A 72,089-nucleotide genomic window follows, 5' to 3' on the forward strand; every position below is an offset into this window, starting at 1 on the left:
CCAACCCATCCTCCAGAAGTTATCAGACTCCTCCAGGAATATAGTTACACAAGCATTTATTGATACCCAGTACCTCACCAAATGATCATCCAAATGTAGACCTTGAAGAAAGCCGACAAGCCATTTGACAGACTTGAGGATATAGGTATGCAATCAAAGGGGTGCTGTTTCCAGGTTAGTGATTCAGAAAGCAGTCAAATCCCTCATGGGGAATTCAAACACAATAAATCAGAAGTGAAAACATATCAGAGAAGCTTATAGTGATAGATGATTACCATCAATAATGCTCATTGCAAAATAATTAGATTAATTTTCAAATCAAACTGATTCATCAATATGTTTTTGGAATGGAAATCTAAAGTCCTTAGTGGGTCTAGTTTATATATTATTTCAACTCACTGCAAGTAACTGAATCTTAAATGTCTTATTAAAATAATGAATGCAATTAAAATTGACCTAGGCACCAGAAAGAACAAAAAGATATGGTCCTATCAACGCTGCAAAATCCTCCTTTCTATTATTAGGGTGGTGGTGGGGCATGTGGTGGACAAAAGCTGGGAAAGCTGCCTCAATGATTATCCAGTAACAGCCTGGCAGAATCATACTTACAACTCATACCTTCCAGCCAACCTCTCACACACCATCACCCATCTCCAGAATTTGCCCTCTCTCCGGCAGGACAGATCTCAAGACATGGTGGTACAGTGGTATATAGATAGGAGAGAGTTCCTCTGTGAATTCTTAACATTGACTCAGATATCATTAGGTCTAATGACATCAGGTCAAAATGGGTAAGGAAACCTCCTGCTGATTATAATTAGAATCTCCCCCAAACCACCATCCCCAAACTTCAGCCTCAGCTGATAACTCACAACTTTTCATGGTGAATACCATTTAGAACAAGTACTGACGATGAAAAGGGCACAGAATATATTCTAAATGAAGAACTTCAATATCCATCACCAAGAGTGGATCAATGCCACCAATACTGACCAAGCTGGTTGAGACCTAAGGGACATAACTATGGGCCTAGATCTCTGACAGGTCATGAGAGAGATAACAAGAAGGAAATAACTACTTAACCTCATGCACGCCAGTCTGTATATCACTGATGTATCTATCCATAACAGTATTGCTAGGAGTGCCATTGCACAGTCTTTTTGGAGATGAAGTCCTGTCGCCACATTGAGATACCATCTGTCATGTTGTGTTGCACTGCCAAAATATTAAATGAGAGAGATTTTAAACAGAACTAGCAACTCAAAACTGGGCATCCTTGAGGTTCTATGGGCTATTTACAGCAGTAAATTGTACTCCAGAACAATCATGGCTTGATATACCTTATAGTCAACTATTACCATCAAGTGAGGGATCAACCTGGTTCAAGGGTGAGTGCACTAGTACATGCCAGAAGCAGCATCAAACATCCTTAAAAATGAGGTGTCTACCTGGTAAAGTAACAAAACACTTGTGTGCCAAACAGCGAGTGGTTGAGAGTATGAAGGCATTTCACAATCAACAGACCAGATTAAAGTTCTGCATTTCTGCCACATCCTGGCATAAATGTAGTGAACAAATTGATAAAAGTGTGGGCACCACAATATACTCATTCTCAACAATTCAAGAGTTCAGCAGAATAGTACAAAACAAAAAGCTGAAACACTTACATCAATGTTCAGTCAGAAGAATTGACTGGATAATCCATCTTGGCCTCCTCCAGAAGTGCCCCACATTGCAAGTCTTCAACTTGATGTCATTCTAGATGGTATCAAGAAATTGCTGAAAACACCAGATACTGAAACTATTCCAACAAAAGTATTGAAAAGTTGTACTCCGGAACGAAAAATGCCCTTAGACAGCTATAACACTGGAAATTATCTATCAAATTGAAAATAATACCCAGGTTTGTACCATTCACAAAAAGCGGCACAAATTCAACCTAGCCAGTTACTAGTCTATTAGTTCCCCCTTGATCATCAACAAAGTAATTTATCATTGACCATTATAGCAAGGTCAAGAAATAACCTGCTCACTGAGACTCAGATTGAGATCCTCCAGGACCATGTAGCTCCCAACCACCTAATTGCTTTGGTCTAAATATGGGGAAAGAAGAACTAAATTCCAGAAGTGAGGTGAAAGTGTCAGCCCTTAACATCAAGGCAGCGTTTCTCAAAGTTTGGCAAGCCATTGTAAACTAGCAAATATGGGAATCTGGGTAAACATCTCTGCTGGTTGAAATGGTGCCTCACACAAAGAAAGATGGTTATTGCTGTTGGAGGTCAATCATCTCAGCATCACTTCAGGAGTCCCTCAGGTCCATCTTCTAAGTCCAACCATCTTCAGCTGTTTCCTCAATGACCTGCTGTCTATGATCAGGTCAGAAGTGGGATGTTCACTGATAATGTTCAGTGTCAATCATGACAGTGTTGAAGCACTGTAAGACCAATTGCAGCAAGACTTGCCAAAATTTTTTTCAATGGTAGCAATACTTGAGTGACAGGTGACAAGTCACATGAATGCAAGTACCAAATAATGAACATTTTCATAAGTCAAATCATTGACCTTAGCTACTCAATAGCATTATCATTACTTGATGAGTACACTTCCAATAATACCCAAGAAGCATGATAACATATTGAAAATTATAATTATTTTTGAATGGATCTCCATTCACCAGCTTTAACAGTAACCACTCTCTTCATAGATAACACATAGTGACAGGAATGTGTACCACCTTCAAGATGCATTGCAAGAACTGTGCAAAGCTCCTACAACAGCATCTTCCAAATCTGTGGTTTGTATTACCTGAGGATAAGGGCAGCAAATGCATGGGAACACTCATCATCTCTAAATTTTCTCTGAACTACACACTCTCCTGACTAGGAACTATATCATCAGTCCTTCACGGTTGCAGGTTCAAAACCCTGGAACTGCCCCCCTAACAGCACTCTACATGCTAAGGACTACAGCAGTTCAAAACATAGCTTAACACCACCTTCTGCAAGGCAAGCAGGTACAGACAATAAATGTTGGCCTAGCCTATCACATTCACATCCTATGAACAAAGAAAGAGAATGTAGCAAGACAGTTATATTAAAAGTACCATGAAAATGTATAATCCATAATAATTCAAAGGCAGAGTTTATATCACCATCTCAAGGTAAATTATAGTTGGCTAATAGCAAAATACTGTAGACGTTAGAAAACGTCAATAAAGTTCTGAAGAAGGTTCACCCTGGACTTAAAATGTTATCTCTGGCTTTCACTCCTTGGAGGCTGCCAGACTTACTCAGTTTCTCTAACATTTTCTGTTTGCTTATCTTGCTAGTGGCCGCATCCTGTTCATGAATTATGAAAAAGCTGCAAGATTAATTGTGTCCCGATCAAACATATCACTTAACAATCTTGACAAAGTACATTTATTTCATTCCCCAATCTGGAAATTCCTGTGTGTAAATTGGTTGCCGTCTGTACAGAATGGTTTAAAATGATATTTTTCCTATTTACAACAGTGGTTATACTTCAAATCTATTTAATTAACTATCAACTGTTTTTGGATTTATTTAAGGAGTGTGAAATAATTGCAAATTCTTTGTTTATTTCTCGTAGATTATCTAATTGTTTTTACTGAACAGTTTGTGGACAAACCATTCCAATTTCGTGTGATTGATGTATGTGTCAGTTTCTTTGCCTCCCCTGTTTTCTTTTACTTTGTTTTCAAATTATTAATATTTCCATTCACCTTTCAGTCAGATGCTGACTGACCTTCTTCATACTTTTCCTCCTTTACTTCAGATTTCCTGCATTTGCAGATTTTTTTTCTTTAATCTATTTATATTGTCTGTTATTTTGCTGATCTGTGAAGTCAATTAAATAAATTATATCAGACAAGAGCAAGATTCATTGAATTGGATAGAAGTTGAATTATATTGAGATCCAATCTTTCCTGCACTATTCGTGTCAGCTAAAATTTAAGAGTGGGTCCAAGCAACTGGAAAGAATCGCTTCTGGTACTTTGAGAAATCTAATTGGTGTTTTTCTTTTATGTACTTGTACTCTTCAGGATTAAAACAGATTAAAATTATCCCTAGGCATCTGTCTAATTGGATTTTGTGGAGCAGCAAGTGCTCTGGCCAAAGCTTAAGGCTTTGCAATAGCAAACAAAGTCAAATAAGTTCAAAACTGCAATGCTCTGAATCATTTTAATGGTTAGTAATCGAGGAATGACAGATCTATCCTACTCTTAAAAGCTCTGACGAGTGTAGATATAATCACAATAGACTAATGGTTTATAGCCCAAGATGATAGTCCTGCTACAGGCAATTTAAAATAAAGTCTTCTCTCTTGAAACCAGACTCTCAAACTAAGTTAGGCAGTTTTGAATGTGTTGTCTTTTCCCCCAAAGAAGTCTGTAAGGTCCTGGTAATGACAGGCTTATCCATTTAACATCAGTGTTGGTTAAGATTTCAGAAACAATACATGACCATGTAGTTATGGCAATGAGACCCTTCCATTTGTACAATTATTACAGGTTGAAAGTTAAATAATTGCCAAATCACCAGAAGAACTCCACTTTTCCTTTTTAAGTAGTGGCTTGGAATATATTTATGACACCTGAACAGAAAATCTGAGTTAACAATTTATTCAAAAAATGGCACCTCCAAACGTACAGCATTTTCTTAGTACTGCAATGAAGTGATAACCTATTACAGCTATGCCAGATAAACATCTTGGATTTCTGAAAATTTTAGATGCAAAAATATTTTGATTCTGCTGGATCTCTTGCTCACAGACCAAATAAAATGTTGTCAGATTCAGTGGGGTCGTGAGAAAACCTGGCCAGACTCCATGTCAGATAAATAAACAAGTTTTGGCAGGCACGGTGCAAGCAGAGATGGTGCTGAGGGGAAACAGACATTTTTTTTTAATATTGACTGAAGGGATATGAGCATGCTGGCTGGGCCAACATTTATTGCCTGTCCTTTGATGACCTTGAGAAGCTGTGGCAGTGAACTGCCTCTTGAACCTCTGCAGTCTATTTGGTGTAATGTGACCATAATGTCATGAGAGAATGATGTCTAGGATTTTAGACCCAGCTACAATGAATAAATGGTGATATAGGTTCCACTCAAGATGATGAGTGGTTTGGAGGAGACCTTGCAAGTGGTGGTGTTCCCATGTGTCTACTGCTTGTATTGTCCTAGATAATAGTAATTGTGCATTTGGTAGATGCCATACAAGGAACCTTGTTGAATTTCTACAGTTCATGTTGCAGATGGTACATATTGCTGCTGAGCATTGGTGGTGGAGGCAATGAATGTTAGTGGATGTGGTGTCAATCAAATGAGCTGTTTAGTCATGGATGGTGTCAAGCTTCTTGAAAGTATTTGGAGCTGCAGTCATCCATGGAAGTGGGGAGCAATCCATCACACTCCTGACTTGTGTCTTGCAAATGGCATACAGGCTCCGATGAGTTATGAAGTGAGAAATTTACTGCAGAATTCCTAGACTCTGGCTTACTCTTACAGTCACCGTATTTATATGGATAGTCCAGTTCAGTTTCTGGTCAGTGATAACTGATCCCCACCACCCTTGCCCCCACCCCCATACCCCACCCCAGGATATTGATAGTGTGAAATACAGTGATGGTAACTCCATTGAATGTCAAGTGGCAATGGCAAGATCCTCTCTTGTTGAAGATTGCTGAGTATTTTTGATGTGTGTATGTTAACTGTTACTTGATAGCCCAAGCTGGAATAGTATCCAGATCTTGTTCCTTTTGGAAATAATTAGCTTCAGTATCTGAGATGTGTTAAATGGTCCTGAACCTAAGGTTTATCATAGCAGTCAGAAGTAAACAGCTCTACTTCTGAACTTACAATGGAGGGAAGGTCATTGATGAAGATGGTTTAGCCTCGGACATTATCATGAGAAACTCCTGCAGAGATGTCCTGTTGCTGAGATGCTCCAACAACCATAATCATCATCTTCCTTTGTGCCAGTTATGACTCCAACCAGCGAAGAATATGTTATCAGCATTAATGACATAATCATGAGTTGAGAAGTGTTCAGTTCATTATATACAATGTATTATTGTCCATTTTAATATTGTGCCTCTATACCAAAAGAATGATGAAGGGATTTTTCATTTAGTGATAAATCGATACCTGATTGTATCATATCATTTCAGTGACAAATTGTTTAAATACTGCCCTTAAGGAAGGGAAACCATTACAAACAAGAAATGGTATGGTAGGTCATTTAAGATCTGAACTAAAAAAATCAGTTTGAAATAAGCAGAAATCAAGTGCCATCTATCAGCAAAATAAGAGGCAATTTATATTTCAAGGGGGAGGTTGATTAGCTCGGTTGGTTAGACAGCTAATGAGTAGCTCAGAATAATACCAAAATACAAGATTGTCTCCCTGCCCCAGTTGAGGTAGACATCATATTTGCTCCATAGCAAAATTATGGCATGAAGAATTGTCTGGAAACCATCAGATGATCAATGACAGTGAGAAACTTTTTCCCCGGGTACAACAGAGTGTTACAAGGGGACATAAATTTAAGGTGAAGGGTGGAAGGTATAGGGGAGATGTCAGGGGTGGGTTCTTCACCCAGAGAGTGGTGGGGGCATGGAATGCGCTGCCCGTGGGAGTGGTAGAGTCAGATTCATTGGCGACCTTTAAGCGGCATTTGGATAGGTACATGGATGGGTGCTTAATCTAGGATAGAAGTTCGGCACAACATCGTGGGCCGAAGGGCCTGTTCTGTGCTGTATTGTTCTATGTTCTATGTTCTATGTTCTATGTTCTATGTTCTATGATATGAACTGAAGAAGAACAAGATGCCTTAAGAATAAAACCTTTTCTCAATTACACCCCCAATTCCTTTGACCTCATTGTAGTCTCTCAATTACCGTTACTTATGTAATATTGAACATTGTAGCCATTGTCTTCAGCCCTCACCATGACTTACATTTTGTGACTCCATTCCTTTCTCTAACAACTGGGACTTAACCAGATTGCTCAGAGTTAGGATGGCATCTTTGTTGATGAGCTGGAATTCCAATTAATATTCATCCCATCATGGAGAAACCTATTTTCACATCTATTGCATTGCTTGTCTCTGTCCCATCTCAAACACAAACAGAAAGTGCAGGAGAAACTCTGCAAGTCTAGAAGCATCTGGAAAGAGAGATAGGTAGAGTTAAAATTTTGAGTCTCATGACTTTTCAACAGAAATGAAATGAGCTGTGGAAGGGTGATATATATGATGACGAAAGGGTGGGATTGTGGGTTGGTGAGGAGGATACATAGAATACATAGAGATCAGAGTATATAGAGTACATCCAAAGAGAGAGAGAGAGAAGAGAAAAGGATAGGCAAACAAGGAGATTAGTGATCATAAGCTGAGAGTGAGATAATTGCTAGGAGAATGCTTGTGAGAAGTGTAAGTGATTGAAAATATGCTCAGAGAAGCCCATACACCACAGGATCTAGGGTTTTTGGGGTAGATAATGAACAAAGAGGGTATTCATGTTCTGAAATTGTGAAACTCAATGTTGAGTCCTAGAGGCTAGAAAGTACCAAGGCAGGAGATGAGACATGCTTCCCAACTTGCACGAGACTCGCTGGAGCACTACAGACAGCAATGTTGGCAAGAGAGGTCAGTCGTATGGTGAAGTGGCTGGCAACTGGAAACTCAGGGTCATTTTCCAAACAGAGCATAGGTGTTCCACAAAACAATTACCCAGACCATGTTATGACTCCCCATTGCAAACGAGACTGCATTGTGAACAGTCAGTACAGTTGACTGGATTGAATGAAATGCAGTTAATTGCTACTTCACCAAGAAGTAATGTTTGAGAACTTGGATAGTGAGGAGGGAGAATGTAAACAGCTGGGTGTTGCACCTTCTGCAATTGCATGGGCAAGTGTCATGGGACTGTGAAAGAGGAGTGGACCAGAGTGTCCCAGAGAAAGCCGTTCCTGGGAATGCTGATATGGGCTGGGAGAGTAATATGTTTCTGGTGATGGCATCCTGTTTGAGGTGATGGAAATGGCAGCTTATGATCATTTGGATGTGGAGGTTGATGGGAGGTAAGTGAGGACCAGGAGGTCTCTATCAGTGCTCTGGAAGGGAGTGGAAGAGAAGAGGTGAGGTGAGGGCAAAAGTGTGGAAAGTGGGTCAACATGATTGAGGGAGCCATCGATCAAGATAACAGTGAATCCACATTTGAGGAAAAGGTTGGACATTTGTGAGGCTAGATGTAAATGGGAAGGGATTTGTCAAAGTGAGAGAAAATCAAATCAAGTTAGAAATAAATGCATTCCATAGGGCAACCTGAAACAATGGGTCTTTTTTTTAGATTACTTACAGTGTGGAAACAGGCCCTTTGGCCCAACAAGTCCACATGTCTGTTTATGGATTTTGGACTGAAAACTGAAGCAAGCTGAATGGGGTTGGGGGAATATGAACTAGGAGGCTGTGGGGACATCAGCAGATGAAATTATATTCGTGACAGACATGAAAACAATTGCTTTATGTTTAATAGATGGATTATGATCTGGGGGAGATAGAATAAGGTGTCCAAGAGCTGGCACTCAGCCTCTGTACTGTAGAGGTCAGTAGGCCAGCCACCCTTCTCAGTAGGATTGATAATGAGATCAGGTTTGCATTTGAGAGTGAAAGAGCAGTAGATTTAAAGTGAAGTAGGTTAGAATGGGTATGGGGAACTGGGAAATTAAGGTGACCAATGTCACGTTGACAATTCTCAATAAACAGGTCATGTGCATGTAAGAGACCAGAGAGAGGATCCAGATGGAGGGAGAGTGCTGGAGGCGGCTGAAGGTTTCTGTGGGATAGGGAGAGGACTCTGTCCAAACAAATGAGCATGGAGGTGAAGGCGATGGGAGAAGGCTTTGACATCATGTTATGCTCAAAATTCTTTAAGGTGGTCGTGCAAAGGGATAAAAGTGATCAGCTATGATCATAATGAATGGTAGTGCTGTCTCAAAGAGCTAAATAGCCTACTCCTGCACCTATTGTCTATTGTCTAAAACTAAGTCCTTCATTGAACATAGACCACACAGTATCCCTGTTCATCTGCTGTATTTGTTACTTCTATATTTGCCAATTTGAATGTCTTACATGTTCTACTGCCTGTGGACTTGAATTGACCCACAATTCTACTACAAATGTCCTAAGTCACACCAAGTTCTATTTACCAAACACCCCTATGTTCACTGACCTTGCAATTTAAGAAAACCTAGATTTTCAAATAGTTTTTCTCATCTTCTCATTCCTCCATTATATTTCGCACCCATTGTCTCCTCATCTCGCCTTTGCACTGCCAACCAGCTTTACAGCTCTCTGAGATATCCACACTCCAACTCTGACCTCTTGAGCATCTTAGGCTGGATTGGTGACAACATATTCCTGGAGACAAAGTATTATGAATGATAGGGGAGGATAGAAAAGAAGAGAGATTAAGGGAATGAAGGTTGCTGAGCTGGAGCGAATGTTATGGAACAGTCAAAGACAGGATCTAGTTGATTGCAGGTAAGAGACAACAGTTGTACGATTATACAACTTGGTGTATTCTATAAACCATCAACCACTGGATGGTAGAAAGTCCACAAGATATAGGAGCAGAAATAGGCCATTCAATACATCAACTCTACTCTGCCATTCAATGAGATACTGGATGATCTGATTATACTCAACTCCACTTTCCTGTTTTTTCCCCTAAGTTTTTATTCCTTTACTGATTAAAATTCTGTCTACCTCAGCATTTAGTACCCTTAATGACTCTACAGTCCTCTGCAGCAAAGAATTTCATGGATTCACTACCCTCTGTCAGAAAAAAGAAGCCTCTATATTTCTCTCAAATAGTTGACCCCTTAATCTGAGAGTATGCTCTGGATTCTCACACATTCAGAAACAACCTTACCATATCTACCCAGTCAAGCCTCCTAAGTCTCAATACGTTGCCTTTCATCCTTCTGAACTCCAATGAAGTGAGGTCGAACCTCCTCAATCTTTCCTCATCAGACATTCCTTCTGCACTTGGAATCAGCCTAGTGAACCTTCTCAAGACTGTCTCTAATACCAATATCTATTTCCTTAGAAAAGATGACTACAACTGTTCACAGTATTTCAGCTATCAGGGGAAGAAAATTTGAGGGAAGTTGAAGAGAGCTTTAAAAACCAGTAAACAATAGTTATTTTATACAATATATACTGGGATGGTAACAGTTCAAAGGACAGAGAGTGAGAAGTTTGTTTTAATTGCATTCAGGAGAAATCTTTTGTAAATGTAGCCAGCCCAGTGAGGAAGGAGACCTTGCTTTATCTTGTTCTCAGGAATCAGATGTGCCAAGTAGACTGAGGTGAATCTCATTAGTTGCATAAATTCCATTAGAGAGCAACTAGACAAAATGCTTATCCTTGTGCTGTGACTCTGATATAATTCTGTGTAAAATATTATTGTAAACACTGAAGTGTGTGTTTGCCTCTACAAAATGAAGCATTGACAGTCTGGAGGTATCTTAATCTTGGTGAAGCCAATCCCACAAACCAGCTGCTCTGTAAACTTTAATGACCCCAAATTGTTTTCATCAAATTGGCTTCGATGTGAAACCAGCTGTCTTAGAATTAATATTTAAAAGAGCTTTGCAAAGCAGTGATTTATCTCTTCAAACTTAATTTACTGTCTAAATAGCCATTGGGTATAACTAAGTCAATGAATGAAAATTAGTCTTGACGTACCCTATATTACAGTTTCTGAATAGAAAGAACCTTCCTGAGTAGGACTTTAGTGTACAGGTTAGGCTGACATTCCAGAATAGTACTGAAGGACTGCTTACACTGTCAGAGAAACAATATTTCCAATGGAGTAAAAGCTATGCATTGTTTAGGTAGAGCTTCATAATCCCACAACTTTATTTGAAATAAAGTTTGCTGTCTGACATCAATAACAATGCCAGAAGAAACAAATTAATTGTGAACTAACTCAGTGCAATTTCCACACGTACAAAATAGCCATAACTCTTGCCTACATTATATCAAGGTAATACTTTCTGCTTAAAAATGCTTAAACTTGTTTCTGGTAGGTGTGAGAAAGATCACATATATATATATAAATAATTCTCATTACAGTAGTAAGAGCATTTGTATATGATATCAAATGATATTCAGCAGAATTAATATATCATATTTTCCTAAGCTTGGGTAGACTAACCTGCAGAGAAACAAATGCAATCATGAGATTTCTCCTACTGGTAATGAATTAAATACATTCAAGTCCTGACTCTATCTATAAAATGGAAAGAAAACTCAAAATCTTTACAGTCCTTTCATCATAAATGCCATCCTCGATGATTCATTATACACTCATCACAGTTATTATGAACCGGAGACCTCAGAAATTAGTCGTTCAATGTCAATGATGGCTTCATGGATTTGTACGCACCACATCCATAAACTGTGTGAATGGATGTTTATTCTTCATGTGTCTGCCAATCTAGCTGAGAAGTGTTGACTCTTTACTGTCATCTTTTTGATAGGTTGGACACTTCCATTTGCACACATCGATCACAGTGAACCAACATGTTCACTTTATTTGTTTGACTATATGAGGACTGCTTCTTGCTGAGCATAAACCTCTATCATTTGTTCTGACAATTTTTTTTGGAAGGAAACAATATAAAATGATTTGCTTGATCATACATATTCTCAGCATCTGACATGAGGATTGTGTCAGGAATCACTGTTCGCAAGTTGTATTGCAGACTGAATTACATCAGTTGAGGAGTTATTGTTGCATACAGTGGAGTTTACTGCTCATTTGCTAACTCATCATTTGCTTTCCCTGTAAACCTTGTTCATTCTTGCAGTGTGAATTTTCTTGTGTTGATAGAGTGGAAAATATTTCTGCCAACCCTATATAGTCACAAGTTTAACCTTAATGACAGTAAGAAACAAATCTCTCATAATCATCTCAACAGAGATTGAATTCTGTTTTGGTGCCACCATATGTATGAGAAGATCTATGAACTCTTCTACCACTTGTTTCTTGAACAGTTGTTCAGTAACTAAAGTTTCTATGTATCATTTGACCAGACTGGTTATTCTTTACCTAGTTGTACCTTGATTAATGGCTTCTTGACTTCACCTAATTTGATTCCTTCTGCCAATTGAAAAGAAAATCCAGGTAAAAACAGATATTTTATGCTCAAGAACATAAATGTTTGACTGTGAATTACAAATTTGTTATCTGCTATCGACCACACCTTCATTGAGAGTCTGGTTTAGCATACTTTTAATATTAATTGCAATAACTCTTAGACCACTTGGTTGCACTGCTGCCTGTTGTAAATAATCTTTCTTCAAACATGTTACTCCATCTGAAAATATAGCAACAGTCATCCTTGCATCAAGCTTAACATTAGTAAAATGTTCACCGATTTAAATATCATCTTGTCAAATATCTCTGTCTGGATTACTTATTTCCCGTCAGAGTACATTTGGTTTTTCTTATACTATAGGTTGCACTTCATGAGTGATTTTTGTTTTGTTTACTGTTCTGCAATGTCCTAATTCAGCTCAATTTCAGAAAGTGATCTATTGTTTTTACAACCTACTCCAGATGTACAACAGTGTCTCATTGGACCTCTTTTTCACATTCACACCTTCATCTATAGTCATTTTGCATTTCAATTTCTCTTTCATGACAATTGTTAATCTCTACATCTTTTGCACTGGACTTTGACACAATCTCTTCCCATTGTTCCTGCTCAATTTCTTTTAAATATATAAAAACCACCATTATCATCTCTTGGACAAAACATTAACCTTGTTCCTCTCTCCACAGGTTCTGCCAGACCTGTTGTGTTTTCCATATTTGTTTCAGAGTTCTCCAGCTGCATCCACCAAGCAGTACTCCCCATTTCTACAGGAATGGTCTGGTCTAGTTAGAATGGCAGAGCAGGTACAATGAGCCAAATGGCCACCTTCTGTTCTTACATTCCGATTTGGTCTGATCTCATTTCCCCATTTACTAATCTGTACACTATTTTAGTTATTTCATTTTATAATGTGACAACAAAAAGAAGGCACTAGGAAATAATGAGACATTGTTTCTTGCAGCAGAATTTAAACAATGTAGTGAACACATTCAACCTTAAAACATCATTAGAATGAACAGCTTAAATCATTTCATTATTCCTAGCTTAATCAAGATCCAAAAGTCATCTCCAGTAATGATAAAAATACACATTTCTTGTTTATATTTTCTAATAAGTGGACAAGTTAGCTTGATGGACAGCACTCATCATAAGTATCTCAGTTAAAAGCCCCTGTCTCTTGCTACTCACATGCTACTTGTAGGGAATTAGGGGAATTGATCAGTTAATTTGCCTGAGATTGTGGCTTTTTCTAAATGCAGCCTCGTTGGAATGTCATCGAGCATTTGATCCTGATAAACTCTCAGCCATCCCACCCCAGTGTGCCCCTTCTGTCTAGCTGGCAGCCTGTCCACTGAATTCCGAAGAGATATCTACTGGGCTGACATAGTAACTGTTTCTCTCTTCACAGATGCTTCCAATCCTTCTGAGGATCTCTACGTTTCTGTTTCTGTTATAGCCTGTACATGTGTCAGGAGAGGCCTGAAAACTATCCCAGATTGAAGTGGTAACTATGAAAAAGTGAAGAAGGCAGCTGACTCATTTCCCACTGGTAATGCATGTAGAACTGACCTGGTGTAGTTCCGCATTATTTTCCTGTCTCCTATCTCCAAACCTATGAGGTAACAGCAAAGGTAAGCCGAACGCACCCACAAAACCAGGGAAATTTCAGTCTTGTGTAACTTGCAAAACACGTTACTTTCTTGATGAACAGTATTTTGGAGGGAAGCATTGAGCTTACCCTTTTGACTGTGACAAATGGATTTCTTTTCATTTTTGACATGAAATATCAACATCATTGAATGTTAGATAAGGCTTGGTGTTGAGAAAATTCTCTGAACTCATGTCACACGAAACAATCTAAGGCCCAACTTCAGAACCATTTAAGACAAATATTCGAACTTTTATTGTTTTCCTCAGAAGACTCTGAGTCTTTGGATTTTCCGTCCTCTCAAAATCCCCTGCTGAAACAGTGCAACAATTTTCCAACTCCCACACTAACCATTTGGCAGCCTCATTAAACATGCTTGTTAATTAGTACTGAATTAGGGGACAGCATTATAATGGTACACTTGAGCCCACATAGAATTGGAATGCATGGCCTTTTGTATATTGTATTACAAGCTAGCTTCTCAAATTCTATCAGAATTATCTAATGCGGTAAAACTGGGACAAACGTCTTCAGCTGTGAATTCTGATAATTAAAGGTTTTATCACCTTGAGAGATTTTATCACTAAAGAAAACCATATAAAATAATTATAAGTATAATATATGGAAATAGGAATACATAAAATGAATGTTACAATGTTTATATAATGGAATATTGAATGCTTCACTGGGATATTAAATTCACTACATAGTTAAATAACAAGGAAAAATGAAAACCCTTCTTTTGAATTAACTTTAGCTTGTATGTGTAATATCAGCATTCATTGTCCATCCTTAACTGTTCTGAGGAGGTGGCAGTGATCTGCACTTTGAACTTCTGAAGTGTAGTACTTTGATAACTTAATGACTTGCTAGACCATTTCAGAGGATAGTTGAAGGTAAACATTTTGGAGACTAGAGTCAATATAGACATATGAAAATAAGAACATGTAAAAAGACTAGGCTACATGGCTTTTCAACCTCACTCTACCATTTAAAAAGGTTACAGTTGATCTGATCTTAAACTTCAACTCTACATTCCTGCATAACCCTTCATTTTTAATTCTCTCACAAGATGAAACATGCTATCCATGTCTAACCAGTTAAGTCCTCTTAGATGTTTCAATGAAATCACCTCTGACTCTTTTAAATTCCAGAGAATACAAACCTAACCTTTTCTCATAAGGAAATCCACTTATTCCAGGCAGTAGTCCCTGAACTCTTCCAAGCCATTAACATCTTTGTGTAAATATGGTGACCGGTCAGTATACACTCCTCCAGGCATGTTCTTGCCATTGTCATATATAATTGAAACATAACCTTTCTATTACTGGATTCAATTTCTCTCACAACAATACAAAACATTCTATTAGCTTTCCTAATTACTTGAAAAACCTGCATACAAACCTTTCATAATTCACTTTTAAGAATTTCTCTGCATCTCAAAGCTCTGCAACTTTTCACTCTTTAGAAAATATTATTTTTTCCCTTTTCTGCCAAAATGGACAATTTCACTCTTTTTTACAGTACAGTCCATCTTTCAGATCTTTGTACAGCCACTTAACCTATCTATATCCCTTTGAATGTTCCGTATGTCCCCTTCACAGTTCACTGTCCTAACTATCTTTGTATCATCAACAAAGGTAGCTGCCATTCCTTTGATCTCATTACCCAAATCATTTTTTTACATTGTAAAGAGTTGAGGGCCCAGCACAGATCCTGTGGGACAACAACCTTGATGCTCTGTCGATATGAAAAAAGCCCATTTATTCCTACTCTTTGTTTCCGGTTAACTTCCATCCATGCCAATATGTAACTCTCAAACTATGACGTGTTAATTTACCATAATAACCCTTGATGCAGCACCTTATTAAATGACCTTTTGGAAATCTAAGTACAATACTTAGCTTCCCCTTTAACCAGAGCTCAAATTACTTCTTCAAAGAACTCCAATAAATTTGGGAAACATGATTTCCCTTTGAAAAAAACATGTTAGCTCAGCTTGATTACTTTGAACTTATTCAAGTGTCCTGTTATAAGACTTTTGATAAAAGCTTCTAATATTTTTCCTCTGTCAGATGTTCAGCTAACTGACCAGCAGTTTCCTGCATTTTGTCTCCAACCCTTTCTGAACAAAAGAATTAACATTTGCTATCTTCCAATCTAAAGTAATATTCCAAGATCAGAAGAAGTCTGGAAGATGAAAACTAATGCATTAACTATCTCAAATGTAAAAGAAGTGCAGATATTGAAAATATGAAACAAAAACAGAAACTGAGCACGTCTGGCAGCATCTGTGGAAAGAAAACAGAGTTAACACTTTGAGCCCCAGAGTTCTGCATTTGCGTCACTGGACTCAAAGTATTAACTATCTCACTAGCTTCTTCTTTTAAGATCAGGGGATGATATCTGTTTTATTCCTGGGGATTGCAGTTGCAACAATTTACTTCATGCAACCTCCCTGGTAATTGTAATTTTGTTGAGTTTCCAGAGTTTTGTTTGTATGCTTTTTGGTAAAGATTGTTGCAAAATAATTTGTCTCAATTTGTCTGCCATTTCTTTATCCTCTATGACTAATTCTTTTGAGTGATTTTGTATAAGATCAAAACTTTTCCTTTTAACTATCTGAAGAACCTTTTCCTCTCTATTTTTGGCTAGATTTCTCTTCTACTCTAATTTTCCCTCCTTATTAAGCTTATCGTAATTTTTAAAATATGCTCTCCTATTTTCTGGCCTGCCACTTAAATTTGTACAATTATATATCTTTATTTTGATTTTGATACTATGTTTGCCTCTTTCAGTTAATCTTGGATGGTGACTCTATATCTTAGACATGTTTTATTTGTTGTATGTTTTCTAGAAAACTCCCCTAAGTTTATTGTTACTGATTCTTCTGATTCATTCAGGATAGTGATGATAACACTGCTAGGTAGACCAGCATTTATTGCTCAGAGGTCAGTTAAGAGTCGACCACATTTGAGTTTGAGTTTGAAGTCTCATATAGGCCAGACTAGGTAAGGATGGCAGATTTCTTCCCTAAAGCACATTAGTGAACCAGATGGGTTTTTCTTCCACCATTCAGCAAAAGTTTCATGGTCGTCATTGGAATCTTAATCCCAGATTTTTTTTAAAAATGAAATCAAATTCCAGTATCTGACATCGCAGGATTTGAATCCTGGTCCCCAGGACTTTACTTGGGTCTCTGGTTTAATCGTGACAATACTACTGGCCATTGCTTCCCCTTATTACATGACTACAACAATTTACAGAACATATGAGTATAATCTTCACATCTACAAAAACAGTTTGGAGCACATTAACCTCTGGTCCATTTTCTACAAGCTCCTTCTTTGATCTGACGAAGTCCTCCTGGCATCAGCACAGTGGGTGATGCTGACTGCACTCACTGAAGCATTAACCCTTTCAGATTCTCTTAGATCCCTGAAGAACACCAGTCAGCAAAATGTGAAAAGCACAAAGGTTGTAGAACTAGAGGATGATCAACACAAGGGTGATAGGTAAATATAACGAGGCATAATTTAAAACATGAGCAAGAGATTATGGGATAAGGTTCTATATAGAGCTTTTCCACAAACTGTCAACATTATGAAAAATATAAACAATGATAGAAATGTTAATATCAGCAATAAAGATGGTTGTGCAAATCTGTGAAACTACTTGTAATCTGAAGAATCCCTCATTTCCTTGTCACTAGATTATTTCCATTTGGGTTTTTCCGGTGATCCTAAATTAGCCAATATCTCTGCAGTAAGATGTTCTGCCTAGCTGTGGTGTGTGTGTGTGTGTGTGTGTGTGTATGTGTGTGTATATTGTGTGTGTGTGTATGTTGTGTGTGTGTGTGTGTGTGTAACTACCAGTAAAACCTGATGAAATTGTGGAGACCACAACTTGTTTTGTCAGAAGTCCAATGCTTTAAAATCAGCTGGTTATAAATTCATAAAATATGGAAGTCACACCAGTTGAACGAAAACTTTTCATCAACACTAAGAACTCAAATCACGATTGCATTTGTTTTGTTCTTACTGTAATTATTTCAAAGTTATCAATCAAAGATTCTGTTTGATCTTCATTCTCAGGGAGTTGCATCAATACTTCTTGAGTCCTTCTGATTGCATACTTGCATCTTTAATTCAAATTGGCAGCAATTGTAGCCTTGAGCTCATACACAGTATACTTAACCATTAAAGGTTTGCTACAATTCATAACAACTGGCAACAGATGGTGACATGCATTTTCTCCTTTGTGACTAAGATGATTATTATGAATTTCAATATGTTCATTTTTTTTACAGCTGCTAGTTTCTTTTAGAATTGCTCTCTAAACCAGATGTTACTCTAACCTTTTTTCTAATTTATTAACAACTTCCCTCCATATATAGTCATTAGCATGAGGGAAACATACTGTAAAACAAAAAAAATGAATACTTTATTCAAGGCTTCTTATCAGATGTAATAGATGCTCAAGAACACGAGAATTTGCTGCAATCCATGCACAAAGTCCTTTGGCATCTGGGTCTAAACATTAGGAAACTGTGAGCTGAGTTAAACCTTGCCAAAACTGCAATTGTTAAGTCTACCATTTTGTCAGAATAAACAGTAACAAGCCAAGCAATGTAACAACATAAAATCCAGCAATGCTCTGAGCAAGTTTTGCCACAACAGAATGGATTCACTCAAGAGCTAGTTGCAATCCTAGCTATGGCAAGGGTGTTTTATAATTACTGATTCCAATTTATTGCACAATACTAAGGGAGCTAAAACAAAAGCTAATGAAGTAAGATGCAGCTCATTAGGAATTCTCTTCGTATGTGGAGCTTTTGTATTTAAAAAAAAACGGAAGTTTACTGTGATTCTACTTTCTAAGTGCGTACATCAGTTTAGTTGACTTACAAAATGATTCCACTTCAGGGTGTCTTAGGTTGAAAAAAAATTGATGTCATAGATGCTGCAGAACTCCTGAGTGAGGGTGCAGACTGCTACACAATATGTATGTACTTTTCAAAAAGGCAATACCAGCAACAATGTCTAACTTGGAAGCCACAAATTTTTCTCACATAAAATGAAAATTACCTCTGTCCATTCTCATTCAGAATATGACAAGTGGAAGAAAATTTTGTCCTTCCCTCTCCTGAACTAATTCTTGCTGGGACACAGATTCATATTTTATGGTGATGAATTCTGACTAGCTAAAATCAAGGAACATTAACTACCCTTTGCCACCAATGGTACACTATTGACCAATTGAGTCTGATCAAAGAGAGTGTTGTTGGAGATTGAGGTTACTAGTGACCTTCTCAGTAGAGTAGGGGAAGGAAAGGGACCAACTGCAAAGCTACTAGAATCTAAAACTTGACTTATGGACTCATAACATTATCATCTCTCCGCTGCCCAATTCACAAACATCCTGTCCTACTCAAATCACTCAACTGAGACTCTTAGGGTCAATCCCCACAAACTGTCCTAAAATGTAGGATCAAAGACATGCCTCAAAGGACATGGAACTAACTATCAAAGTAAAGGGTAAATACAAAGTAGTAGAGAATCTCAACAGGTCTGGTAGCATTTGTGGATAGAGAAACAGAGTTAATGATTTGAGTTCAGAGTCATGAAAAACTCATAATGGTTTTGAAATGTTGACTCTGTTTCTCCCACCACAGATGATGCCAAACCAGCTGAGTTTCTCCAGCAGGTTCTTTGCTTGTTTCACATTTTCAGAATCCTCAGTGTTTTGCTTTTGTTTAATCAAAATAAGGGACAATCCTTAAAAATACAGAATAACTGCTTGCCCTGTCAGAACTCTCAGTGGTCTTGAACTCAAGAGAAGAGTATCTTTGTGATTCAGCTTTAGCAGTGAGGTTCAGATTTTCACCATAATGGGGAAGTATTTAGAAGTCAGAAGTTGATTCCCAAACATGGCTCACCTTTGGGAACCAAAGTTTGCATTTTCATGAGGGTAGGACTGGGATCAGGCTGGGTTTTATACATGCACATATTTTAGAGAAGCTGGCTATTTATTTCAGCAACCACATCCATTTGAGGGGAAGTTTGGCACATCCCACAATACAGCACTCAAAATTTGCACTAGTGTAGGACAGAGTTTTGTTGACTTGTTTGGATAGCTATTGTAAGGTACCCTATGGTTATGTCCTCATGATACATTTGAGGGCCATGTACCTCTTGATGGGAGAAGGGCCAAGTGTTCTTTGGAGGTGCAGAAGCCCTTATTTGTGGAAGGGTCAGGGGAATTCCAGTAACCTGGGGATTGTTAAGTGAATACATGACTTTGTGTAAAAGTATATAAACTTTTTTCGAACTGTCAAAGTTAGCAAAGAACACAACTAAAGGTCTGTGGTGTCAAAAAATAGCCAATGCTAGATATTTCAATTTGCCTATTGACACAATCCACTGTAATATCTGTTCTATATCATTGTTTCCTTAACCTATCATTTTTTACAGTGGGATGCCAGTTTAGTGAGCAGTATCAACTACTGCAGATTTATTTTTATGGAATAGAAATCTTTGTCTTTGTAAGACTTTAGTTAAAAGAATTTGCTACATTGCATAATATTTCTATCAATGAAGTTTTGTTATTAGTAACATTATCAATTGAGAGATAACAGTGTTAAGGTTCAGTGTCCTGAGAAATATTAAATTGATGCCAGATCAAGCATCAAATTCTTGTTAACCAACAGCATCAGTTTGTAAGAACTCTGCAATGATTAACCATGCTTGGACCTACTTCAGGTCTATTAGCTCGATGTCATTTACCATCACCATCCTTCCCACTCTACTACCCCAACCCCCATCCCCAGAATCCTAGACCTTGAAGCCATCATCCTGTCCTCTTCCTCGTACTCACCGTTCAACTTTCTTCCATCATCTTCAAACCTCCCTCTCTCATCCTTGACATAAATACTGTTACCTTTGGTTTTCTGGATCTTACATTGACCTTCCTTGTGCAGCTCTTCATCTTCCCTCTTTTGCTGTCTGATATTGACTTTCCCTGCCTAATTCAACCTCCACCTTCTGTTTCCCATCAATCCTTCATAGGACTGCTACTCTTCTCTTCCCTGGTAAGCCACACCCTGATTCCCTGTGTTGTCAACTCAATTTCAATTTATCAATGCCTCCTCTCTCTCTCTCTCTCTCTCTCTCTTTCGGTCGAACAAGGACCTTACACAAAAAATACTGCTTCTGTTCAATCAAATCCACAAGGAAGACTACCTCACCTGGTTTAGGCCACTTTTAAAAAACTTGGTAATATGGTTTCTTCCACAAGTAATTAATTTGTGTCACACAAGTTGAGAACAGTCTGTTACATTTTCTAGTTCATGGTGGGAGCAGGAGGTGGAACCAATCAGTGCACTGAGATTGAAATGAGGTTGGAGGGCCTGAGTAGGACTGAATGATAAACATTCCACAAAATAACCCTTTTTTTTAATCCTGCAATTTGTATGCTGCCCTGTGCTGGGAATTCTTTGATAAATTGTCCTCTCACACTCAGTAATTGATTGCATTTAATTTAATTTATTATCCGTGTACCGAGGCACAGTGAAAAGCTTTGCCTTTCGCGCAATACAGGCAGAACACAGAGTTAAGTAGCTGACAAAGCGCAGCAGGTCAGGCAGCATCCAAGGAGCAGGAGAATCGACGTTTCGGGCATGAGCCCTTCTTCAGGAATGAGGAAAGTGTGTCCAGCAGGCTAAGATAAAAGGTAGGGAGGAGGGTCTTGGAGGAGGGGCGTTGAAAATGCGACAGGTGGAAGGAGGTCAAGGTGAGTTCCACCTATCGCATTTCCAACGCCCCTCCCCCAAGTCCCTCCTCCCTACCTTTTATCTTAGTCTGCTGGACACACTTCCCTCATTCCTGAAGAAGGGCTCATGCCCAAAACGTCGATTCTCCTGCTCCTTGGATGCTGCCTGACCTGCTGCGCTTTTCGAGCAACACATTTTCAGCTCTGATCTCCAGCATCTGCAGTCCTCACTTTCTCCACAGAGTTAAGTACCATAGATAAGTAAATAATAGGTAAACAGCAGCAAAAACAAAAACACAGGTACAGGTGAATGTTAAGAGTTTGTGAGTCCATTCAGTATTCTAACAACAGTAGAGTAGAAACTGTTCTGAAACCAGCTGGTGCACGTGTTCAGGCTTCTGCACCTTCTCCCCAATGGGTGGGATGGATCTTTGAGAATGCTGGCAGCCTTTCCTTGACAGTGGGCCTGGAAGATGGATTCTATAGATGGGAGGTTGGCCTTTGTGATTGTCCAGGCCGAGTTACCACTCTCTGTAACCGTCTCCGATCTTGAATGGTACAGTTGCCATACCAGATAGTGATACATCCAGACAGAAGGCTCTTGATGGCGCACCTATGAAAGTTGGCAAGGGCATTCATCATCATGCCAAATTTCCTCAGCTGCCTGAGGAAGAAGAGACGTGTTGGGCCTTTGTAACCAGTGCATCCACATGAAGAGTCTAAGAAAGCTTGTTGTGGATGATCACTCCCAGGAGCTTGACACTCTCCACTCGTTCCACCTCTGTGCTGCTGATGTGTAGGGAGGTATGAGTAACATCCTGCCAAAATTCAGTGATGAGTTCCTTGGTTTTGCCAGCATTGAGAGCTAGGTTGCTCTCAGTGCACCATTTATCCAGATCTTTCACCTCCCATCTGTAGTCTGTTTCGATGCTATCTGAGATTCGACCGACGATGGTGGTGTCATCAGCTTACTTGTAAATGGCATTAGTCTGGTATTTGGCAATGCAGTCATGGGTACACAGTGAGTACAGTCAGGGGCTGAGTACACATCCCTGGGGGAGCTCCAGGGTTGAGTGTTAGTGAGGATGAAATATTGTCCCCAGTCTTCACTGATTGTGACTTGTGGGTCAGGAAACTGAGTGTCTAGCTGCAGAGAGTGGGGTTTAGTTCGAGATCACGAAGTTTTGTAATCAAGAGCGCAGCATTGAACAAATGCAATCATGTGTCACTCCTATAATGACATTGTTAAGAAATGTTATAGAATGGTGAGGATTATAAACCAAACCTTTCTATCTCTGAGGCAGGGGGTCCACCTGCTCCAGGTGTGAATCAAAACATCAAGAGTGTGGTGCCAGAAAAGTACAGCAGGTCAGGCAGCATTCAAGGAGCAGGAGAATTGACGTTTTGGGCATAAGCCCTTCATCAGGAATGAGGCTTGTGAGCCAGAGGGCTGAGAGTTAAATGGGAGGGGGTTGGGGCTGGGAAAAGTGATGGACAGTTCAAGAGGGCGGTGCTGAGTTAGAGGCTTGGGAGTGGAATAATGTGAGGGGAAGGAAATGAAGAAACTGGCAAAATCCACATTAATTCCATCTAATTGCAGGGTCCCAAGGTGGAATATGAGGCGTTCTTCCTCCAGGCTTTGGGTGGTAAGGGTTTGGTGATGGAGGACGCCCAGGACCTGCATGTCCTTGGCTGAGTAGGAGGGGAGTTGAGGTGTGATATTTAGAAAATATCTAAAGTCAAAATTGTGTCCAGTTGGGAGAATACATCACAGCCATGGAACGGAAACTTCTGAGTCATCAGCAGCAGCAATCTTACAGATAAAATAATCTGTTTTTAGGGAGGACGAATAAGTTCTTGGGTCATTACAAATTTATACCCAAATTAATCTTATTTGAAGTGGAATCAGAGTGCTATTGCACAAATGAGGGCAATTAATGCACAATACGCAAGAATAATCGATCAGCTGCATGTTTGTGTTTTGTTGTTTGGGGAGAAAACAGGACACAGGGAGGACTCGTTAGCTCTTTCTTTGGGATCAGTCCAGGAACGCATATTTCAAAAAAAAGATAACATTCCTTCCTAAATATATTTTGTTGCTAAGCACATTTACCTATATGTAAAATTGACACAAGAGTTAAAAATGCTGGAAATTCTCAGTACGTGGCAGCACCTCCAATGGAGGAAGAAACAAGAGTATCAGGTGATGTCTATTGTCTAATCTGGTTGTTCTGAAAGTAATTATGCTGGAAATTGAAATAAATTCCAGCTTATCTGATGACATCACACAATCTTAGGCAACAGAGAGTTTAGCTTAAGATCCTGATGAATAAAAATGTGTCATCATTGACTTCTGACAATCCTTTTTCTTTTATATCTACCATATGATCATAATTAATTATAAGCTCTGCCCATTAGAGGCAGTACAACAATTACAAAAATAAAGTTAGGATTTGAAGAGAAGGAAAGGAATAAATATAAATGTATTTCAAAGGGTAACTAATGCAATCCAGTGCTCCATGGTTCTTATCTCCCTTCTGACATCTTTGTTTTTACTGATACAGGAAGCAGACCTTTGTGGTGGTAGAGGGTTGCTTTTTGGACTGGAGGCCCATGACCAACAGGGTGCCACAAGATTGGCACTGGATCAACTTCTTTTTGTCATTTAAATAGATATGAGGTATGGCTAGTAAGTTTGCAGATGACACCAAAATTGGTGATGCAGTGGACTGTGAAAAAGGTTACATCAGAGTACAACAGGACCTTGGTCAAATGGGTCAATATGGTGGCAGTGGAGGAGGCAGCTTATGGGGTCCTGTGCTTAGGCTGGTCCTCTTGGTCTGCATTTTGTTTTATTTTCTTTTTCTTTTTCCTTCTTTCCAAAGCCTGGAGCGGGATATACTCAGTGCAATGGCGTGGGCTGGAAAGCCTGGAGCAGAACATTAGGTTAAAATGAATGGCACCCATGTATAGGTAACAACACACACTTTTCACTTATTTTATATTAAATAGACTTGCCATTATGCTGAGTGGCATGTGGATTTTAATTTAGATAAATGTGAGAGGCTGAATTCTGGAAAACATATCAAAGCAGGATTTATAACTTTAATAGTAAAGTCCTAGGGAGTGATGCTGAACAAAGAGATCTTGGAATGCAGGTTCATAGCTTCTTGAAAATGGGGTCACAGGCAGGTAAGATAGTGAAGAAGGTATTTGGTATCCTTGCCTTTACTGGTCAGTGCACTGAGTATAGGAGTTGGGAGGTCATGTTGCGTCTGTACAGGACCTTGATTGGGCCACTGTTAGAATACCACATTCAATACTGGTTTCCCTTCCACAGGAAGGATGTTATGAAACTTGAAAGGGTTCAGAAAAGATTTACAAGGATGTTGTCAAAGTTGGAGGATTTGAGCTACAGGGAGAGGCTGAATAGTAGGGGCTGTTTTCCCTAGAGCATGGGTTGCTGAGGGGTGACCTTATAGAGGTTTATAAAATCATGAGGGGTGTGGATAGGGTGAATAGCCAAGGCCTTTTCCCTAGGGTAGGAAAGTCTAAAACTATAGGGCAGAGATTTAAGGTAAGAAGGGAAAGATTTAAAAGGGCAAATTCGTTCACACAGAGGTTGGAGCATGTATGGAATGAGTTGCCAGAGGAAGTGGTGGAAGTTGATACAATTACAATATTTAAAAGTCACCTGAATGGATATATTATGGCTCAGAGGGATATGGACCAAATGCTGGCAAATGAGACTAGATTCTTTTAGGATATCTGGTTGGCAAGGACAAATAATAAAACAGTGGTTTAGTGAACGCGTGAAAGCTTGTGACACAAAAAAGATAATGTCAATATTGCTGTTTGCAAATGTCAAAGTCTTCAAAAAAAGAAACTGCAGAATTAAAAAGTTAAATTCAGAAACACATTAACATTTAGATACTGCAGAATCTAAACAGGAAGAAGAATAAATAATTATTTCAAAAAATGAAGAATATATTTCTGGAGAAAAGCTATTCATGGAGATTTAAACAGGCCAGATTGATCACAGAATTTGACATCTTAGAGAAAACAATTCTTAAATTCCAGAACCATAGAGTCAGAGTGATATACAGCAGAAACACAAACACTTTGGTCCAACTTGTCTATGCCAAACAGTTATTCTAAATTAATGTAATCCCATTTGTCAGCATTTGACCCATATTCATCTAAACCCTTTCTATTCATGTACCCATCCAGATGCCTTTTAAATGTTGTGATTCTACTGGCCCCCTCATTCCATACATGCACCACTCTTTGCGTGAAAAAGTTGCCTTTTTAAAGCTTCCATCTCTCACTTTGAACCTACGATCTCTAGGTTTGGAGTCTCCTACCTTGGGGAATAGACCTTGGCTATTCATCCTATCCATGCCTTTCGTTATGTTATAAACCTCTAAAATGTCATCGCTTAACCTCCGATGCTCCAGGGAAAATAGTACCAGCCTGTTCAGTCACTGCATTTCACTCAAACCCTCCATCCCTGGAAAATCCTTATAAATATTTTCTGAATCCTTTCTTCTAAATTAAATATCTAAAAAAGTAAATTGAGCATTTCAATATCAATCTGAAACAGTATCTACCTTTTACACTGTAGCTTTCAATACAGTGTAAAACTAATTCCATTATAAACCACAAGAATATTTTAAAAAAGCATAAATACTTCCTTCAAGCTTTTGACAATTACTCTAATCTGAGAACAAAATTCTTGAAAGAGCAATAATTAACAAATGAGTTCAGCATCCAGATGAATCTGTAAATAATATGCAGATTAATAGAAAACTATAACTATAGAGCTTCGCCATTACAATTCTTAAGGTATAGAATTGTCTTGGCATTATTGATGGGACTTTGTCAGCTCTGTTAGAGACCAATGAAGATTTGACTTTGAGGAAAGCTGTTCAAATTTTATTCAGAACAGAAGAAACCAGGATGAATCACAGAGAAAACTTGATAAGTGAAGGAATACCTAATCACAGAAGAGGATTAGAATCCATCCACTTTTCACGTGTAGCAAGTGTAGGCCCAGCAGAAGATATCAAATGTCAGTGCCAATGCCATGGAATAAAAAGGCCTCACAGGTAAAAGTGTATCTAGCCATAACAAAAGAAAACTACACCTAGAAAACTGTATATGTACAAAGGTATGATGTAATTTGAGAACAGCAGATAGCAAAATGCTTATAAATGCAAAGTTGTTAATTTGCTTAAATGACCAATATTAAAAACTGTATTGGAGGTCAATTGATAATTTAACCGACAAGAGTTTATATCTCTCCATTGATCATTCTAGTGGGAGAAATGCTGGCATAGATTTCATGTGGCTGGACTAATCATCTAGCGAGCTCAGGCCAATGTTCCAAGGACAGGGTTCAAATAACATCATGACAGATGGAAGTTAAATTCAATTAGTTAACAAATTAAATGAATTAGTATATCTACAATTGGGAGTTAGTCACAATTATGGTAACTATGAAAGTATCATTGATCATCACAACAAATACTTAAGGAAGAAAATCTGCTGTGCTCACATGGTTCAATCTACAAGTGATTATGGTTATCACTTAACGTCCCTCTGAAATAGCCCAGTAGACCATAGCATTCAGTTGCATCTGCTATAGTTACCAGATTGGCTATGTCAGTCTGGAACATAGGAAATAGGAATATGATGAGGTTATTCAGCCCTTTGAACCTGCTCCATCATTTAATACGATCATGGTTAATCATTCAACTCAGTACCCTGTTCCTGCTTTCACCCAATATCCTTTGGTTGTTGTTATTTCTCAAGTCTAAATGGCAAAGTTTGCCTGAGATAAGTTTATGCACAGTCTCCCAATTCCATCTATTCTTTAAAGTAAATTGAAACATCATAACAAGAGGAGGCTATTTAGCTCCTTTAGCTGTTGCACCATACAGTAAGATTATGGCTAATCTGCAAGCTAATTCTATATACCTTATATTCTTAATGCTTTTGGCAAACAAGAATTGTCCAATCCATTTAAAATTTACTAGCAGATCCAGCATTAATTTTCATTTGTGGCAAAGTGTTCCAAATTCTACCAACTTGTTGTAAAGAGGTTTATCCTGATTTCACTCTTTCTTTTATTCATTTAGACTATGCCCTCACAGTCTGGACTTCTGTATGTATGGGAAGTGCTTCCTATTTGAACTGCTCCCAATAATCTACCTATACCCTTACCTGACTATAGTTCTGACTGATCATTAATAGATGCTTGATCACTGCAATACTTGCTCTTTTTTAAACTTCTCTCACAGGTATGATGAGTTTTGAGGTTGGATAATAGTCTAATATTCATTATGTAGGCTCTCATCAATACAGGCTAAGGTTTCATTCTCGTTTGGATCATTGTGACCCAACTAGGAAGATAAGCAGGCAAGCAGCTAACAGGTTTCCATTGATCTTACATGAATTTAAAAAAAAAGGATGAGTAATGATTGGGGATGAATATTATGCTCAATGTGATCTCCTACTTCAGACGATATATTAATTTATGGATAATGCCTGAACTCCAAGATTAAATTACAGCCTTTTACTTACTTTCCACAATCTATAACCTGCTTATAATATATACATTATTTCAATTTATGAAATTAATGTGAGGAAGTTACAAACTGAGTGGACAGCAAAATGATTGAGGCCCAAAAGGTAATTATGGAATTATCATCATTCAGAAGGGGTTAGAATGAGGGCATTACTTCACCATCATAAAACAAGATTGCATGGGATGAACAAGACATATAACTTACTTTCGCTGGCAGATTGCTCATTACTTTTCTGATAGGCCTCATCTTGATTGATGGTAACAGGACTGTGGCACCAACATTTCTCTGAGTGGTTGCTATTTCAGCTCATCCTAGTTTCTTCAATAGTTCATTGAGTTAAAAGCCTAAAGAGATTTTAAAATTTTTTTAAGGAAAGCATTATATTATTCAATATTCAATAATTCTATGATTACGATGGAAACGTGAAAGTGTTTATACAACATGAAGGAGCTAAATCATAAAGGCAGAAATTCTAAGAATAATAGTGATATAGCAAAATAAAGGTCCATCAGCCCATAAAGTCCACCTCTTCCAGTGCTTATGTATGTTTTTTTATTATGTTTTCCTTTCCCCCACCATGAGCTGTAGACCCATATTTCTCATGTAGAGTGTCATGGAGTATTGTTGCAATTTTAAAATTCTCCTGCTCTTTCCCAGTGGATATTAAACCAGTGTCTTTAAATGGTTGATTTAACTCAAAATACAAGTTAGAGAAACAAATAATAGAAGCATAGAAAGAGACTGGTAGCCAAATTAAAAATGATTCAAAAGTATTCTCTAAGTACATAAATGATAAAGGATATCAAAAGGAGGGACAGGTACTAATAAGGGGACTTGGATATAGAAGTAGGTTCAAAAGATATGAAATGAGTACATTATGTTTGTCCTTAATAAGGAAGAAGCTGCTACTCAGAATATGGAAGAAATTTAGTTCGTAGGAGTTTTAAAATTGATAAGGAAGAAGTATTAAACAAGTTGTCAGTGCTTAAAGATGACAAAGCATTACGATCAGTTGGATTCTATCCAGGAACACTGAAGAAAGTGATAGTGGACATTGCTGAGGAACTATTCTTAAATTTTCTATCTTCCTGAGACTCGGGGGTGGTGCCTCACAATTGGAGAATTGCAACCATTACACCCTTACACAAAAGACAATGGTTCCCAAACTTTTTCTCACTTTAATTGTTTAATAAAACATGAAACTTGATGTGACCATTTAATGAAACAAAGATGTGGAAGGGTGGTGGAAGACCTAAGCAATCAGGAAGCTGTGGAACAACGACCTATGAGCATGAAGAGAGTACTCCGAGCTCCACTGTATCCATTACTATGTCTAAGCTCACAATTCAAAATTGACTGAGGGATAGGAAATAGAGAGTAATGGTTAATAGATAGTTCTCAGGCTGGGTGAATATTTGTTGTGGAGATACACAGGAATCAGTTTTTGGACCTTTGCTTTTCTTGATATTAAAAAAATGTTCTAGATCTTAGTGTTCAGGATAACATTTCAAAGTTTCAGATGTTACAAAGCTTGTTAGCATTGTGAACAAAGAGGAAGACAGTGTACAAGTTCAAATAGATGGTGACAGGTTGCTGCTGTGGACACATAGGTACAGATAACGTGTGACGTCAGACATTTTGATGAGAAAACCATGGAGGCACTTTAAAATAAATGGTGCTACTGTAAGGCATGCGCAGGACCTCAGTAGTTATGTACAAAATCATTAAAGACAGCAGGATGTACCTGCAGCATGTTAGGTTTTATTATTAGGGGCATGGATTATTGGTACGGGATGGGGCACATAGGTTAGGTACAAAACTGGGAGCAAGGTCCAATCAGATATTGAAAGAATGTGAGGACTGACCTACAGAAATTGTACACAGTAGACAATCCAGAAGGAATAGGCAGGATAACATTCATGGGAGGCACAAAAAGTTAAATTTTAATTCCATTTTAATGCAAAAAGCTTAAATGGTAAAATGGATGAACTTAGACCGTTAATCAGCACGTGGGAATATGATACGTCGCAATCACTGAGACATGGAAGGACAGAACCGGCAGCTTAAATTTCCAGGGTATAGTAATTTCAAGCATGATGAGGGGGATTAGGAGAGGTTTGGGCAATGCATCAATGATAAAGGAAACTATCACTGCAGTAATCGGGGGGATTATCCTTGAAGGTTCTTCAAATGGTGCCATCTGGGTAGAGCTTAGAAGTAAAAAAGGAGCGACAACTTTGCTGTGATTATACTATAGGCCTTTCAACTGTAGTCAGAGGGAGATAGAGGAGCAGATATATAGGCAAATCACTGAAAAGTATGAGAAAAAGGATTACACTTGGAGGGGATTTCAACTTTGCTTACATGAACTGGGATCACCTGAGTGTGAAAGGATTTGATGGGGTGAAATTTTTAAAGTGAACCCAGGAGAGCTTTTAATGCCAGTCTGTAAGACCCTGCTGCATCCCACCCCCCCCACCCGACACCCTGCATTTTGCCTATTGACCCAACCACTCAACAGATGATGCTATTTCCACCACCCTTCATCTGGCCCTCATCCACCCTGGAGAAGAAGGACACTTATGTCAGACCACTGTGTTCATAGACATCAGTTCTGCATTTAACGCTATCATTCCTCAGCACTTAATTGGAAAGCTGAATCTGCTGGGCCTAAAGACCTCCCTTTGTAACTGGATCCTGTACTTCCTGACTGGGAGACCTCAGACAGTCCGAATTGGGAACAGCATCTCCAACAGCATCACGGTGCCCCCCCCAGGACTGTGTGCTCAGTCCACTGCTGTTCACCTGCTGACACATGACTGTGCAGCGATGTAAAGCTCGAATCGCATCATCAAATTCACTGATGATATGACTGTAGTGGATCTCTTCAGCATGAATGACGAGTCAGCATACAGAGAGGGGGTGCAGCGGTTAATGGACTGGTGCAGAGCCAACAACCTGTTTCTGAACGTGGACAAGATGAAAGAGATGGTTGTTGACTTCAGAAGAGCACAGAGCAACCACTCTCCACTGGACATCGGCGCCTCCCCAGAGATCGTGAAGAGCACCAAATTTCTTGATGGAAAATCTCACCTGGTCCCTCAACATCAGCTCCATAGCCAAGAAAAACCAGCAGCATCTCTATTTTCTGCGCAGGTTGAGGAAAGCCAACCTCCCATTCCCTATCCTCATCACATTCTACAGAGGGTTCATTGAAAGTACCCTGAGCTGCTGCATCAATGCCTGGTTCAGGAAATGCACCATCTTGGATCCTACAATGGATAGTGAGGACAGCTGAGAGATTATCAGTGTCTCTCTTCTCTGCATTACAGACATTTACACCACACACTGTATTCGAAAGGCTAAGAACATTGTGGAAGATCACACAAACCTCTCACTCAAACTCTTCTCCTTCCTGCCATCCGGCAGAAGATACTGGAGCATTTGGTCTCACGACAGGACTGTGCAACAGTTTCTTCCCCCAAGCCATCAGGCCTCTTAGCACAGTATGATCGGACTCTTACTTGTCTGAAATTTTTGTATGACTTCAAATTGCTGCTAGAAAAATGTCTATTATTTAACATTCTTCTGTTACTCTGTAACTTGTATATTTTGCACTTCTTGTGTACTTTATGCCGTGTATGATTGTGTGGTTTGTGCTGTCCATGTTGTACCCTCTGTCCTGGAGGAATACTGTCTCATTTTTACTGAATCAATTGTATATGGTAAAAATGGCAAATAAAAACTACTCTACTCTACTCTTTACTAGATAATCCCACTCGAGATGGGACAGTGCCAGACCTAATCCTTGATTATGAAACCAGTCAAATAGTTCAAGTTTCAGTGAGCGAGCATTTTGGGCATAGTGACTGTAACACTGTAAATTTCAAAATCATTATGGAAAGGGATAAGGATAATGCAGAAATTAAATACCTAAACTGGGGAAAGGCCAATTATGATATAATTAAAAAGTATCTGGTAAACATAGATTGAGAGCAGTTAGTCACAGGTAGTTCTACATTTGGAAAGAGAGAGATTTCTTTAAGTAGTATAGTGAGAAATCAGGGCCAGGAGGTTCCTCTATGTGAAGGTCAAGAGCAGCAAATCTAAGGAACTCGTCAATATGTAGCATCTGATAGTAAAGAATAAGGAAGTATATGTCAGATACAGTACATTAAAAAAAGGAATTTGCTTAAAAAATAAATGTGAAGGGCACAGAGGAGTCAGAAAATATATTTGCCAGATAGTATCGAGGTAAACCCCAAAGATATTCATAAATATATGAAGAGTAAAAGGATTATTCTTCAGGAAAGACTGGGACCTATCACAGACCAATATAGCAACCTGAGCATATACTCGTGGATGTGGATGATGTCTTAGATGAAAACTTCCCATTTGTGTTCACAGAAAGACATAGTTGTCAGGGATTGGGATGGTAAAGTTTTAAAACATGTTAAGGTTAAGGAGGAGATAGGAGATGTTCCAGTGGGCACAAAGGTGCATAAAACTCGAGGGCCTGATGAGGTACAATCATCCCAGATTGCAATGGGGAGAGAGGGAAGAGATTGATGGGCCACAGCTAGATAATAACTATTATGGTTCCTTTGTTTAAAAAGTGCAGTAGGAATTGGCCAGTTATTTACAGACCAGCTAATCTGAGACCAATAGTAAGGACATTTTTGGAAAAAAAGTTCTGAGAGACAGAATTAATCAATAATTGGAAAGGTGGAGATTGATCAGGGACAATCAGTATGAATTTGTTAGAGGGACATCCTGTCTGATTAATTTAATTGAGTTTAATGAAATGGTGACTCAATGTTATGATGAGGGTTGGACAATTGACGTAGATTTCAGTCAGGCCTTTTCCAATGTCCCTGTGAAAGGCTGATGCCAAAGGTAAGGGCCTTGGGATCTAACTTGGCAACTTGGCAAGCTGGATTGTTATTTGATTTGCAAACATGAAGCAAAAGGCGATGGTGAAGGTTGATTTTGTAATTGGAGCCTGTGACCAGTGGTGTCAGTTGTAAGATCCTCAATCACCCATGAGATCCCTGGTAATTACATCAATGCCTGAGGCCTAGCTCTGCACTTGGTAACCTTTCGGAACTAAACCGCGATCAAATCCACCCCTCAGCCTCCTCTGTTCCAGGGAAAACAAATCTAGCCTGTTTATCCTCATAACTGAGACTTTCCACCCCAGGCAAACAACCTTGTGAATCTCCTTTGCACCCTCTCCAGTGCAAACACATCCTTTCAAAAGTGTGGCAACCATATCTGCACACAGTATTCCATCTGTAGCTTTACCAATTTTTTATGAAGTGGTAACAAGACATTTTTGCTCTTATATTCTACATATCAACTAGTGAAAGCAAGCATTCGGTATGCCTTCTTCACTATCTTGTCAGCCTGTGCTGACACCTTCAGGTATTTAGGTACACGAAAATCCCTTTGATCGCCAATACTGCTTAGGGACATGCATTGTGTATATTCATCCCTTCTTAGACCTCTCAACATGCATCACTTAATTATTATTGGGATTAAATTCCATCTGTCATTGTTTTGCCCAATTTACCAACTGATCAATATTGTTACGACACAAGGTAAACCCCTCTACTAATTTAAACCAGCCACACAGAAAAAGTTCACCTCATGCCATAATCTGTTAAAATTTGAAAGACCAAGAACTATCCCAGAGGTCACTATTTGAAGTAAAAATTAACAATTTTATTCTTTAAGTCAAACAGAGAATATTAAAACTATCTACAACTCCTTTCTCTTCAACCTATCTTTTACCTCCCACTTTACAATACTAGTCTGATAAAAAATGCTGATTAAGATTTACAAAAAAAAAATCACATTTCAAAAACCAGTCAGCTTTGTCTATTCTCCGTTATATATTTTCCTCTGTAGATTTTCTCTAGGTCAGTTTCAATGTTCTGCTGTGCAAGCTTCTCATAGACAGGTATCTTTCAGAGAGCTTTTCAACTAGCAGTCTACATTTGTGGATGTCCTTTGCAGTTCTTCTTCTAACTGTTCAAAATGTCCAGTTTTATACCCAAAAACATCAGATCATTTCATTGGTTTTCATATTATTAAAATACTAAGCTCTAATTTGATTGGAGTTTGGTATATTGGGGTATAAAGTAAACTGATTGGCTGAATTTGATTTTGTTTTTGTTTCATGGCTACTCATCTGCAGCTATTCATTTCAACCAAATGTTACATTCTTAATTTGTTCAGGACCCTCTGTGCTTTTTCAGTCCTTGCTAGCTTTTCAACTCTCTTAAAGGTACAGTACACCTCTATACCTTCATAACTCCTCCTACCTTAAGAAAAAAGAACCATCATAATGAAAAGATGGCTTAAATTTTTTTTCTAATCCTTACGTCCTTACGACCCACAACATGTACGATATGTAAATTACAGGTCTGTAACGTAAGACTCCAACAAAATAAGTTCATGTTCTTGTCCTTATAGCGTTCCAAGAATGTAAGAAGATTGTGAGCCATGACCACAACTGTCTCCAACTACATAGTTCATGACATACACATGAAAATGTTGTAAGGCCAGTACCAAGCTCAATAGTTCTTTTTTGATCATGGAGTATGTTGAGTTTCTTGGAAAAGTAACCAACTGGCAGTTCAATCGCATCCTCATCTTTCTGAAAGAGTGCAGCTCCAACTCTTATGTCACTAGCATCAATGACAACTTTGAAAGGTTTTGATAAGTTTAGTGTAGCTAAAACTGGTTTGGTGGTTAATATAGCTTTGAAATGGTTGAATGCCTCTGGCATTGTTCTGTCCACCAAAACTTTGTGTTCTCCTTCAGCAAATCAGATAACGGTGCCACTACACTGCTGAAGTTTGAATCAAACTTCTGATAGAATCCTTTAGCCCCAAGAATCAAAGCACTTCTTTCTTTGAGGTTGGTTGTGGAAATTCGTCTTTGCATTCTGTTGGGTCAATTTTCCATAACCAATGTTATGTACCAATAACGTCACGTCTGCTTGTATGAATTTAGTTTTGTTTAAGTTTATTACCAGTTTTGCTTCTCGTAGTTAGTCAATGAGCTCTGCCAACCGTACCCGGTGATCTCGTCAGGATTATTAAAGATCACTCCATCGTCCAAATAGACTGCACAGTTTGTTAACCCAGCCACAATGCAGTTTTTGAGTCTTTGGGATGTGGAGGGTGTGTTCTTCATTCCAAAAGGCATCACTTTGAATTGATATAGCCCATATGGGAAATGAAGACATTTCCTTCACCGTCTCTGATCAAGGTACCTGCCAGTAACCACTCATTCAGTCCAACTTGGTAATGGAACTGGCTTGTCCAACTTTCTCGAAACAGTCCTCCAATCTTGGAATTGGATATGAGTGCAATTTTATAACAGCGTTGACCTCCCAATAATTCACACAAAATCGCTGAGTCCCGTCCAGTTTGGGAATTAAGACGATTGGTGAACTCCTCACTTTGGCTAGGTTCAATGATATCCTCGGTGAGCATGGCCTCTGCCTCCTTTTGGAATTATGCAAAAGTGAGGACTGCAGATGCTGGAAACTAGACTCTAGATTACAGTAGTGCTGGAAAAGTCCTTCTGGACTTGGCTGGCTGTGAAAGAATTAAGCCGGGGGTGGGGGTGTGGGTATGTTTTATTGGAGCAGTATTCTCTATGTCTACTTCATGCACAATAGCATTAGTCCTCCCCATTTGATTCTTACATATATCCTCGTACTGCAGTAACAAACCTTTCAACTGTATTCTATGCTCCTGAGAGAGATAGTTTATTAACCTATCCCACTCCTCAAGGACCTCTTCATTTTTTAACACCTTTCGAGGCACATCAAAATCCACACCATCTGGATTTGATTCTTCACTCTGTGGGGCAGTAACTAACACCTGTTTGTCCAGTACTTTCTCTCTCCTAGTTCTCTTGACGGAACCAATACAGTCATTTATAATCTGTATGAAAGGTTCTTCAAATGCAGGAGTCAGCAACAAAGGTGTTGGTTTTATTACCACCTGTGGCTTACCTACCATTTGGCACATATGATACATATGGCAAAAGTTAAACACATCCTTGTGCATTCCAGGTCATTGAAAATGTTTTTGAATCTTAGGCTGAGTCTTTCATGACCTCCTACAGGTAGTTTATGTGCTACCTGTAACATCTCCTGTTTGTATGATACTGGTAACACAATCTGGTGCACTTCAGCCCATTTCTCCTCAGCACTAAGTTGCCTTGGTCTCCATTTCCACCTTTGGATTCTACCTTTCATATGATAGCCCTCAGGAATATTCTCTGCCTACTTTTCAGAGTACCCATCCACCCATAGATATTTTATCGTCTTATCTTTCTGTTGCAAGTCCCTTAGCTTTTCAGGCTAAACACTTCTGTCTGACCCTCTGCCTGTTCAGGTTTTTCCTGCATCATTACATCAAAGAGGGTATCTGCTAATGGAGTCTCAACTCCTTCACCTTTGTCTTTAGTTTTTGCTTTGTGCTGTAACATATGATAGTGGGATCTGGTTACTAGCCAGTCTGGGAAAATACCAGGATATTTTTGTTTTAACTCCTCGGTTTCTTGGTCTTCCTTGATTTTCTCCACAACATGGGGTCCCACTGTTAATTCCCCAGTCTTGAGTTGTCACTCCAACCTGATCGCATGTCAGAGAACGCTAAATTTCTGTCCATCTATTTCCCCAAATGACCACCTTTTCAGGTAACAGGTCAGAAAAAGTGCAAATTCGCTCATCTCTTACATTTAGAGACTGGTTACATCATGTATCTCTCAAAATTATAACTTCTTGTCCTTCTCTCTGAGTAAGCTTGACCCACAGAAGTGAATTCTTGATAGAGATCAGGTACTAACTGAATACGCAGCCCCTGTCTAGGTTCCACTGTCCTGCAGCACCTCAGCTCTTCTTTGGGTTTATTTACTACTTTCACTAATGCCATTGACTTAGCTTTTTTTTAACCACATCTTTTCCCACAGTGCTTTTAACGACCAGCATTGTGACTTTATATGTCCCACTTTACTATAATGGAAATACCTGAGGCCTTTTGCCTCTTTTGCACTGTCTTGGGCTTCTTTTTTAACCTGTGGGAAACATTTACCAGTGCTCTCTACTTTTTCTTTCATAGTGTAGGATCTCCTCTTCTCCCAACTTCTAGCCCTCAATGAACAAAATTCTAGCTGGAAGCTTGTCTTATGCACTAACATGTGTTCACCTGCTAATTCTACATCCCATCTCACTTCCTGAACTTTCGGTTCCTCCAAGAATCCTTATAATCTCTGGAAGTGAGCTTTTAAATTCCCCCAGTAGAATAATCTCTCTTTGAGCCTCATAGGTCCTATCTATCTTTAAAACCCACATTCATCTATCAAAATGACTATGTTTACTTCTTTTGAACTCAACATAAGTCTGACTTGGTTCCTTCTTTGTTTTTCAATCGCTGTCTATATGCTTCAGGTACCAATTCCAAAGCACTTAAATAGCCTATTTGAACCTCATAATCTCTCGGCTGCTTATCTGACAGCACTGCAAATATCTCACTAGCTCTGCCTACCAGTTTAGTTGAACTAGCATTACCTATAAATCCTCGGACCACTCCATCTGCTGAGCCAATTTTTCAAATGAATACAGAAGGCTTCAACATTTTTCTCATCAAGATGTGGCAGGGTTTTGACATATTTGTATATATCACTACCTTCTCTGTTAATATCAATCCTGTTAACTTGACTTTGCTGACTAAGTTGCAACTTCTCAAGTTCAAATTCTTTTTGCTCAGCTAAGAACCTTCTTTCTCTTTCTTGTTCCTTTCTCTCTTTATCTCTCTCCTTTCTATTTGCTCAGTTAAGGACCTTCTCTCGCTTCCTTTTTTTTTTCTCTCTATTTTTCTTCTCTTTCTCTCTTTTTCTTTATTGTCTCTGGCTTTCTCTTTCTCTCTCCCTTCATTTATCTTCTAACTCTATTTTCCTCAATTATAATTTAAGTTTTTCTAACTCTACTGCACTTGTCTGTTTCTCTGATATACATAAGTGCTGGAGTAATTCCCTTATAATTTCTGCTTTGCTCTTGTCCTTGGTTAAACCCAAATCTAACTCCTTTGCTAATTCTAAAAGTGTGGCCTTTTTCTTTCCTTCTAAATTTTCTTGGCAAATTTGAATATTATCTTCAATACCCAGAATTTCTTTCGCAATTTTAAGAGCCATTTCTCTCATTTTTCATTTAACCATTCACAAATCACCAAAATTAAACAAATTGTCTCACCTACGTCTTATTTAAAATTCTAGGACACTAGTCTACAAAGGGCTACTGGGCTTTTTCATACCCCTAATCTATTCAAAACTGCCCAAATCTCTGACTGGATCTCTCTGAGTCTGTTCCAATCACGGACGAAAAGTCCCAAAATGTTCAAATCCCACTGTTACGACATGGGATAAACCCCTCTGCTAATTTAAACCTAACATACAGAAAAAAAGTTCACGTCACGCTGTAATCTGTTAAAATTCCAGAGGCAAAGAACTATCCCAGAGGTCAATATTTAAAGTAAAAATTAACAATCTTATTCTTTAAGTCCAACAGAGAATATTAAAACTAACGACTATTTACAACTTTTCTCTCTTAAACCTTTTTTTAAACCCTCCACTCAACAACACGGATCCAATAAAAATTCCCTGATTAAGATTTGCAAAAAAGAATCACGTTTCAAAACCAGTCAGCTTTGTCGATGGTCCTTTATAGATTTTCCTCTGTAGACTTCTCTCTTGACCAGCTTTGATGTTCTACTGCAGAAACTTCTTATAGACATGTACATTTCAGTGTGCTGTTCTTCTGGCACTCTGTACATGGCTTGGCAGTCCTCCAATCTCGGTATTGGGTATGGGTTGGATTTTGTAAGGACATTGTCCTTCCAATAATCCGCGCAGAATTGTTGAGTCCCATCCAGTTTGGAAACTAAGACGATCAGCGATCTCCACTCACTCTGGCTCGGTTCGATGATATCGTCATTGAGCATGACCTCCACCTCCTTCTGAATCTGTCTGGCTTTGAAAGGATTAAGCCGATAGGGGTGCTGTTTTATCGGAGAAGTATTCCCTATGTCTACTTTAGTCCTCCCCATCTGATTCTTACATATGTCCACCTACTGCAGTAACAGTCCTTTCAACTGCATTCTATGCTCCTGAGACAGATAGTTTGATAAGCTATCCCACTCCTCAAGGACTTCTTCATTTTTTAACATATTTTGAGGTACATCAAAACATCTGGATTTGATTCCTCACTCTGTGGGGCAGTAACTAACACGTGTTTCTCCAGTTCTTTCTTTTTAGTATAATGTGGTTTCAACATGTTCACATGATATCTGGCATCTTTACAAAATAGTTCACCTGAATCAACTTTTTCTCAATTTGATAGTGACCACTAAACCTGGCTTTGAAGAGATCTCCTATCACTGGTAACAGTAGTTACACATTATCCATTTGGGAAAACATCCGAGTCTCAGAGCTTTTATCTGCCACTTGCTTCATTCTATGCTGCGCCCTTCTTAGGTGCTGTTTAGCTAACTCAACTACTTGATTTTATCTCTCCCTTGCCTCCAATACATAATCTAACTGTGAGATCCTGTCAACTTTTCTTTAATTAATTTCAAAGGGCCTCTCACTTCATGCCTGAATATTGACTCGAAGGAAGTGAACTGAGTAGATATGTTTGGGGTCTCTATAATGGCAAACAATATGAACAGGATACCTTTATCCCAACCATTCAGGTAACCCTGACATAATGCTATCAACATGGTCTTCAAGGTATGCTGCCACCTCTCTAAAAGTCCCCGGGATTCAAAATGATACCCACTACATTTAAGGTGCTATATACCTAAGCTATCCATAACCTCCTTAAACAGTCGAGCAGTAAAGTTTGACCCTTGGTCTGACTGAATCTCTCTGGGTAGTCTATACCATGGGAAGAAAGCTACTAACTCCTCTACCACCCTTTATGCCTTGATACTCCATAATGGAACTGCCTCTGGAAATCTGGTAGACACATCCATTACAGTTAAAAAGTACCGGTTCCCACTTTTAGTTCTTCGGAGGGGACCTACACAATCAATTATATTCTGCATGAAAGATTCTTCAAACGTGGGAATTGGCAACAAAGGTGCTGGTTTTATTACCACCTGAGGCTTACCTACCATTTGGCGTGTATGACATGTATGACAATAGTTAACTACATCCTTGTGCATTCCAGGCCAATGGAAATGGTTTTGTTCCTTAGCCTGAGCCTTTCATACCTCTAGGTGACCTCTTATAGGTACCCATAATACTTCTTGTCTGTGTGTTACTGGCAACACATTGATGCACTTCGTCCCATTTCTCCTCTGCACTAACCTGCCATGGTCACTGTTTCTGTCTTAGGATTCTATCTTTCAGATAATAATCCTCAGAAATATTCACTGCCTTCTTTTCAGAGTGTGCATCCACATATATATCTTTTATTGTCTTGTCTTTCTTCTGCAAGTCCCTTAGCCTTTCAGCACTAAACAATTCTGTCTGACCCTCTGACTGTTCAGGTTTATCCTGCACCATTACATCAAACAGGGTATACACTAACCGAACCTTAACTCCTTCATCATTCTCTTCATGCTGTATGCTGTGACTTATGATAGTTGGATCTGATTACTACGCAGTCTGGGAAAATACCAGGATATTCCTGTTTTAACTCCTCAGCTTCTTGGTCTTCCTTGGGCTTCTCCACAACATGGGGTGTCACTCCCACATGGATCCTACTAAATCATTCCCAAGAACAAATTGAATTCCTGGAACTGATACTCTGTTAACTGTTCCCGCTGTTACTTTCCCAGTTGACACTCCAACCTGATCTTATATGGGGAACAGTAAATTTCTGTCCATCTATCCCACAAATTACCACCCGCTCAGGTAACAGATCAGAAAGAGCGAAATGCACTCATCTCTTACTATTAGAAGACTGGTTAGATCCTGTATCTCTCAAGATTATAACTTCTTGTCCTTCCCTCCCTGTTGTCTCTGAGTAAACTTTTCCCACAGAGGCTAATTCTTTATAAACATCAGGTACTAACCCTGCCTAGGCTGTGCACTCTCCAGCAGTTCCTCAGCTCTTCTTGGGATTTCGATACTACATTGGCTTGGCGTCTTTTACTCCATCTTTTCCTAAAGTACCTTTCTTTAAAGACCAGCACTCCGACTTTATGTAACTCACTTTACCACAGTGAAAACATCTGAGGCCTTTCACCTTCTTCCCGCCATCTTGGGCTTCTTTTTTAACCTATAGTAAACTCTTCCTAGTGTTCTCTATTCTTTCTTTCATAGTGTAGGATCTCCCCTTCTCCCAACTTCTATTCTACACAGGATGAAATTCTGGCCAGAAGCTCATCTTATGCACGAATATGTACTCATCTGCTAATTATGCTGTCCTTCTCACTTCCTGAAATTTGTGTTCCTCCACATGACTTCTTGTCATCTCTGGAAGTGAGTTTTTAAACTCATCCAGCAGAATAATCTCTCTTAAAGCCTCATAGGTTCTATCTATCTTTAAGGCCAGCACCAATCTATTAAAATAACAATGTTTAATTCTTTCAAACTCAGTGTGAATCTGACCTGGTTCCTTCTTTATGTTTCTGAATCGCCCTCTATACACTTCTGGTACCAATTCATAAGCACTTAAAATAGCCTGTGTGAATTCTCTTAATCTCTCGATCCCTCATTTTACAGCACGGCAAATAATCTCACTAGCTCTGCCTACCTGTTGAGTCTGAACTAGCATTACCCAGAAATCACCAGACCACTCCAATTGCCTAGTCAATTTTTCAAATGAATACAGAAGGCTCCAACATCTTTCTCATCAACTTGTGGCAGAGTTTTGACACATTTGTATATATCACTACCTTCGTTTTTAATCTCCATCCTGTTAACTTGACTTGGTGACTCAGTCACAACTTCTCAAGTTCAAATTCTCTCTCTTTTTGCCCAGCTAAGAACCATCTCTCTCTTTCTTTTTCCTCTCTCTTTCCTCTCTCTCTCTCTCTTTCTCTCTCCCTTTCTTCTCTCTTTTTTTGATCAGCTAAGAAGCTTCTTTCTCTCTCTTTTTCCTCTATCTCTCTTCTCTCTCCCTTTTTCTTTCTCCTCTCTCTCTCTCCCCCTTTGTTTATCTTCAAACTTCATTTTCCTCAATTGTAATTTAAGTTTTTCTAACTCTACTGCATTTATCTGTTTCTCTGACATACCTAAGCATTTCAGTAATTCCCTTAAAATTTCTGCTTTACTCTTGTCCTTGCTTAAGCACAAATCTAACTATTTTGATAATTCTAAAAGTGTGGCCTTTTTCTTTCATTCTAAACTTCCTTGGCAAATTTGAAAATTATCTCCAAACCCCAGAACCTCTTTAGCAATTTTAACAGACATTTCTCTCATTTTTAATTTAACCAACCACTGTCACAGACATTAAACAAATTGTCTCACGTACATTTTATTTAAAGCTCTAGGACATTAACCTGTAAGTGTTTAAATCTATTGGGCTTTTTTATACTCCCTAATCTATTCAAATCTGCCCAAATATCAGACTGGATCTGTCTGAACCTGTTCAAATTATAGATGAAAGCCCCCAAACTGTTTCAACATTGGGTAAATCCCTATGCTAATTTAAACCATCCGCACAGAAAACATTCAACTCACACCATTGTCTGTTAAAATTCAAGAGGCTAAGAATTATCCCAGATGTCACTATTTAAAGTAAAAATTAACAATTTTATTCTTTAAGTCCAACAGACAATATTAAAGCCAACAACTATTTACAACTCTTTTCTCTTAAACCTATCTTATACTTCCCACTCTACAATATTGGACAAATAAAGAAACCCCCATTAAGAGTTACAAAGAAAAACATGTATCTAAAACCAGTCAGCTTTGTTGTTTCTTCTTTGTAGAGTTTCCTCTGTAGATTTTCTCTCGGTCAGTTTTGATGTTCTGCTGCGCATAGACAGGAACTTTCAGAGAGCTCTTGAAATAGTAGTCTATATGTGGATGTCCTTGGCAGTTCTTCTTCTAACAGTTCAAAAGGTCCAGTTTTATACCCAAAAACATCAGATCATTTCATTGGCTTTCATATTATCAAAATACTAAATTCAAATAGGGTATAATTTAGACTGATTGGTGGAATTTGAATTTGTTTTCGTTTCATGGCAACTCATCTGTAAATATTTGTTTCAACCAAGTGTTACATTCTTACTTTGTTCAGGACTCTCTGTGCTTTGTCAGTCCTTGCTGGCTTTTCAGCTCTCTTCAAGGTACAGTACACCTCTGTACCTTCATAACAATATCAAACCAAAACTTGAGACCATCCCCCTCACTATCAACAGCAGCATCATTTTTTATGCCATCTGCAAACTTCCTAATTATAACTTCTACATTCAAATTCAAGTCATTTATGTACACAACAAACAACAAGGGCCCTAGCACCAAATTCTGTAGTTTACCACCAGTCACAAGCTTTGAATTGCAAAAACACCCTTCCACCTTTGCCTCCTATTTTTCAATCAATCTTTGACCCAGTTTGCCAGCTTGCCTTGGATTCCATGGGCTCTTATCTATTAGTCCAGTCTTCCATGTCGGACCTTGTCAAGGCCTTTATGAAGTCCATGTAAACCACATCAACTATAATACTCGCATTAATGGAGGGAGTGGTCTTTCCGGAAAGCTAATAGGGGAGGGGAGGGAAATATATCCTTGGTGGCGGTGTCTGTTTGGAGGTGGTGGAAATGACGAAGGATGATATGATGTATCTGGAGGTTGGTGGGATGGTAGGTGAGGACCAGTGGGGTTCTGTCCTGGTGGCGGAGAGCTGGATGTGACAAGGGATTCGATAGGAACGGGGAGGGAAATATATCACTGGTGGTGGTGTCCGTTTGTAGGTGGCGGAGGAAGATGCAATATATGCAGAGGGTGGTGGAGTGTAAGGTGAGGACCAGAGGGTTTTATCCTTGTTGCGCTGGGACAGGTGGGGTTCAAGGGCTGTGGTGCGGGTAGCGGAGGAGGTCCACAGGAGGGCATCGTGAACCACATGGGAAGGGAAATTGTGATCTTAAAAGAAGGAGGCCATCTGAGATTTTCTAAGGTGGAATTGGTCATCCTGGGAACAAATGTGGTGGAGGTGGAGGAATCTAGAATAAAGGATAGCGTTTTTATAGGAGGTAGGGTGAGAGGAGGTGTAGTCTAGGTAGCTGTGGGAGTCAGTGGGCTTGTAGTATATGTCTGTGGTTAGTCAGTCGCCAGAGACGGTGATGGAGAGGTCCAAGAAGGGGAGGGAGGTTGCTGAGATGGTCCAGATGAATTTGGGGTTCGGGTAAAAGATGTTGGTGAGGTTGATGAACTGTTTGACCTCCTCGTGGGAGCATGAGGTAGCGCTGATACAGTAATCAATGTAGCTGAGGAACAGATGGTGGGGGGTGGGATGAGCCAATGTCATCTAGTGTATCTGTTGCACCTGATGCGGTCTCCTTTACATTGGGGAGACAGGACTCCTCCTTGTGGATCATTTCAGAAAACATCTCTGAGATACCCACGGCAACCAACCCCACCATCCCATGGCTGAACCCTTCAACATCCCCTCCCACTCCATCAAGTTCATGCAGGTCCTAGGCCTCCTTCATGGCCAAACCCTTTCCACCTGACACCTGGAGGAAGAACACCATGGGACCATGCAACTACATGGAATCCATGTGGATTTCAACAGTTTCCTCATTTCCCCTGACCCCACATTATCCCAGTCCCAAGCCTCCAAATCGACACCAGCCTCCTGACCTGTCCATCACCTTTCCCATCCATCTAGTCCACCCTCCTGTCTGACCTTTCACCTTCTCCCTCACCTTCATCTACCTATCGCATTCTCTGCTACCTCCCCCCTAGCCAACACCCCTCCATTTATCTCTTACCACCCCCGGTCCACAAGCCTCATTCCTGAAGAAGGGCTTATGCCTGAAATGTCGATTCTCCTGCTCCTTGGATGCTGCCTGACCTGCTGTGCTTTTCCAGCACTACACTCTCAACTCTGATCACCAACAGCTGCCATTCTCACTTTCTACTTTCAGTCCCGAATGTATCCCTGCTTTTTCAAGTCTTCTCCTACAGATTTTTTTTTAACAAACTCCTTGCTGCCCTTCTTGAACAAAAGAATCACATTAGCTATCTTCCAGTCATGTGGCACTTTGTGGCCAGGGAAGTGTTAAACATCTCTGCTAGGACCCCAACAACCTCTTGCTTCCCACAGCAGCTTGGAATACAACATCATTTACAGCATCAATTTACAACAATTTGCAACATTATTTTGATAAATATTTTTTGATCCAGACATATTTGAATTTCGAAAGTAGGTAGAAATGTTTAAAAGGCAAAGTATTAATATTAATATGTCAATTAAATATATCCAGAATGAAAATTTTCACATGGCATGCAATTAAGATAGTTACCTTATACACTGTACTGCCGATTATTAACCAAGTGATATTTTTGGAAATGATTGAAAAAGTTTTAATGATGAATCTGTACCAATAGACCAGGCAGCGATTTATTCTTAAGAGTTAATCTTATTTAATAAGAAGAATTCCATGATCACTTCATTTTCAAATACATGGGAAATGCATCTAACGCTTTGTTTCGTCACATTATTTTGTTTTAATGTTGCATTGTTAATAAAACGAATTGATAACTGTCGTGGTGTCAATTAAATTTCTTGCAAACTTTCTTTTAAAAATCATTGTGAGTTCTCATGAATGTCTGTTGCTATGTCTCCTGATTCTACTGTATCCCTTTTAAAATGGAGAAAAAAAGTAATTTCTTCTCTCGTGACTAACTTTTGAATTTTCCACACCATAAATCGTGGATGCTGGGTATTTGAATATTTTTAAGGTTGTGTTGGACAGTCGATGCGGGATTCAAAGGCTGGGTGAAAGGGGAGGTGGTTGTGTGGATAGGAAAGTTAAATGGGCAGAATGGTCTGTAGCTATCCTGATTCATATGCACTTTTGTTTTCAACTGTCAGTGCATTTGCCCGGATCTTCCCAGCAGACTATCAGACTGTACCACAAGGAAAAAAGCACATTCTAAAAATTAGATTTGATGAGCAAATTTTGCAATGTGACCTCGATTTTCCAATGGCAAGATAATTGTTTGTGTAGCAGAGGTGGGAATTGTGCATCGGGGCCCTGCAATTTCAACATCATAGCAGAATTACCTGGGAACTTGAAGATTAAGCAATTCCCTTATGCCTGGAACCACCTGAAAGTATCCACTTAAATATGAGAATTCAGAAGGTTCCATACCAATTAGGTAAACAGTAACTCAGGAAGTTTGACTATTAATTATCTCACTCATGAGTAATAATTAATTAAACTAGCCTACAGTCTTACTAGACACACAACTTCCCAACTACAGTCCCCAAATCCCGAAGAACCCCCCCCCCCCCTCCGCTTCCCCATCCCCAACCCTAATCCTGAGGAAGGGCTTTTGTCTGAAACGTCGATTTCAAAGCTCCTTGGATGCTGCCTGAACTGCTGTGCTCTTCCAGCACCACTAATCCACCAATCCTAATCCAGTCATGTGATCATTGTCCTGTGTGAAAAGAGAAACCTGGATGCTGTGTAATGCTTGCTGCATTTGGACATAGACTGCTTACAGCATCTGAGGACTCACAAGTGGTGCTGAACATTGTGCAATTAGCTGCAAACATTCCTACTTCTGATTTAATAACAGAAGGAGTCCTTGGTAAAACATTGGAAGATGATGAGGCCCAGGATGCTGAGGAACTTCTGGGGAGAGATCTTGAAAGTGAGAAGACTGACCTCTGACAATGTGACCATTTCCTTAGTGTTAGGTATGACTCAACCAGGAGAGAGATGCGACCATGATGTTAAGTGCAGTCACTCTCACATCCTGTCTAGAATTCAACTCTTTTCTCCATGTTTGAAGACAGTCCCTAATGACGTTAAGAACTGGAGTGGCCCTGGCAGCACCCAAACTTGGCATCAGTGGATAAGGTATTGGCAAACAAGTGTCACATAATAGCACTTAACATAGAACTTAGAACATAGAAGAATACAGCGCAGTACAGGCCCTTCGGCCCTCGATGTTGCGCCGATCAAAGCCCACCTAACCTACACTAACCCATTATCCTCCATATACCTATCCAATGCCCGCTTAAATACCCATAAAGAGGGAGAGTCCACGACTGCTACTGGCAGGGCATTCCATGAACTTACGACTCACTGAGTGAAGAACCTACCCCGAACATCAGTCCTATATCTACCACCCCTTAATTTAAAGCTATGCCCCCTTGTAATAGCTGACTCCATACGTGGAAAAAGGTTCTCACTGTCAACCCTATCTAACCCCCTAATCATCTTGTACACCTCGAGCAAGTCACCCCTAAACCTTCTTTTCTCCAATGAAAACAACCCCAAGTGCCTCAGCCTTTCCTCATAGGATCTTCCTACCATACCAGGCAACATCCTGGTAAACTTCCTCTGCACCCGTTCCAGTGCCTCCACATCCTTCCTATAGTATGGCGACCAAAACTGCACACAATATTCCAGATGCGGCCGCACCAGAGTCTTATACAACTGCAGCATGACCTCAGGACTCCGGAACTCAATTCCTCTACCAATAAAAGCCAGTACGCCATATGCCTTCTTCACTGCACTATTTACCTTGGTGGCAACTTTCAGAGATCTGTGTACATGGACACCAAGATCCCTCTGCTCTTCCACACTACCAAGTATCCGACCATTAGCCCAGTACCCCATCTTTTTGTTACTCTTACCAAAGTGAATCACCACACACTTAGCTACATTGAACTCCATTTGCCACCTTTCTGCCCAGCTCTGCAGCTTCTCTATATCCCGCTGTAACCTGCCACATCCTTCATCACTGTCTACAACTCCTCCGACTTTCGTATCATCCGCAAACTTGCTCACCCAACCTTCTAACCCTTCCTCCAGGTCATTTATAAAAATGACAAACAGCAATGGTCCCAAAACAGATCCTTGTGGTACACCGCTAGTGACTGCACTCCAAGATGAACCTTTGCCATCAACTACTACCCTCTGTCTTCTTCCAGCCAGCCAATTCCTAATCCAAACCTCCAACTCACCCTCAATGCCATATCTCTGTATTTTCTGCAGTAGCCTACCATGGGGGACCTTATCAAACGCCTTACTAAAATCCATATATACCACATCTACCGCTTTCCCCTCATCTACCTCCTTAGTCACCTTCTCAAAGAATTCAATAAGGTTTGTGAGGCACGACCTGCCCTTCACAAAACCATGCTGACTATCCTTGATCACATCATTCTTATCCAGATGTGCATAAATCCTATCCCTTACAATTCTCTCTAAGACTTTGCCCACAATAGAAGTGAGACTCACTGGCCTATAGTTACTAGGATTATCCCTACTCCCCTTCTTGAACAAGGGAACCACGTTTGCTAGCCTCCAGTCCTCTGGCACTACTCCTGTAGACAAAGAGGACACAAAAATCAAGGCCAATGGCTCTGCAATCTCCTCCCTTGCTTCCCAGAGAATCCTAGGATAAATGCCATCAGGTTCAGGGGACTTATCTATTTTCACCCTTGCCAGAATTTCCAACACCTCTTCTCTACATATCTCAAAGCTATCCATTCTATTTATTCGTGCCTCAGTGATAACAACTTTCATCACTTCACTGATGTTTGAGAATTGACTCATGGGGTGATGATTGACCAGATTGGATTTGTCCTGTTTTCTTTTTAGATTGAAAAAAAATTCGGCAGGTACTGAACCTAACAGTACCCAACAGCCAATCAGTACCATTGACAAAATGTCCCTGGGTTTAAATGTAAGATGTCTCTGTCCCTCTGTAGCTCTTCAATCAAATGAGGAACAAATGTGCAAGGTTCGCCTGACAAATGATACCTCACAGAAGTGGGCACATTTCATGACACTAGCAACAGTATTTTTGAGTGTGAATTACACTCAGATTCTGTCCACATGTGAGTGCTTTAAAATAGAATTCCCTGGGTCATGAAGGACTGCATTATGTCTCAGATTAGCTAAGAGAACACAGCCAGACAAGAAATGACAGATTGATTGAGATTGTTATCTTCAACAGCAGGGACTAAAAAGTTGAGGCTGCAGCTGCAACCATGCACCGAACAAGTCTTTAATAAGTTATCGAATCTCGCCTTGTCATTATTGAAAGTTTTATTTTGAAATCAGGAAAAATACATAGGGGTCAGCAACAATAATTTTGAAATCTACAAAATTGAATTAGAATGGGATAATAGATTGCAAAGAAGAAAAACAGCTATAGAATGAAAGTCTAGCACCAATAGAGGAGACTGGGCTTAGATGTGCACAATCTACTCTAGGTTTGATGGTGATCTCTTTTGCTATCCAGAGAGTCGTAAAACTAAGCTTATGTGGGAATAGTAAAAACAATCCCATCTCCTTAATGGTTTCTTTGTAGCAACATGCTCTGACTAGTAAAACTCTTTTCTACCTTGGGCACTTTTTATTATTGTTTAATAACATCTTGATTGTATATTGGGAAGCGTCAGCAATCCCAAAATACTGTTTGTTCAATAGCGTCACATGTATCCTGTAAATATAATATCAAGGACAGTTTGCTCATTTTATGTAATTTAGCAATTAAGGGTACATTCTATTACAACTTGATGTCTCCCCTGTAGAGGAAAAATTAGACTCTGAAGAGCAATCTTCAGCTTTTTATAACATCTTGATACATTGGTTCTTTTAATGCAAGAATGTTTTACTACCAGAGCTCAGAGGAAGCAAGTAATTCAGACAAGCCACTCTATTCAAAATATTCCAGTTCCATACAATTTTTTCATGTGTAGTACTGGAAATATATTTAAAATCTCTGGTGTATTAAGGCTTTCTATGTTTGTTTACAGAATACCATAAACATGATTTTTCCCCTCTTAATTACTTTTTCTGTGCACCTAAATTACAATCTATTTCATTCCATTCATCCAGTATAACACTGAAAGAATATTGAGAGATTCCAAGGCATCCTTTGAAGAAAGGAAGAGGGATCTGCATGTTTCCCAGGCAACATTCCACCCTTCAACCAATGACATGAAGAACAGATTAATGCAACAGTAAAAAAAAGTTATTTAACTGATTACAGGATCTAGCAATGCGGAAAATGAGTGCTGCACTTGACAACATAATAATAGCCGTTGCAGTTCATAGTATTTAATTGTCAAATGACAAAATGGGGAATTCCTGTCCTAATCTTTATTTCACCGGTAGATCAAAAGTATGTCATCTATTCTGAAAGAGCTGATCAGTCAAAACAACAGTGAATATGACTAATTTCATTGAATATAGGCCCATTACAAACAAAATCAGTAAGTGCTTACAAAGCCAAATCCTTTTGATGCAGTAAGATAGAACAGATGTAGGTACACAAAAATGTTGTTTAAGGGCAGATTAAGTTTCTAATCTATAGTCAAATTTCTTGTTGAACAATGTTACATCTAAGAAACCCACTTGGATGAGGTACAGGAGAGATGCCAGCACCAATGTCCTCCATAAACACTTTGGTTGAGCATACCCTGTTCGTTAGGATGTAGGGTATATTTAAATTTTAATACATGTATGTGCAGTCTATGCTTCCACAACCAGAGGCTAGCACCTATTATCAGCACCTTCAGGACAGTAATGCCTATATGCTGCATTCTACCCTTGAGAATATATTTATTTGCATCCCTTGCATTACAACAATGACTACTCAGGAACAGCAATTCGTTCATCAAGTGAACGGTAGGAATTTGGAAAAAATATTGGTATTAATGTCTGCATTTCCCATTTTTCCACTTTTATTTTTAGCTATTCTTGATTAAAGCCGTTGTTGATTCCAAAATGTTCAAAATTTCCTGTGAAATCTATTTATTCTACTTTTTCTTCTGGCAGAAATGATTTTTAACATATGTCACCTGCTTGATTTCTTCCTCCTGGACCAGTAGTCCAGTTAAGATTCAGATACAACACACAAGAAGCTGTGCTTCTATTTAGTTAAAGTTATTTTGAACTGTTAAGTATATAGCAGCTGATTGCAAAGGGGATTCATGATTGACAGTGCCTCATTTCAAAATTGTTGTCTTAACTGCACAGTGATGAAGGATAACATTTTGCAGTAGAGACTGACAGCAATAATATATGGTTTGTATGTTGCTAATATTGGCTTCTATTCACTGGTTAGTGAATGGCTTCTTTGCTGCTAAGTATTGTTACAATAAATAAAAGATTGGCACTGAACCACTTCAGGGCATATTCAGACAATGAGGCAGGTTTTAAAGATGGTCTTCAAAAAAGAGAAGCAAGTAAAGAGATAGGGAACTTGAGAACAGCCAACATTCAGTTGTATTGCTGTGGGTCAGGAGTCACAAGTATGCTGACAGATTTCCTTCTGCAAAAGCATTAGTAAAGCAGATGAGTTTTTTTTATAGCTTTCAACTGTAACTATATGTCCTGTTGGGCTATATTTTTAAATTTCAGACTTACATTGAATTAAAATTTCAACTTCTGCCACAGTAAGATATGAATCCTTACCCTCTAAGCATTAGGGTGATGAACAGTCACTGGACCTGAACATTGAATCTGCTTTCTCTCCAAAATGCGCCAGAGTTTCTCCAGCAATTTTTGTTTTCATTCCCTCAACTCTAGTCTGGGGTTCTGATTTGCTAGCCCTGAGATATTGCCATTATGCCACCACATCTCCCAAAGAGTCAATCTGGATTATATTTAAAAACAGAACTGCTAAACCTTCGCACTAAACCCACTCACTATTGAAATCAGTAGATAAATTTTTGCAGGAGCTCAGTAAGTATGGAAGCATCTGTGGAGAAAGAAACAGAGTTAGCATTTCGAGTCCCAATTACTCCTCTTCAGAATTCTTTATAGAAATAGGTTGAACTGCTTTATTTTTGTGCAAAACCTGTCGGGTTTTCCTATTTGAGCAGCAATGAAACATTATTGCAATTGAAGGAAACCTTGCAATTCTACAACATTTTTTTAGAATCATCAGACGTCCCAAAGCACTTTTCAGCCAGTTAGGGTAGTCATCATTGTAATGTAGGAACATGGCAGCTAATATGTGTACAGTGAACTCCCAGAAACAGTAATGTGATAATAGCCATTTGTTCTGATTTTGTAATGTTGATTGAGGGATAAATAACAGTCAAGACGCTAATATCATTGGATCTTTACATCCACACGAGCAGTCAGATAAGTCTCAGTTTAACATGTCAACTGTAACATCTCAACATCTCCAACAGCAAAAGGCTCCCTCAGTACTACATTAAAGTGTCAATCTTGATTTTTGTGCTCAGTTTTGCTGGATTTGTACCTAAAACCTGGGATACAACAACAATTGTTGGTGTAATCTTCCAAGGGTCAGAGTAACATGGGATATGGGAGATGTGTGGCAGAACTAGATGAAAAGACTGGCCAGTCCGATCCACCTTTGAGGTCATCTAACTCCATCTTCTGTGCTTTTTGCAAGCAGCATGGTGACGTCCACACTAGGCAGTGGCCTAGTTACTATGGATCAGAGGGAAGGAAGTAAAAGTTGAAAATTGCCTCATGTAGCCCAGTTTGAGAGGCAGGAAGATTTAGATCACACATGAAATCTGATTTAATCTTTGCCTTAATAAGTGGAATGGGCTGGATGCATTGCTGTTCTTCTATTCAGGAATATTAAGTATTTTAAGGCTATGGGGATGATTCAGGAAAATGGCACTCAGGTACTAGATCAGTCATGATCTCATTGAATACTAGAACAGAGTTGAGGAGCTGAATGTTCTGTTCCTATTTCCAATATTCTTATGAAGGACCTTCAGGGATACATGGCCACCTTGTGTGATATGTGTTAACCCCGCACCGACATTCCAGGAGGTTCTGGACTAGCTCTTGGCCGGAGCAGAAATGCACTGGGCGGGGGTGTGTCCATTTGCAGCAAATATTCGCAAGGTCAGTCTGGTCTTCTGGACTGGTTTCCATCATTTATATTGTACAGGAAAGAATAGCCAAAATTTCTTTTGTTATTTTTTCTTGGTTCTGGATTTTTCCAGTTATTTACCAGGGAGATTTAGTATCTGAGAATTGCAGGAAAATTCAAACTGAGGAGCTCCAGGAACAAGAGTGTGGGCAGTCAGTGTAGTGCTGAAAAAGCGCAGCAGGTCAGGCAGCATCTGAGAAGCAGAAGAAATGATGTTTCAGTCAAAAGCCCTTCATCAGGAAATGAGGCTGGAAGCTATGGGGATGGTGAGATTAATGGGAGGGGAGTGGGGCTTGGGGGAAGATAGATGAGGTGTGATAGGTGAATGGAGGTGGGGTAATGGTGATAGGTCAGAGAGGAGGGTGGAGTGGATAGGTGGGAAGGAAGATGGGCAGATAGGACAAGTCATGAGGGCAGTGCTGAGTTGGAGATTTGGCTCTGGGATAAGGTAAGGGGAGGGGAAATGAGAAAACTGGTGAAATCCACATTGATGTTATGGGGTTGGAGGGTCCCAGGGCGGAAGATTAGGCATTCTTCCTCCCTCCAGATGTGAGCTAGTTAGGGAGTGGCGATGGGGGAGGCCCAGGACCTGCATGTCCTTGGTGGAGTGGGAGGGGGAGTTGAAGTGTTCGACCATGGGGCGGTGGGGTTGGTTGGTGTGGGTGTCCCAGAGATACTTGTCCTTCTGTCAGTTACAGGGAACAGTCCATCTTTTGCAGTTACACCGGCACTATACCCCCACCTTTTCCTCTGCTACATTGATGCCTGTATCGGTGCCACCTCATGCTCCCACAAGGAGATTGAACAGGTTATCAACTTTACCGACACATTCCATCCCCATCTTAAATTCACCTGGACCTTCTCAGACACCTCCCTCCCCTTTCTCGACCTCTCCATCTCCATCAATGGTGACCGAGTCAACACTGACATTTTCTACAAACTCACCGACTCCCACAGCTACCTGGACTACACCTCCTTCCACCTTACCTCCTGTGAAAACAGTATCCTTTATTCCCAATTCCACTGCCTCTGCCGCATCTGCTCCCAGGAGAACCAGGTCCACCACAGAACACATGAGATGGCGTCCTCCTTTAAAGATCGTAATTTCCCCTTTCACATGGCTGATGATACCCTCCAGTGCATCTCATCCACTTCCTGCATTTCCAAAACTCGAACTCCACCCCTCCAACCGTGATAAGGACAGAACTGCCCTGGTCCTTACCTTCTACCCCACCAACTTCCAAATGCATTACAACATCCGCGACGATTTCTGGCATCTAAAAACAGACCCCACCACCAAAGATATATTTCCCTCCCCACCCCTATCCACTTTCTGGGAAGTCCATTCCCTCCGCGACTCTCTCATCAGGTCCATACCCCCATCAACTCACCCTCCCTCCCAGCACCTTCCCCTGTCACTGCAGGAATTGCAAAACCAGCTCCCCCTTCACCTCAGTTCAAGGCCCACACCTCCCCCTTCACCTCAATTCAAGGCCCAAAGGAGCTTTCCACATTCATTAGACTTTTCCCTGCACTTCCACACATGTCATTTGCTGTATCCGTTGCTCCCGAAGCAGTTTCCTCTACGTTGGGGAGACAGGATGCAGAGTGCTTCAGAGAACATCTCCGGGACACCTGCACTAACCAACCCCACCATCCTGTGGCCGAACACTTCAACTCCCCCTCCTACTCCACCAAAGGCATGCAGATCCTGGGCCTCTTCCATCATCACTCCCTAACCACCTGATGCCTGGAGAAAGAGCGCCTCATCTTCCACCTCGGGACCCTCCAACCTCACCAGTTTCCTCATATCCCCTTCCCCTACCTTATCCCAGTTCCAACCTTCCAACTCGGCACTGCCTTCATGACCTGTTCTACCTGTCCCATCTTCTTTCCCACCTATCCGCTCCACCCTTCTGTCTGACCTATCGCCATTATCCCCATCTCCATCTACCTATCACACCCTCAGTTACTGTCCCCCAGCCCAGCCCCTCCCATTTAACTCACCACACCCATAGCTCCCAGCCTCATTCCTGATGAAGGGTTTTTGCCCGAAATGTCGATTCTCCTGCTCCTGAAATGCTGCCTGACCTGCTGTGTTTTTCCAGCACCACACTCTGGACTCTAATCTCCAGCATCTGCAGTCCCCACTTTCATCGACAAGGGTGTGGACAGTCTTGTTAGTTCAGCTGTTTCATTTCCATGAAGAGTCATAGATGTCCTGACACTATTGCTAAGTATCAATAAAATGTAATCAGTATAATACCAGTTCATTTATACATAGTAGATTTGCTATATGGGATAGCACAAAAATCTCCATGACCGAGGAATACCCTATTCAAAAATAGTTTGATTCTCTGCTCACAGGGGCGTCAACATGGTTTAGATTATGCTGGAACCCTTCAGCTTACATTGTTTCAGTAGGGCAAACTTTGCATTGTTGGCCAATCTTCACCTGTGCATAGGGGAAAACACTGCAGGTTAGTTGAGAAATTGCATTCAAACCTTTTGGGTACATGTGCATAGTACACATACTATGCATCTGCATAGTAATTATAATTCTGTTTGCAGTCCCTGCATCTCCCCATTTTCAGAAACCTGTATGTCATTTAATATTGTTATGAAGATGTGAGTATACTTTAAGAAAGTTAAAAGCTAGTAGAGCTACCTGATAGCACCAAGTGTTCTGAAAAAAAAACAATTTAACAATTGGTCAAATTGTTTGATGGTTGCCTGGAAACAAAAGCAAATTCACATTTAACCAATTATTTTAAATTATAACCCAATGGCACAATCCAATACTTTAGGGGTATAAGACTAGGGAAATGTGAACAGTTGGGAGGAGAACTGCCAAGACACCAGCATGTAAAGACTGCCCAAAAAATAGCTCTCCTAAAGGTGCCTTTATCAATCAGTAACATGTGAAGCAGAATCCCCAAGAAGAAGATTAGAAGACAGGAAAACAGAGCAGAACCAAAAGCTACCTTGTTTTGAGATAAGAAGTTTTGTTTTGCAAATCTTAATCAGGATTTTTGTTGGACTAGCATCATAGAAGGGGAATATAAAAAATAGGTTAGAGAAAGGAGCTGTAAATAGTTGTTCGTTAATTAGTTTCTCTTATACTTTAAGAAATAAATTTGTTATTTTTTTACTTTAAATAGCTCTTGGCCTCTCAAATTGTCAGAGATTACTACGCAGGCTAAATCTTTTCTGTGTTGCTGGTTTAAATTAAGCAGGAGTGTTTACCCCATGTCATAACAATATGCTGATTCCAGAAACAATACTGCAGCATGAATGGAATAAAAAGACACATTTAAACTGATAACAAGCATCAATGATAGGAACAAAATGTTCGTAACATAAGCAACTGCATTGATGCACTTGGGCAGAACAAACAAGGCTAGGGAATAAATGAAGAATGGTAGGAGCCTGGGAAGCACTAAGAATCAGAGGGTCCTTTCTGTATATGTCCAACAATTCCTTAACAGAGTGGGACTGGTGGATAACATGGTTAAGCAATATGGATGCTTGTCTTTATTAGCCAAGGCATAGAGTTTAAGAGCAGAGAGGCTGTACTAGAGCTCTATCAAAGGTTGTTCAGGCCACAGCTAGAATATTCTGGAATCTACATTCAAGGACGGACATGATTGCAGTGGTTAGTGTAACAAGGAGATTTACCAGGATGTTTCCTAGTCTGGAGAGTTATGGAGTTTATTTATGAAGAGAGATTGGGTAAACTGGGGTTGTTTCCTTGAAGCAGAGGAGATGATTAAGATATCAGGGAGTTCAGAACGAGAGGGCATAGGATTAGGGTGAGAGGGGAAAGATATGAAAGAGACCTAAGGGGCAACTTTTTCACACAGAGGGTGGTACGGGTATGAAATGAACTGCCAGAGGAAGTGGTGGAGGCTGGTACAATTGCAACATTTAAGAGGCATTTGGATGGGTATATGAATAGAAAGGGTTTGGTGGGATATGGGCTGGGTGCTGGCAGGTGGGACTAGATTGGGTTGGGATATCTGGTCAGCATGGAGGGGTTGGACCAAAGGGTCTGTTTCCATGCTGTACATCTCTATGACTCTATGAGGGGTATACACAGGAAGGAAACTTCCTATGGTGGAGAGAGAGATGACTGGGGTCTAGATTTAAGGTAAAGAGCAGAAAGTTTAGAGGGGATATGAGGACATTTTATTTCATCCAGGGGGGTGATTTGAATCTGGAACTCACTACTTTTAAGGGAAGGAGGTAGAAACCCTCCTAACATTTAAGAAGTATTTGGAAATGCAGTTGCAATGCAAGACACACAAGGTTATGAGCCAAGTGCTGAAAAATGGGATTAGAATAGTTATGTGTTTGTTTTTTGACCAGCTCAGACTTAATTGCACGAAGGGTCTTTTTCTGCGCTATAAACCTCACTTGCTCTCAATGTTTTGCAAAATTAGTTTTGCTCAGATACATTAATATTCTAGTTTGTATATTCTTAGCTTGACAACACTGCTAGGAGTTAGTGTTTCTTTTGCAATTTTTAAGAAAATGTGACATATGTATTAATCTGGTTTTCTTGTAAAATAAAAGGCTGATTTTCCTTTTGTTAGAATTATTTTGATTTCATTTTGTTGCAAACAACAGATATCCTGCTGACATTACTGTCTGGGAAAAAAATACTTGCACATTACAGTGACTGATTGAGGCAGGGAGGCTGACTGGTACTGGCCCAATGGTGTGAATGGCTTTCTCAGGCAGTAGTTTATTGTCAATAATTAAAAATTCCAGAAACAAAAGGCTGTGGATCAGGAGTTTATGGAATCCATGTCAAGAAATAAGTGAGCTGTGTTAGCAGCTTATTTAAAGATCTTATTGAGAGACATTAACTGAAGAAGATAGGATCAGGTCAGAACAGAGGTTTGCCAAAAGGGAGCCACATACAATCATTCCATATGAACAAGGAACTTCAAACTGTAAACAGGGTGACATTTCACTGAGATTTGAGTTATTGTAAGAAGGGTTGAATCTTTATTTATGACATTTATAAGACTGGTTCAATTAGTACTTGTATAGTGTAAAGCAATTTTGGTTTTCTTTTGTGTGCAATAAATGTTGATGTTCCTTATAAATATACTCCATTTGCTGAATGATGCATGTTGAAAAGTGTGGCACTGGATTTGTGTGAGGAGCCTGAACCAAGCACAACTGATAAGAAAGGCAAGAGGAGGAAACCGAGATTTAAAAAAGAGAATGTGGTTAAATAATTTCTATTGTTCTGACTATTACTTACCTGTAACATCATTTTTTAAAGATGCAATGAGCTTAATCATTTACAATAGGTGAGAAACATGATTCTAGCACCATTCAATGCTATGAGAAACAACTTAAAATGTTAAAAAGTTTGATGGAAGTACATTGACAGCTTCTTGTGAATGTGTTCCATTATTAGCTACCATGATAACCAAATGTTAAAAAAGTACTGATGGTCAGGTGCTCCGGTTTCCTCCCACAGTCCAAAGATGTGCAGGTCAGGTGAATTGGCCATGTTAAACTGCCCATTGTGTTAGGTGCATTAGTCAGAGGGGAAATGGGTCTGGGTGGGTTACTCTTCGGAGGGTTGGTGTGGACTGGTTGGACCAAAGGGCCTGTTTCCACACTGTAGGGAATCTAATCTAATCTAATCTAATCTAATCAAGTAAGGTATCAGTCTGGGATCTGACTTATCAAGTATTACCACCAGATAGATTTGTAATATGCTTTTAAAATCTATAATGATTGTTGCTAACCTGATGCTATGAGGAGAATTTGAATCCCATGTTGACATCAGGTCAGTTATTAGAACCTGAAACAATTCAACCAACCCTCAAATCATTACAAAACTATTCTCATCTCGGTTTTAACAGAGGGGGCTCCAGCAGAGAGCAACTAATGCTCTTTCAATGCAGCAATTTAAATGTTGTAATGAGTCTGGCAGTCTCTGATTTAGAATCATAGAACCCATGCAGTCTGGAATCAGGCCATTTGGTTCATCTAGCCCACACTGACCCCCTGAAGAGCTTCCTATCTAGAATCACTCCCCTACCCCATCCTTGTAACCTTGCATTTCCCATGGCTAATCCACTTAACCTGCAAATCCTTACACTATGAGTAACTTAGTATGGTCAATTCACCTGACCTGCACACCTGGGGTGGCACAGTGGCTCAGTGGTTAGCTCTGCTGCCTCACAGTGCCTGGGACCCAGCTTCGATTCCAGCCTCAGGCAACTGTCTGTGTGGAGTTTGCACATTCTCCCCATGTTCCCTCTGGGTGCTCTGGTTTCCTCCCACAATCCAAAGATGTGCAGGCCAGGTGAATTGGCTATGCTTAGCTGCCCGTACTATTAGGTGCATTAGTCAGGGAAGTATGCTCTTCAGAGGGTCAGTGTGGACTGGTTGGGCCAAAGAGCCCATTTCCATACTGTCGGGAATCTAATCTGTGGGAGGAAACTGGAGCACCCAGAGAAACCTACGCAGACATGGGGAGAATGTGCTAACTCCACACAGGAAGTCACACGAGGGTGGAATCGAACCTGGGTCCATGGCACTGTGATTTAAAAAGCTTTGCTTGACAGTGTATAGCCAGGTTTCCCAGGTCTCAAAACAGCAGACAACTGCAAGGAGGTAAGGGCAGTTTTGTAAAGAAGGCAAGTAACTTACTGTAATACTCATGGGCCAGGAAAAGCAAACTGTTACTTCCAGAGCTCAAATCCCTTCCCATAAGATCTCCCCCTCTTCTTCCAATGTTAATCAACCTTCTTACACAAAGTATACCTCTAAAGGCTTGGATCCGATGAAGAGAATAAGTATTTCATAAATAATTAGACAAGTTGCTCCTTAATAGGAGAGGTAATGTTGATATGAATATCAAACTAATCAGCTTGAAATTCCCATAAAGAAGTAGTATTATAATTCAAAACAAGGCAAAACTCATTACTTAAGTACCCTTAATCTGCTCTGGAAAATAACAAAACTGTTTCATGAGCTTAGCAGCAGAGGGAAAAAAAAGCCTTGATACCTATTAGGAAGTATGAAAGAAAGCAATGAATACGTTCTATTCACCTAAGCAAAACTATTGGTGATTATAAATCTGTTTCAAAATATAATTTGGAAGAAAATAATTCAAAAGAAAAAGTGTGCTTTGAGATGCTTATCAAATCATAAAATAATATAAGCTTGTCAACTCAACAGCAGATTTGAGAATCTATTACCTTCAGGTATCATTGGCAATCAATGCTTTAGCTCTCTATGGCTGTTTACTTCAGTAACTACATTGTGTTTTAACACCATAGAATCATAGAGTCATAGAGATGTACAACATGGAAACAGACCCTTCAGTCTAACCCGTCCATGCCAACCAGATATCCCAACCCAATCTAGCACCACCTGTCATCACCTGGCTCATATCCGTCCAAACCCTTCCTATTCATATACCCATCCAGATGCCTTTTAAATGTTGCAATTGTACTAGCCTCCACCACTTCCTCTGGCAGTTCATTCCATACATGTACCACCCTCTGAGTGAAAAAGTTACTTCCTAAGTCTCTTTTATATCTTTCCCCTCTCACCCTAAACCCATGCCCTCTAGTTCTGGATTCCCCCACCGCAGGGAAAGGATTTTGTCTATTTATCCTATCCATGACCCTCATAATTTTGTAAACCTCTATAAGGTCACTCCTCAGCCTCCAACACTCCAGGGAAAACAGCCCTAGCCTATTCAACCTCTCCCTGTAGCTCAAATCTTCCAACCCTGGCAACATCCTTGGAAATCTTTTCTGAACCCTTTCAAGTTTCACAACATCTTTCTGATAGGAAAGAGACCAGAACTACACGCAATATCTTAACAGTGGCCTCCCAACTCCTGTACTCAAAACTCTGACCAATAAAGGAAAGCATACTAAACACCTTCTTCACTATCCTATCTACCTGCAACTCCACTTTAAAGGAGCTATGAACCTGCTCTCCAAGGTCTCTTTGTTCAGCAATACTCCTGAGGACCTTACCATTAAGTGTATAAGCCCTGCTAAAATTTTCTTTCCCAAAATGCAGCACCTCACATTTATCTGAATTAAATTCTTTCTGACACTCCTCAGCCCATTGGCCCATTTGATCAAGATCCTGTTGTAGTCTGAGGTAACCTTCTTCGCTGTCCACTAAACCTCCAATTTTGGAGTCATCATCAAGCTTACAAACTATACCTCTAATGCTCACTTCCAAATGATTTATATAAATGATAAAAAGTAGTGGACCCAGCACCGATCCTTGTGGTCACAGGCCTCCAGTCTGAAAAACAACCTTCTACCACCACCTGCTGTCTTCTATCTTTGAGCCAGTTCTGTAACCAAATGGTGAGTTCTCCTTGCATTCCATGAGATCTAACCTTGCTAACCAGTCTCCCATGGGGAACCTTGTCGAACGCCTTACTGAAGTCCATATAGATCACATCTACTGCTCTGCCCTCATCAATCCTCCTTGTTACTTCTTCAAAAAACTCAGTCAAGTTTGTAAGACATGATTTCTCACACATAAAGCCATGTTGACTATCCCTAATCAGTCCTTGACTTTTAAACATATATACATCTTGTCCCTTAGGATTTCCTCCACCAACATCAGGCTCACTGGGCTATAGTTCCCTGGCTTGTCCTTAGCACCTTTCTTAAACAGTGGCACCACATTAGCCATCCTCCAGTCTGCCAGCACCTCACCTTTGACTATCGATGACACAGATATCCCAGTAAGAGGCCCAGCAATCACTTCCCTAGCTTCCCACAGAGTTCAAGGTACACCTGATCAGATCCTGAGGATTTATCCGCTTTTATGCGCTTCAAGACATCCAGCACTTCCTCTTCTGTAATATGGACATTTTTCAAGATGTCACCATCTATTTCCCTACATTCTATATCTTCCATGTCCTTTTCCACAGTAAATACTGATTGCGGAAATACTAGTTTAGTATCTGCCCCATCTCCTGCGGGTCCACACAAAGGCCACCTTGCTGATCTTTGAGGGGCCCTATTCTCTCCCCAGTTACCCTTTTGTCCCTGATGTATTCATAAAAACCTTTTGAATTCTCCTTAACTCTATTTGCCAAAGCTTTCTCATGTCCCCTTTTTTCCCTCCTGATTTCTCTCTTAAGAATACTCCTACTGCCTTTATACTCTTCTAAGGATTCAGTTGATCTATCCTGTCTGTACCTGACATATGCTTCCTTCTTTTTCTTCACCAAACCCTCAATTTCTTTAGTCATCCAGCATTCCCTATAGCTACCAGCCTTTCCTTTCAGCCTAACAGGAATATACTTTCTCTGGACTCCTGTTATCTCATTCCTGAAGGCTTCCCATTTTCCATCTGTCCCTTTACCTGCGAACATCTACGCCCAATCAGTTTTTGAAAGCTCTTGCCTAATACCGTCAAAATTAGCCTTCCTCAAATTTAGAACTTTCAGATCTGTTCTATCCTTTCCCATACTAAGTTAAAACTAATAGAATTATGGTTGCTGGCCCCAAAGCGCTCCCCCACTGACATCTCAGTCACCTGCCCTGCCATATTTCCCAAGAGTAGGTCAAGTTTTGCACCTTCTCTAGTCGGTATATCCACATAATGAATTAGAAAATTTTCTTTTACACACTTAACAAACTCCTCTCCATCTAAAACCTTAACACTATGGCAGTCCCAGTCAATGTTTGGAAAGTTAAAATCCCCTACCATAACCACCCTATTATTCTTACAGATAGCTGAGATCTCTTTACAAGTTTGTTTCTCAATTTCCCTCTGACTATTAGGGGGTCTTTAGTACAATCCTAATAAGATGATCATCCCTTTCTTATGTCTCAGTTCCACCCAAATAACTTCCCTGGATGTATTTCTGGGAATATCCTCTCTAAGTGCAGCTATAATGCTATCCCTTCAAAAACGCCACTCCCCCTCTTTTCTTGCCTCCCTTTCTATCCTTCCTATAGCATTTGCATTTTGGAGCATTAAGCTGTCAGTCCTGTCTATCGCTGAGCCACATTTCTGTAATTGCTATGATACCCCATGTCCTGCATTCCTCTGCCTTCCCTGTTAGACCTCTTGCATTGACATAAGTTCAGTTTAATTAATCAGTCCTCTCTTGTTCTCTGCTTTGCCCCTGCTTGTCCTGACTGACTCGTCTTTGTTCTCAACTGTACCAGTCTCAGACTGAAATCTTTCCTTACTATCTCCCTCGGTCTGACCACCCCACCTTACTAGCTTAAATCCTACCAAGCAGCTTTAGCAAATTTCCCTGCCAGTATATTAGTTCCCTTCCAATTTAGGTGCAATCCATCCTTCTTGTACACGTCACTTCTACACCAAAACAGCTTCCAATGATCCAAAAATGTGAACCCTTCTCCCGTACATCAGCCCCCTCAGCCAGACATTCATCTGCTCTATCCTCCTATTCCTGCCCTCACTCACTCGTAGCACTGGGAGTATTCCAGATATTACGATTCTTGAGGAACTCCTTTTTAAATTCCTGCCTAACTCTCTGTAATGTCCCTTCAGAATCTCAATCTTTTTCTTCCTATGTCGGTGGTTTCAATGTGGACAATGACCTCCTGCTGGTCCCTCTCCCCCTTGAGAACGTCCTGCACCCTCTCTGAGACATCCGTGATCCTGGCATCAGGGAAGCAACACACCATTCTGCTTTTTCACTGCTAGTCACAGAAACGTCTGTCTGTACCTCAGACTAGAGAGTCCCCGAACACAATTGATTGCTTGAAACTCGACATACCTCTCATTATGTTAGAGCCAGTCTCAATACCAGAAATTTGGCTGTTTGTGCTACATACCCCTCAGTGTCCATCACCCCCTACATTTTCTAAAGCAGCATACTTGTTTGAAATGGGGATAGCCAGAGAAGACTCCTGCACTACCTGCCTAACTTTCTTACCTTTCCTAGCGTTAACTCATCTCTGTGACTGTATCTGAGACTTTTCCCCTCTTCCTATAACTGCCATCCAACACATCCCCTTGCTCTTGTAAATTCCTCATTGCCTCTAACTGTCTCTTCAATGAATCCATTCGATCTGATAGGATTTGCAACCAATGGCATTTATTGCAGATATAATCCTCAGTAACCCATAAACTCTCCCTAAACTCCCACATCCGACAAGAAGAGTATATCACTCTACTAAGAGCCATTTTTGCTTCTTTCAATCTACAGGTCCAAAAAAGTAGCACTGTCTTATTCCTCTACAAAACACTGCTCCAGGTTCAATTAATACTTATGGCTTATATTTTAAGTTTAATCAAGAGACATAGCTCAATAAAACATATAATCAAGAAAGAACCCTTCTGCTCACTACTGCAGACTTATTTTAAGGCTGATCTTAAAATCCACTTGTCTGTTTCTGTGCTGTGACCTTTCACAAAACAGTTTCCTCCAATGTCAGTTGTGAATTTCACTGTTTTTTTTTAATTTTCCCAGATGCACTCCAATGAATTCAACAGTAAAGGCAGTAACTGCTAACTCTGTCAGTTAGCAATGTGGGTTTCTTTCTCTCTCTCTCTGTCTGTCTCTTTCTCTTGCACTGACCTCACCATGTGCTTCCTTTGTCTGTTCTTCTCCCTTTTAAAACTGCTGTCACTTTGACTTTCTTTTTCTCCAAAGTTCCAAAACAATTCAACAGCACATAAAACAGTAATCGCTGCTCCTGGAATTCAAGGAAATCACCTCCATCACCTAAAATATCTCAAAAAAGGAGCAGCTGTTATAACCAGAGATTTTTCCTGTCCTCCATCTTGGATTACCCAGAATTCTCTTCCAACATTCAACATGAAACCATACTTCTTTGAGCAGAACTTAATAGTTATGTCACCAGTAGGAGAAATGGCAGCTCAGTGGGAATGACCCAACAACTGTGATGTGGAATACTGAGTTACCGCCTGCCAAGAGTTACTGACCAGTCGGAGGCTGAAAGTTCCTCATTGTCCCAGCACAACTGGGAGTCATGTCAGCTGTTTCTATTGCCTGTGCTCAAGAAATGCTCAAGATCATCAGGGACTCAGGTCACAGGCAAATGATGGCAGGATGTGATTCACAGCAAGGTGGTCACAAGATTCCTATGCAAGGCCAGTTGAGTGATATTCACTCTTCACATTGGCACTCCTGATACTTCAATCAAGTATGGAGAGCCTTATGATGGGGAACCGGATCCCAGGTATCCACTGGATAGCTGTGTGATGGAAAGCCATGTGGTTTCCATTACTCCCTGAATCATTTCTGAATTGTGGTAGGATCAGGAATAATAATTTGTTCGTGAATGAGCCTCATTGCCATCTCCCAGCTGGGGTCTGGGAACCTACATCAGCCACTTCCATCCTCTGTCTTAAATGGGAGATCTTGGTCATTGCAAGGCCTCTTTTGTGATGATATGGGCCTGGTCACCATGGCTTTTGCTAGAATGGACTGGATTATATCCAGTCAATCAGCAGAGATCATGCCATTCTTCACTTTCAAAGTAATCCAGTTAGGTTGATCTAGGCTATGGTCAGTTCATCAGCTCCATCCAAGCAAATTGAAAGAATCGTGGAGTTGGGGGACACTGCTGTGGGAATGAGACTTGGGAACCCATTCCCCATAGATGGCATGGTAGTTCAGTGGTTAGCATTGCTGCCTCACTGTGCCAGGGAGCCGTGTTTGATTCCATCTTCAGGTGACTGTTGGTGTGGAGTTTACACATTCTCCCCGTGTCTACGTGGTTTCCTTTGGGTTCTCCAGTTTCCTTCCATAGTCCAAAGATGTGCAGGTTAGGTGGACTGGCCAATGGAAATGCAGTGTTACTGGGATGGGGTAGGTCCGGATGGGATGCTCTTTGGAGGGATGGTGACGATTTGATGGGCTGAATAGCCTGCTTTCAGACTATAGGGATCCCATTCAATGGGGTTGTGGACTACAGTTTGGAGGGGAACATTAAGCAGCATAACAGTTGTCAGTGGGAAACAAATGTCAGGTATACAGTAAAACATGAATTGAAATGGGGTATTTTGGGAATAGAGTGCTTTTCATCCACCATAAGTAACACCCTGTCTTCAAGGGTGGGGGAGAAAGTTTATGAACAGAACTGCAGTGTCACCTCATATGTTAGGGCATGGGGGAGACAGGTGAGCAGGTTAGATGGGAATGCAGTGATGAATGAAGCCTATGGGCTTCATGCAAAGGGTTACTCGGTAGGTTATGTGGATGTTCAAGTCCTCACAAACATGCAGAGACAGAGGCTATAAGCCACTGGCTAAAGGGCAGAAACTGTCTCCTTCAGCAGCATGTTCTTTTCTTCAGCAGCTGCTTCAAGATCTGCAGAAGCAAGCGACTGTCAAAACACTATACATGCTTTTGAAATGAGCCAGGCAGTGAGGACAATCATGAAAAGCCACACCTCTTTCAGAAATGTCTTTCTTTCTGTGTTGAATTGAGTATCTGCATTCCCATGACAGCAATTTTTAACTAACTCACACGCATCACCAGCCAAGAGTTATTTAAAATTATTTGGAAAATAATTTTACTCAGCTACAATGCCTTTGGGTTTTATTACTTGTATCACGAGTTTGTTAAGTTCAGTGAAATACTGATTTATATTAAGTTGCCAGTTAGTTTATGCTACTAATTAGTTGTGTCTCTCAACCAACACGATTCTGAGTTGCAGCTTGAAATATATAATTTACCAGTGATGTATATCCATTTGTGACTTTTGACTTTTTGACTTTTCTGTCCACATTCTGTACTGATAGGTAGACAGGTATACTGATTGTCCAGGTCATCTTACTTTTGCAGATAAGACTTATATCAGTGGATAAAGGTAGTTGACTGCCAATTAATTTAATTTGGTTCAGACATTAGAAAAAATAACTTGAGGAAATGGTTTGCAAGGCACAAGCCATTTAGGCTCAGAAGATTGCACTTTTTTTTGTATTATGTCTAACATCTAGTATGCTCTATAACTTCAACTCCCAATTTGTCAGTAAGTCACTTCAAAATGTGTGTGCTTATTGGCAAGTGACCCATGCCACATTTCCACCCTACTATCCTTACTTAAACAGCCTAGCAGTACATATAGAGTCAGAGAGTCATAGAGATGTACAGCATGGAACAGACCCTTCAGTCCAACTTGTCCATGCCGATCATATATCTTAACCCAATCTAGTCCCACCTGCCAGCATCTGGCCCATATCCCTCCAAACCCTTCCAATTAATGTACCCATCCAGATGCCTTTGAAATGTTGCAATTGTACTGGCCTCCATCACTTCCTCTGGCAGCCCATTCCACTCACGCACCACCCTCTGCAACTTTTGGTGAGTCAAGAATGAAAGCACCCAAATTCATTTGGATTTGGATACTTCCCAGTCCCTCACCAGTTAGCAAATATGCTGTGGTTTTTACCTTCCTTACTCTTCTATGTGACTTCATATTTCTCCACAAAGTATTCTATCTGTCAACTTCTTGCCTACTCACTTAACATGTACAAATCCCCATGAAACAGCTTTGCAGTCTTATTATAACTCCTACTCCCACATTGTTTTGTGTCATAGATTTTGTTATTTGTACATGGTAAGATAAATTATCAATTAAAATTGGTAGTTGAATGCACTCTCAAACTCAAAATTGACAATTGCAGCTGTGAGCACTTTTGTGAAGCATGATGGGTAATGTAGTCAATGGTGGTTAGATTTAAGGTGAGGAGAAGGACATTTAGAGGAGATGTGAGACAAAACTTCTTCACTCAGATGGTAGTGGGAATTTGGAACACACTGACTGTAAGTGTGGGTCGAGGCAAAAGCCCTCATAACATTTAGATGTGCATGTGTAATGATAATTAAAAACGTACAAGGTTATGGGAGAAGTGCTGGAAAATCAGATTAAGAGAGTTAAGTGCTTATTTTTGATCAACACAGACTAGATAGGGCGAAAAGCCTTTTTCTGTGCTGTAGACCTCCATGTCTCTATGACTGCTGTCGGAATGAAAAGATATGTTTCCATTCCTGTGGGAACCGAGCTAAGAACATTAGTTGTAACAATGATCTATTGCCACACATCCGCAGAGATAAGAAAAGACAGCACGGGAAGTTACCATGGAAACCAGCAGAACCAAGGATGAGATTGAGATAAGAGGAGGACCCTGCAATGGGTTGGGAATTATAAACTCTGCTGAAACTTTAGTATTGATGGAGAAACTATCGTTTGCAGCCAGACAAAACTTGTTGCCAGCATAAAATTTACAGTAACAGTGACCAAGACCCAAAAGTGGCTGCTTGTAAATTAACATGGGACTGTTGGTGCAATGTAGAGGGTGTTTGTGATATTGATCGGTCACACGTTGTCATCAAAGGAAGTGAGTTGATTTATTTTACCACCCAATAGACAGACAGGTCAACCAATGAGCTAATGCAAAGATCCGTCATGAGACTGTGGATGCAGTGATTTGAGAAGTGCAGCATCACAATTCAGTTCCTTGGATAAACAACAAAGTATAATTGCAACTGCTTTCATTTCAAAAAGAAACCAGTGTGATGTGCAGCCAAATAGTAAATCAGGAGGGACTATTTTCCAGCTCAGTGGGCTAAAACGGAAGAGATAATTTCCTTGAGCAAGAACCATCAAACTATAAATGTAACATCAGCCAAGACGGGGAGAAATGTAGGCTGTGGATTGAAGGGATACTCATCAAATTGATGGCAGGTTTAAAAAAAAGTCAGAAAATGCTAAGTAAACTGAATAAAGTATGTTGGGATCTTCGGGGCTCCAGAGCAGCGGAAGGAATGGGATAAACTGACAAAAAAGGGAAAAAGGAGAAAGGAAGAATGATTCTGTGTAAAAGTCAAGAACGGAAATCAAAAGAATGACTCCAATGAAAATAAAAGGAGCAGCTCAGACAGGAGCTCACAGAAATGATTAATAAAAGACTGATATGGGGAAGTAGAACACTGCTGGAATTTAGAGGGAAACTGGACAGACAACAGCTACTGACAGCTGCTGAAACTAGTGAGTTCCTTGCAGCAGAGGACACACCAGCTGCTTGTGTGTTTTGACCACAAAGGAAATGATTTGTTCTTTTCGCTCTCATCAAGCCACAAATAATGCTGAGATGTAGAAAAGACCTTGGAATAATTTTGATCCCACAAATCACTTCAAACTGAAAGGACCACTGCATCCTAGATTACCACTGAAGAAAGAACATATGCGTCTTGACTCTGTGTATATTTGATGGTTTTAACCTGGCTCTAGGTAGCATTGCTGCCTTACAGCTCTGGGGACCTGGGTTCAATTCCAGCCTCAGGTGACTGACTGTGTAGTGTTTGCACATTCTCTGTGTAGGTTTGTCTGGGTGCTCTGGTTTCCTCTCACAATCCAATGATGTGAAGGTTAGGTGGATTAGCCATATTAAATTGTCCATACTGTGCAGGCTGAGTGGATTAGCTTTGGGAAATGCAGGGATGGATTCAGGTGGGATGCTCTTCGGAGGATTGGTGTGAAGTTGATTGGTCAAATGACCCACTTCAACACTGTAGTGATTCTGCATCTGTTTGGCAATCCTCTGTGAGCTTGTGCTCTATGTTGTAAAACTTTTGATTTTTAATGTGTGTGAAATATCTTGGTACAAACTTGCAGTAAAAAATGATCAAATTAGTACACAATAAAATGCCTGTTTCAGTTGTTTACTTAAGCGATTGGTTTGTTGATGTGAATGGGATTTCTTGGAGAAGACCACTGGAACAAACAAAAGTGCTACTAAGTTGAATGTTTGTTGTGGAGATTGTGTGCAACTGTGCAGAAGCTTTCAATGTTGATACATGGTTGTGATTGAGTTTTGTTTTCCTCACTTTAATGCTGTGGAAATTTAAGCAGTAGATCTATTTTGTGTGGAAGCTTATAGGCTTCCTTTTGCTTGGACTAAATCGGTTGAATTACTTCTTAGAACTTAACTTTATTGCATTCAAGAAATTTGAAAAATATGACAGCAAGTAACATAGCTTTTAAGAAAGAAAATCAAAGTATAAAGCTATCAAGGAATGAGTCCTGGAATCATGGTTACTGGCCTGAATGATTCTGGGATATTCTGACAAATGTGGGGATTCTTATTCCAAATACAAAGCTTACATTTTTTTAGAAATTGTTAGTGTAGATTGAAATATTTGGAATGATAATGATTAATCTTGATTGATCTTGGGTCAGAAACCTTGCAAAGTTCAAAGATTTGGGGATATTTTGTATATAATATAAATATGATGGGAGGGAGGAATTTTTCAGACTCTATTTCCATACTCTCTTGCTCAAATAGAACAAATATACTCAACTGATTAGTGATCATACACCACCTGAAGTAAGAAGCTTTAAGAATTGAAAAAACAGAATATTTTCTTGTAACCCTAATTTGGTCTTAGGTTCAAATCTCAAGTGTAAATGTTTATGTTTCAAAAATATCTCAAGAAGTGCTAAAGGCTTGCAATCTGTGGCCTGGGGGACAATATATGTACTCTTAGCTCTAGATTTGGCTTGTAAAAGAGTTAACACTGTGTACTAGCACTGTGATTTAATTAATAACTTCAAATTGGATATTGAGATTTTTTGTTTCAGAAACTGTGCTCAGACATATTCAAGGAAAAGTACTGGTGACTCATCCAATTTAGTGGAAGGGTGCAGATATAACTCATCCAAACAAACTGTAAATTTGCTTCATAGGCATTGATGGGATTGGTTCTACTATATCTGTAATACTACCAGACACCCCAACTTTATTTCCCAAGTCAAAGCTATCGCAATGATTAAGGGAGTTGGTGATGTTGCACATCATGACATACCATGTCTCCAGTCTCAGGGAGTTAGTTGAGCTGAAACTAAATGGGAAGGATGCAACAGCCACCGAGCTGTATGTTGTGTGCTCTCATACAATACATCATGAACATGAGACATTTTGAGTATTTATCACAATTATGACCAACACCAATTGTATTATGGAAATAATTTATGCAAGATGCAAATCAACATAGAATATTTACATTTGTGAGGAGTATTCTGTGTAACTTAATTTGCATTATTAAAAAATCACACAGCACCAGGTTATAGTCCAACAGGTTTATTTGGAAGCACTGGCTTTCAGAGTGCTGCTCACAACCACCTGATGAAGGAGTAGCACTCTGAAAGCTTGTACTTCTAATTAAACTTATTGGGTTATAACCTGGTGTTGTGTGATTTTTAACTTTATCCACCCCATGCCAACAACAGCACCTCCAAATCATTAATTTGCAATAGTGACTGTGTAACTTAAGCATCTTTTATTTGCACAGACAATGTCTGTGAAATTCCCTATGCAACCATATTAACCGTATCAACTATGTATCTAGATAAGGAATTGGGAACAAGAAACTAATCAACATATGCTGCTGACCATCCCTGGAGACACATAGGTAAGATGCTTAGTGACAGGTGTTCACCGAAAAAATGTCAAGACTGCCAGAACATTGCTAGGACCTTGGCAAATCCTTTCATTTTATGACAACTATTGAGAGCAAAATCTGGCTATGAAGAAAGATATAGAGGATGGAAAATCAATCACTCTGGTTGCAGGGTTTGTGGATCCAGGAACTTAACATAAAAAACAAGTATAGGTGTTTGGACACTCTTGGATTATAGAGCTGAGGCAAAAGTGACTGCCCTTGACACAAAGACTACATTTGACCATGTCTGGCATCAAACAGCCCTAGCAAATCTAGAGTCAATGGAAACTCAATGGGAAACTTTCCTGTGGTTGGAGTCATAACTA

The sequence above is a fragment of the Chiloscyllium punctatum genome, chromosome 5, assembly GCF_047496795.1.
Source record: "Chiloscyllium punctatum isolate Juve2018m chromosome 5, sChiPun1.3, whole genome shotgun sequence".
NCBI lineage: Eukaryota > Metazoa > Chordata > Chondrichthyes > Orectolobiformes > Hemiscylliidae > Chiloscyllium > Chiloscyllium punctatum.